Raw genomic sequence first — 70,886 nt, 5'->3', positions numbered from 1 at the left:
GCATTCGATTGATTATGGAGCTACTTCCTCAAATGGTCCCATATATTCTGATATGGAAAATTCCATAAACTTGCCAGTGGGGTTTTTGCAGCCTACATATTTCTGGTCTCCCTCCTATGCTCAGGCTTATAATTTTGCAACCTTGGGCTCAGCCATAGCACATGAAATTATTCATGCCTTCGATGATAAAGGTTGTCATTTTGATGCTTTGGGTAATGAGAGACCCTGGTGGGACATTGAATCGGAACAAGAATTTCAAGAACGAAAAAAATGTTTCATTGATCAATATCAAAAATACACCAATCGCAGTGATATTCTGGTGCCGGCGAAAGAAATGCAAGGAGAAAACATAGCCGATAATGGAGGCATCCATTTGTCATATACGGCCTATAGTAAATGGCTGGAAACGGCTGCAGGCGCACAGGCAGAAATGGAAAACTTTCCAGGTCTTAACTACACAGCCACACAATTATTTTTTATCAGCTATGGCCAGGTTTGGTGTTCCAACTTAGATTCCGAGTATGACGATATACAACAAGCGACCGGTAATTATGCTCCGGAAAGATTTCGAGCAATAGGTCCGGTATCCAACTATGAGGAGTTTGCAAAAGCATTTCGGTGTCCATTAGGTTCAGCAATGAATCCCATAAGAAAATGTGTAATTTATTAAAGCACGAAAAATAAATGAAGGAGAAGAAATAAATAAAAATAATTAAAAATTATATTTAATTTAAATTTGGATTTTTTTTTATTTACTTTATTTTTGTTATTAATATAATTTTTTTAACTTAATTTTTTCTATGTTATTTTATTTCATTTCATTCAATTCATTCATTTCATTCATTTCATTCATTTCATTCATTTCATTCATTTCATTCATTTCATTCATTTCATTCATTTCATTTATTTCATTCATTTCATTCATTTCATTCATTTCATTCATTTCATTCATTTCATTCATTTCATTCATTTCATTCACTGCATTCATTTCATTCATTTCATTCATTTCATTCATTTCATTCATTTAATTAATTTAATTAATTTCATTCATTTCATTCATTTCATTCATTTCATTCATTTCATTCATTTCATTCATTTCATTCATTTCATTCATTTCATTCATTTCATTCATTTCATTCATTTCATTCATTTCATTCATTTCATTCATTTCATTCATTTCATTCATTTCATTCATTTCATTCATTTCATTAATTTCATTAATTTCATTCATTTCATTCATTTCATTCATTTCATTAATTTCATTCATTTCATTCATTTCATTCATTTCAATTCATTTCATTCATTTCATTCATTTCATTCATTTCATTCATTTCATTCATTTCATTCATTTCATTCATTTCATTCATTTCATTCATGTCATTCATGTCATTCATGTCATTCATGTCATTCATTTCATTCATTTCATTCATTTCATTCATTTCATTCATTTTATTCATTTCATTCATTTCGTTCATTTCGTTCATTTCATTCATTTCATTCATTTCATTCATTTCATTCATTTCATTCATTTCATTCATTTCATTCATTTCATTCATTTCATTCATTTCATTCATTTCATTCATTTCATTCATTTCATTCATTTCATTCATTTCATTCATTTCATTCATTTCATTCATTTCATTCATTTCATTCATTTCATTCATTTCATTCATTTCATTCATTTCATTCATTTCATTCATTTCATTCATTTCATTCATTTCATTCATTTCATTCATTTCATTCATTTCATTCATTTCATTCATTTCATTCATTTCATTCATTTCATTCATTTCATTCATTTCATTTATTTCATTCATTTCATTCATTTCATTCATTTCATTCATTTCATTCATTTCATTCATTTCATTTCATTTCATTTCATTTCATTTCATTTCATTTCATTTCATTCATTTCATTCATTTCATTCATTTCATTCATTTCATTCATTTCATTCATTTCATTCATTTCATTCATTTCATTCATTTCATTCATTTCATTCATTTCATTCATTTCATTCATTTCATTCATTTCATTCATTTCATTCATTTCATTCATTTCATTCATTTCATTCATTTCATTCATTTCATTCATTTCATTCATTTCATTCATTTCATTCATTTCATTCATTTCATTCATTTCATTCATTTCATTCATTTCATTCATTTCATTCATTTCATTCATTTCATTCATTTCATTAATTTCATTCATTTCATTCATTTCATTCATTTCATTCATTTCATTCATTTCATTCATTTCATTCATTTCATTCATTTCATTCATTTCATTCATTTCATTCATTTCATTCATTTCATTCATTTCATTCATTTCATTCATTTCATTCATTTCATTCATTTCATTCATTTCATTCATTTCATTCATTTCATTCATTTCATTCATTTCATTCATTTCATTCATTTCATTCATTTCATTCATTTCATTCATTTCATTCATTTCATTCATTTCATTCATTTCATTCATTTCATTCATTTCATTTCATTTCATTTCATTTCATTTCATTTTATTTTATTTTATTTTATTTTATTTTATTTTATTTTATTTTTATACCAGTCTGAAAAAAATCTCTTTAAGACAATTTTCTTCAATTATTTTTTACGCCTACTTGTTAACGGTGACCTTATTCTTCCTTTTTTCACTTCATAATTAAATTTTAGAAAATTCGCAGTCTTTCAATCTGTTGCCCCTTTTTAAAAATAAAACCTTTGAAATCTAGAAGGTAATGTCCTATTAATCCCCAAGAGCAAAACGTAAAAAATACCGCTTTAATGAATGTAACAGCTTTCAGGATATGGGCACAGATTTTCGCTACCACAATGGACGAGCCAACAAAAGGGGATACCAACAAAGTTTTCTTGTTATTTTCGGCCAAAGCAAATATTTAGACATTTGCCATGGTAACCGTTTTCAATGAAAAACCTTTACAAAAGCGTTAACAGAATACTGCCTCGCTTACAGGCCTTGGTAACAAAAGCAAACAATCAAACGCAAATACCAACTTACTGACACAAAACATAGACAAATGAAGTCGAAATAATGCCTTTAGTGTGGCAATGGTTGGTATTAGGGGTATGCGGTGCGATATTCTAACAACAGCTTCCTCCACGCCGAAGGATGCTTATCGGCAAACAAGCAGTTGGTCTAGTTGTTGTTGCTGAATTTTTCATGAGTACATAGAAGCTTTTGCACCTTTATCACGCGAAATTTTTTGATTTTCAGATGAGTGAATAAAGCAAAGGAATCAGGTGCTAACATGACAAGGGTTTATGAAGGATTTTTTATACCCACCACCACAGGATGGGGATAGTCATTTCATTTTTAACCCCTCGAAATACTCGTCTGCGGCTCCATAAATTTGGCTCCTTAGAATATAAATTCTTGATCGTCTCGACATTCTGAAACGAATTGTCAGTGGGAATACCCATAGCGGCCAAACGCTTAAGGCCAGCCGCTTAAAATTTTGCACAGATACTTCTTAATGATGTACAGATTTGGATATACATAGCTCCCATATAAAATGGTCCTTCGACTTGACTATTTGAGCCCCTACAACCCGCAATTTTTATCCAGTTAGCTGAATTTTGAGCAGAGTGTTCTGTTACGACTTCCAGCGACTTTGCTAAGTACGGTTGAAACCAGTCTTTAACTTGATATAGCTCCATTATAGACCGATCTCCCGTATTGAATCTTGAGACCCTGGAAGACGTAACATTTTTCCGATTTTGCTAAAATTTTGCACGTGGTGTTCTGTTACGACTTTCAACTGTGCCAAGTAAGTTTCCAATTTCATATTAACCGATCCTGGATATTGACTTCTTGTGTCTCTAGAGAGCGCAATTCTTTTCCGTTTTGGCTGAAATTTTGACTTCGAACAGCTGTACGAAGTATGGTCCAAAACGATTCATAACCTCATTTATTATTCAATTTGGCTGAAATTTATCACAAAATGTTTTGGTTTGACAATCATCAAATGTGCCAAGCATGGTCCAAATCGGTTCATAATCTGATATAGCTCCCATATAAACCGATCTCGGATTTTGACTTCTTGAGCCGCTAGGGGGCGCAATTGTTTTCCGTTTTGGCTGAAATGTTGATATTTTTACCTTAATAATAATTTAATAACTGTGCCAGGTATGATCTAAATCGGTTCATAACCTGATATAGCTGCCATACAATCCGATCTCGGATTTTTACTTTGGGAACCTCTAGAGGGCGCAATTATTATCCGATATAGCTGAAAATGTCCAGGTAATGTTTTGGTTTAACCATCAACAACTACGCCAAGTATGGTCCAAATCGGTTTATTACCTGATGTAGCTCCTTTAAAATCCGATCTCGGATCTTCACTTCTTGAGCCTACAGAGGGCGCAATTCCCATTCGATTTGGGTGAAATTTTGTACAATGCTTATATGCGTGCCAAGAATGGTTTGAATCGGTTCATAACCTGGTATAGCCCCCATACAAACCGATCTCGTATTTTGACTTCTTGAGCCGCTAGAGGGCGCTGAAATTTTTATATTGTTACGGAGCTTGATATTGTGAGCCTCTAGAGGGCGCAATTATTATCAAAACACTTTCCAGAAAGTGTTTCAATTTGACCATGAACAGCTGTGCCAAGTATGGTCTAAATCGGTTTATTACCTGATGTAGCTCCCATATAAACCGATCTCGTATCTTCACTTCTTGAGCCTATAGAGGGCGCAATTCTCATCCGATTTGGCTGAAATTTTGCACAACGCCTATGACTATATCGATATGCGTGCCAAGTAAGGTTTGAATGGGTCAATGACATGATATAGCTCCCATATAAACCAATCTCGAATTTTGAATTTTTGAGGCGCTAGAGGGCGCAATTCCAATGTATCTGATATGACTGAAATTTTGGCTTCTACTATGCTTGCTGTAGAAAAAAAGTGTAAAAAAAGTATATTTGATTAAAGTTCATTTTAATTTTTAATAAAAATGCATATACTTTCTTTTAAAAAATCCGCAATTACTTTTTGGGCAACCCAATATATACCCGAGGTGGTGGGTATCCAAAGTTCGGCCCGGCCGAACTTAACGCCTTTTTACTTGTCTTTTTTTTAATAGAATTTTTTAGAAAATTATATAGACAACAATTTTGTAGTAACCAAATTTTTGCAAAAAATAAAATTTGGACAACATTTTTTTACACCAATAACATTTTGAAAAAAAATTTGGAGAGCTTTCAAATTTAAAAAAAAAAATTTATAAAAATAAAATTTTAACAAGAATTTTTTCTGAAATTATTTTTTTTTCTCCACATTTTATACGAATAAATAATTTTTTTTCCATAAAACTACATTTTTGTTAAACATCAAATTTACAATGAGCTACAATGGCCATGACAAATTTGGTTTACCCCTCACCGCTGGTGGAAGTTACTATAAACACCACCTATCCCATAATTAAAATCACCCTAAATGTATGCCACAAAATGACGACAACTTAAAAAATTGCTTTGTTTAGTATTCATCAATAGCTTGTTTATGGTCTTTCGAAAGTGTATGGCTATTCATCAATAAAATAGGGGCAAGTTTTATAGCTACCATAACATTTGGTTTTTGAATTACTTGCCATAAATTCTAATGTTTATGATGTCTCAATTTTAACTTCTTTCCACCCAATCTGGGCCATGGAGAAAAGGCATTTTAGCAATTCAAGAGTAACCCTATTTTTATAATAAAACGACCAAAAAATATGGAGGGCGCTAGATCAATTGCCCATCAAACCTTCATTTATACATCTTTTTGAAAGATTCTCATGAAAAAAAAAAACTCATCCAATGCTAGTCAAAAAGATTGCAGATAGCATTTAATGTTGCTCCTAAATGTATGCTATAAAATTATGCACAATAACTTGCCCCCAAAATAGCCTATAGAAATATGTTAAATATAAGCATTTAGACTATGAGATTTTTTACGACGTAAAAATATGGAAAATGGGGAAAAAGAGCATTTTATCGATAGACATTCTGAATGGTTGCATAACCATTAAATAAACACACAGTATGCTTAAATAATAATGTCGGAAGCTTAGGGTTTATATATGAATTTCGTATTTGTTACCTAAATTTCTAATGCTTACCTTATGTTTTTAATAGTCCATCAAACACACTGTTCAATTGCACATGGGCATCAACAGAGAACGCATTCCCCTTTTTTTTGAAAATGTTTTAAACTTATCTTAGGGTAGATTATCTAAGGATAGATCATTTAAATCTGAAAAAGAAGAGTAAATAGCAAATTAGTTTAACCAGAATGAGGTTTAGGTACAATGAAAAAAAAGTTTTCCATAAATTGTTTGCTCATAAAAAGCTGTTTGTAAAAATTGCAAAATTGGTTGCTGAAATAACAGAAAATCGAATGAAATTGCGTAAACATTTTTTGTTGTTCTCCGATGAAAACTTGTCCATAATGTTACTAAGCTCCCACATAAAATGATCTACCGATTTGAGATTTTAAGCTTCTGAAATGGTATCTGTTACTCTTATGGTGCAGGTGATTTTATGGTACCAGGTCCTTAATGCTAACATCTACTACTATGGTACCGGGTATTTTTATTGTAAAAGGTACTCTTTGGTACCAGATACTTTTATGGTGCCAGGTCCTTATTTGTACCAGGTATTTTTATGGTACCAGGTACTTTTTGGTACCAGGTACTTTTTGGTACCAGGTACTTTTTGGTACCAGGTACTTTTTGGTACCAGGTACTTTTTGGTACCAGGTAGTTTGTGGTACCGAGTACTTTTATGGTACCAGGTACTTTTATGGTACCAGGTACTTTGATGGTAACAGGTAATTTTATGTAACAGGTAATTTTATGGTACCGTATACTTAGTGGTACCGGGTACTTTTATGTTACACTTTATGTCATCAGGTACTTTTTATGGTACCAGATACTTTCATGGTAGCTGGTGCTTTATGGTACCGGGTATTTGTATGGTACCGGGTACTTTCATGGTGCCAGGTACTTTCATGGTACCAGGTACTTTCTTGGTAGCAGATGCTTTTATGGCACCAGGTACTTTACCAGATATCAGGCACTGTTATGGCACTAGGTATTGTACCTAATACCAGGTACTTTGTGGTACCGTGTACTTTGATGTTTCACTTTATGGCATTAGGTTCCTTTATAGTACAAGGTACCTTTTATGGTACCGGGTACTTTCACGGTACCGGATACTTTATGGTACCGGTACTTTTATGGTACCAGATGCATTTATGGCACCAGGTACTTTATCTGATACCAGGTGCTGTTATGGCACCTGGTCCTTTCCCTGATAGCAGGTACTTTTTATGGTTCGAAGTACTTTTATAGTTCTAGTTACTATCCGATTGCAATCCGATTTGGCTGAAATTTTGCGTTTAGTGTTCTGTTACGACTTCCAACAACCATGCCATCATGCCAACCATGATCTATAACCTGATATAATTCCCATATAAACTGATAACCCGATGTGAGATCTGGAGACTCTGGAAGTTGCAATTTTTATTACCGGGGTTTTTCTGCTGTGCCTTTCAACATCGATAGTAAGCATGATCCAAATCGCCTCCCATATAAACCGATCTGCCGATTTGTCGAATGCGTCATTTTATGGTACCAGGTAGTTTCATGGTACCAGGTACTTTCATGGTACCAGGTACTTTCATGGTACCAGGTACTTGTATGGAACCGGGTACTTGTATGGCACCGGGTACTTTCATGGTACCAGGTACTTTACCTTATACCAAGTACTCTTTTGGCACTAGGTACTTTACCTGATACCAGGTTTTTTTTATGGTTCCAGGTACTTTTATAGTACTAGTCACTATCCGATTGCAATCCGATTTGGCTGAAATTTAGCATTTAGTGTTCAGTTACGATTTCCAATAACCATGCCAAGTGCGATCCAAATCCATCCTGATATACCTCCCATATACTCCGACATCCCGATGTAAGATCTTGAGCCTCTGGAAGTGGCAATTTTTATTGCCGGGGTTGTTCTGTTATGACTTCCAACATCGGTGGTAAGCATGATCCAAATCGACTCCCATTTAAACCGGTATCCCGATTTGTCGATCACGGCATCAAGAAGCTTTAATTTTTGGCTTATTAGGCAGAAATTTGGTACGTATTGATTCTACACATAAAAAAATTATCTCCCGATTTGACATCTTAAACCTCTGGAATGGTACCTGGTACTCTTATAGTACAGGTATTTTTATGGAATCAGTTCCTTACTTTTACATAGTACTTTTATTGTAAAAGGTACTTTTTGGTACCAGGTACTTTTATGGTAGCAGGTCCTTATTTGTACCATGTCCTTATTTGTAACAGGTCCTTATGTGTACCAAGTCTTTATTTGTACCGGGTCCTTATTTGTACCAGATACTTTTATGGTACCAGATATTTTTTGGTACCATGCATTTTTATAATACCAGGTACTTTTTAGTACCAGGTACTTTTTATGGTGCCAGATACTTTTATGGTAGCAGGTACGTGTATGGTATCAGATACTTTGTGGTACCGGGTACTTGTATGGTACCGGATACTTGTACGGTACCGGATACATATACGGTACCGGTTATTTTTATGGTAGCAGGTACGTGTATGGTATCAGATACTTTGTGGTACCGGGTACTTGTACGGTACCGGCTACATATACGGTACCGGTTACTTTATGCTACCGGGTACTTTATGGTTCCAAGTCCTTTACCTGATACCATTTACTGTTATGGCACCATGTACTTTACTTGATACCAGACACTTTCTAGGGTTCCCGGTACATTTATGGTTTAGGTACTATCCGATTGCTATTCGTTTTGGCAAAATTTTTGCACGTAGTGTTCAGTTACGTCATCCAATAACCATGCCAAGTGTGATCCAAATCGATCTTTAACCTTTTATAGCTCCCATATAAACTGATATCCAGATGTGAGATATTGAGTCCCTAGAATTGGCTATTTTTATTGCCGGGGTTGTTCTGTTATGACTTCCAACATCGGTGGTAAGCATAATCCAAATCGGTTTCCATATAAACCGATCTCCCGATTTGTCGAACACGACATTTTGTGGTAAAGGGTACTTTCATGGTACCTGGTACTTTCATGGTATCAGGTATTTTATGGTACCGGGTACTTTCATGGTATCAGGTATTTTATGGTACCGGGTACTTGTATGGCACCGGGTACTTTCATAGTACTAGGTACTTTTATGGTATCAGGTACGTTATCTTATACCAAGTACCCTTATGGCACCAGACACTTCACCTGATATTAGGTACTTTACCCGATACCAGGTACTTTTATGGTACTAGGTACTATCAGATTGATTTGGCTGAAATTTTGCATTTAGTGTTCAGTAACGATTTCCAATAATCATGCCAAGTGCGATCCAAATCCATCCTGATATAGCTCCCATATACTCTGACATCCGGCAATTTCTGTTATGACTTCCAACATCGTTGGTAAGCATGATCCAAATCGGCTCCCATTTAAACCGGTCTCCCGATTTGTCGAGCACGGCATCAAAAAGCTTTAATTTTCGGCTTATTAGGCAGAAATTTGGTACGTAAAGTTCACATGTGCCCATGTGTAGAATCCATGGTGAAGGGTTTCCCATTGATTCTACACATAAAAAAAGATCTCCCCATTTGACATCTTAAGCCTCTGGAATGGTACCTGGTACTCTTATGGTACAGGTATTTTTATGGTACCTTTTCCTTATTACCAGGTACTTTTATTGTAAAAGGTACTTTATTGTACCAGGTCCTTATTTGTACCATGTCCTTATTGGTAACAGGTAATTATGTGTACCAAGTCCTTATTTGTAACGGGTCCTTATTTGCACCAGATACTTTTATGGTACCAGGTATTTTGTGGTACCGAGTACTTTTGTGGTACCATGCATTTTTATAATATCAGGTACTTTTTATAGTGCCAGATACTTTTATGGTAGGTACTTGTATGGTACGTGTATGGTATCAGATACTTTGTGGTACCGGGTACTTGTATGGTACCGGATATATGTACAGTACCGGTTACATGTACGGTACCGGATACATTATGATACCGGGTACTTTATGGCACCAGGTATTTTTATGGCACCAGGTACTTTATCTGATACCATGCACTGTTATGGCAACAGGTACTTTAACTGATACCAGGTAATTTTTATTACCGGTGTTCTTCTGTAATGACTTCCAATATCGGTGGTAAGCAAGATCCAAACCGGCTCCAATATAAACCGATGTCCCGATTTGTCGACCACTTCATCAAGAATCTTTAATTTTTGACTTATTAGGCAGAAATTTGGTACATAAAGTACACATGTGCCCGTGTGTAGAATCCACGATGAAGGGTTTCCAAGATTCGGCACGATCCACTGTAGACATTTAAAATGTTAGCCCCTGATTTGTTTTTTGCCAAATTTGGGTTCAAGATGTCACAAAATAATAAACATTTTAAAATCAAAAACCAAATTGATAAGAAGTGCCCCCCACCCTCCAAAATTTCAACAAAAATTATCAATTTCCAGTTTTTCTACTTTAGTTTTAGTCAGTCTAATCGCCGATGCAGTCGTTGTATTGAAAAACTTTCTTTGGAATAATGCCAAAATATTCCATTGCAATCCTTATACTCTCTGTTTTTGCCACCAAAGATCCACAACCCGTGCAGGCAGCAGATGAAAATCCAACCAATGCTGAAAGTTTGGAATCAGCTCGCCATGCAAAAACACAAGAAATACGCAAATATATGAATGAGACGGTAGATCCTTGTGATGATTTCTTTGAATTTGCTTGCGGCAATTGGAGAACCCATCACCCGGCCTCGAAGAGCACTAAACAAACCCGAGCATTTATGATGGCTGTCAATGTGATAGATAGCAAACTTCCCAGCTTATTGATGGCAGAGAATGAAACGGATACGGAAACTGAGATAAAAATAAAAACATTCTATAAATCCTGCATGGCTGCGTATCCGGTGAATCGTAGTGTATATAACCAGGAACTTACAGCGATTGCGAATGACTTTTTTGATAATCCGCAATTGTTGGGCAATGAAACATGGCCAGAGGAGGAAAATTTCAATTGGCTGAAAACGGTGGCAAACATCTACCACAAGTATGGGCTAAAAATTATTCTGGGCTATGATATCAAAGCGGATATCAATGATAAGGATGCTCATACCATGACCTTGACAGGGCATAAGTCTGAAATGCCAGACGGTACCCATATTGGTATAGCTTTGCAAAGACTTCTTCGCACAGATGGCCACAAGAGCTTTAAACTGGGCCAGGAAATATTTGGATTTCACCAAGCCCTGATGAAGATTGCCGCCCACAACGAAGACTACACCATCATAGAAATAGACGAGTTAATAGCCAAACATGCCGACGAAATAGACTTGGGTTTGTACTTCAATATTTCTTATGGTTCTGTACCCCATGGTGAAATTATCTACAATCCCAAACATTTGAGCTCCCTTGTGAAACTACTCAACGAAACTCCTCGCCAAGTGGTGGCCTTGTACTTGCATTTTCATGTCTTCATCGATTTCCTTGATATGTGGCCATCGCGAAAGAGCGATTTCAAAATGTATTGTGCGAATAAAATCAAAAAGCAGTTTCCCGATGTGGTGAGTTTCATGTTCTATGGAAACTACAATGTACAAAAAGCCGAGCAACAGGTGGCCAACATATGGCAGGATATAAAAATGTCCTTGGGATTATTACTTGAGTCCAGGAATCTCAGCTGGTTTGATGATGAGACACGTGAGAGTGCTTTGGAAAAATGGCATTGGGTTCAGATGATGGTGCCTTCATATCAGGATGGTTATCTGGAGCAGCTATACAAAGATCTGGTGTTCCAGCCCCAGGCGCATTATCTGGATAATCTAAAGGCATTAAAGACGTTTAAAGCAGCCCGCAAAAGAGCTTTATTGAATCAGGCACCTCCTATGGATCAACTTTTGAGTATGACCACTCCCATCTATTCGTTAGTGAAAAATAGCATTCTGGTACCCGTTTCAATGCTCAACACTTCCTACTTCTATTCCCCCTACGACCCTGTTGTGCTACAAATGGCCCGCCTAGGTTTTCTATTGGGCCATGAAATTCTTCATGGCTTCAGTGGTAGCGGTCGTCAATTTGATCGTCTGGGCCAGTATTTTGGCGAAGCCAATGATGATATGGAACAAATATACCATGATCGCAATGAATGTCTGCAGGAGCAATACCATAATCAAACTTATGGTGGCAGCGCGGTGCCCCTAGGTGACCAGGATGAAAATGAGGCTGATATTGGAGGAATTCTATTGGCCCTGCTTAGCTATCATCGTTGGCGTGAGCATGAGAAACGCACTCAAGCCGAATTGGATTTGGAAATTTTACCCGCTTTGAATTACACCACAGATCAGTTGTTCTTCATCTATTATGGCCAAACATGGTGTGCCGATACACATAAATCGGTGCGTTCTATGATCATTCAAAATGATGATCATGCTCCTGACGAATTGCGAGTGTATGTACCGTTGACCAACTTTAAGGAGTTCTCTGAGGCTTTTCAATGTCCTTTGGGTTCGAAAATGAATCCGGTGAAAAAATGTGGCACCTATTGAGATCAAGGAGAGGAAACAAATGCAACTCTTGAAAGGGGAATAAAATGGAATTTTTTTGGAATATATGAAAATTTCTATTAATTATCCCAATAAACTTTTTACACCATTCACTATTGGTTGGGGGTGTACCATTAACGACGAATGAGTAGAAAAATACCCTAGAAAAGAGCTTAGAACCATTCTAGCTCGAGTTTGGAAAGAGTTATTCTAATGATAATGAGGATTGGCGTAAAGTGGACGCATGAAACTAGTGTGAAACAAGTTTTGGTCCCATCCGGACCATAATGGAATGAATTTTGGAGACCACAGTAGAAGTCATTGTGTAAACTTTCAACTAAATCGAATAAGGATTTTGCCCTTTAGGGGCTCAAAAAGTTATATTAGGTTATAGACCTATTAAGATCATATATCTTGTTGAAGGCCATGGGAGCCATGGGAGTTGTACAAAATTTCTCCCAAATCTGATAATAACTGCGCCCTATAGAAGCTCAAGAAGAGGCTCGATCTAAGATTGGTTTATATGGCAGCAATATCAGGTTAAGGACCGATTTGAACCATACTTTGCACAGTAGTTGAAAGTCTTAACGAAACACGTCGTTCACAATTTTAGCGAAATCGGATAGGATTGGCGCCCTCTGGAGGCTGAAGAAGTCAAGACCCCAGACCAGTTTATATGACAGCTTTATCGGGTTATGCATCGTTTTCACCCTCACTTGGCACAGTTGTTGGAAGTTATAACATAACACCTTCAGCCAAATCGGATAAGAATTGCGTCCTCTAGTGGCTCAAGAAGTCAAGATTCAAGACCGGTTTATATGGAAGCTATATCAGGTTACGGACTGATTTGAACCTTACTTGACACAGCTGTTGAAAGTACAATACTAACAGAACACTACATGCAAAATTTCAGCCAAATCGGACCAAAATTGCGGCTTCTAAGGGCTCAAGAAGTCAAATCAGGAGATCGGTTAATATGGGAGCTATATACAAATATAAGCCGATATGGCCTATTTGCAATCCCCAACGACCTACAGTTTGCTTTACGCATTCGACGGCTATCGCGATTTCGACGAACGGACGGGCATGGCAAGATAGACTCAGAATGTCGATACGATTGCAGATCAATATTTCGAGGTGTTACAAACGGAATGACTAGATTAGTATAACTCCATTCTATGGTGGTGGGTAGAAAATTCCATTTGTGTTTGTTATATCCTCCACCATAGGATGGGGGTATACTAATTTCGTCATTCTGTTTGTAACACCTCGAAAAATGCGCCTGAGACCCCATAAGGTATATATATTCTTGACCATCATGATATTTTAAGTTGATCAAGCCATGTCCGTCCGTCTGTCTGTCTGTCGAAAGCACGCTAACTTTCGAAGGAGTTAAGTTAGCCGCTTGAAATTTTGCACAAATACTTCTTATTAGTGTTGGTCGGTTGGGATTGTGAATGGGCCAAATCGGTCCATGTTTTGATATAGCTGCCATATAAACCGATCTTGGGTCTTGACTTCTTGAGCCTCTAGAGGGCGTAATTCTTGTCCGATATGACTGAAATTTTTCACTTGGTGTTTTGGTATCACTTCCACCAATTGCGCTAAGTATGGTTCAAATCGGTCCATAACCTGATATAGCTGCCATATAAACCGATCTGGGATCTTGAATTCTTGAGCCTCAGGAGGGCGTAATTATTATTCGATTTGGCTGAAATTTTGTACAACGGCTTCAATATCCGTGTCAAATATGGTCTGAATCGGTCTTCAGTCTGATACAGCTCCTCTATAAACCGATCTCCCTATTTTACTTTTTGAGCCCCTAAAAGGCCCAATTCTTATTCGATTTCGATGAAATTTTACACATAAACTTCTACTATGGTCTCCAATACTCAATTCAATTAGCATAGAAATTATTTTCTTCTTTCCTTAGTTCGCCTAAAAAGAGATACCGCGCAAAGAACTCGTTAAATGCGATCCATTGGGGGAGGGTATGTAAGATTCGGCACGGCCGAACTTAGCACGCTCTTACGTGTTTTTTTGTATGTTTGTTCCGTATAGACAAAAAACGGCTGGACCGATTGCCTTGAAATTTTCACAGTTTGTGTAGGTTAGTCTGATCCTCCCCCTTATCCCAAAAACAACATCCAACATCAAAAGTGGACCGTTCGGACAGTATGGTATCAAATGAAAGGTATTGAAGAATAGAATACGAATATGGTATTAGAAATTGGGTCCACGTACCCAGTAAGTCAGACAAATTGAACATTAATATCAAAGGTATTCGGGTGTAGATTACGAATCTGGCATAAAAAAATCAGGGGCTCCAATGAAATAGATTTTTGGGAGTAAAGATCTAATTTGATACCTATTTTATGGGCAAAGTTTCGGAGTGCCAACCCCAGCCCAAAAACGGCCTCCAAACCGTAAATATTTGTCGATTACGACAATTTTATGCTTAAATGAAAGTTATTTGGGATTAGAGCAAGAATTAGATATACATATTTCGGCGAAATGTTTGAGTTATCATTCCACCACCAAAAACCACTCCCCGTTAAATGGATATAGAGACCAATGAAGGTAAAAAATTAATATTATTTTGTTTGGATCGTATAGACTTAGATTTACTTTCAATATTCAGATAGTTTAAAATGATCAAGTGATGAGAATAGAACACTTCATATTTCAATTTTAGTAGGGGATTATGTGAGGGATTGCACTGCCACTGATCAACCCAAAGTGGTATGTAGCGCGATCTGGTAATAAGGGATCTCGAATGGAAGGCAGAACGAATCTGACATAAAAGTATGATGTCATGCGTTTGGGGGTTATCGTTTTTCCTAAAACCACCTATCATGACAATGAGGGTTTTACAAATAGAGTACGATCCTTATTTTGAAATGTGGATTCAACTTTCAGAGAGTTTTACGCCAAAAAGCACCAACGGACATATGTAGCTTTACTATGACAATATGGCGCTCAAATTCATGGTATTTGAGAATAGAGTAGGAATTGGATATCACAATTTTGAGCCAACCATCTTAAGGGCCTCCAAACTTGAAAGGACATGTTGCCGATTAAAAAAAGTCTGGGTCTAAATAAATGAGTTTTAGGAGTAGAGTACGATCGTAACATTGAAACATATAACAAGTGGCTGAGGGTCCGCTTTATACCTAAGTTGACATGTAGACCAATGATGGCAAATTAAGGGTATATGGCAGTAGGGTAAAAATCTCTACACAGTAAGTATGGTAAGTACCTGAAATTGCTATAAAGAGTTAAGTTTCAAGCGCTCGCCCCTCCTTTAATTTCCACCAAACGCACATAGGTATAACCCGGTAGTAACAGTATGGTGCATAAATTAAAGAAGAGGGGTACGAAATGAAAATTAAGAAAAAAAATAGCTGGACAGGGACCGCTCCGCTGCGCCTTATTTCACTCTCTTATTATATCTGAGCTCAAAATAGGCACGGTCAGGAAAAAAGTACTGCTAGGTGGTGCTGGTACAGCATTTCAGATGTGTCCTCCCTGAAACACTTGGTCATAAAACAGATATTAGATTTGAGCCCCTCTTTGCCATAACCCACAAATATGTCCAGTTTGAGGGGTATATGGGGTGGGACGGCCACCCACGCACATAGCCCTATTTGAGCCCCAATTGTCATTGGAATAGAGGGAGTTAAGGGGGTGAGACGACCCCCCAAAAACTTCCATAGTAGGCAAACATGGCCGGTTTGAAGGGAGATTAAGGGGCGGTACCTGAAATAATATCGGCATCGTGCTTGAGCACGATTTTGTTTGAGCCCCATAATGTCAAGCATTAGGAAGGTGGCTATCTAGATATTTGACACGCCTTTCATTTGTGTTCTTAGTAGTCCTACATGACAGTTTGGTGATGTTTATACTGGGAAGAGAGTCCCCCCGACACTAAGACCCATACGACCAATTATTTGAGTCCTTTATTTTCGCGATGACGTATCCTATATAATTGAATCCTATATCAATATTAGATTTGATATAGGATTCATGGACCTATCGTTTAGTTCCCATATTATCCCGATCGAACTTCATGTCCTTTTGAAGCGCATTAGGTCGTTGGGCTCAGACTCTGTCCCAGACTCTGTCGCAAATGTGTATATCAGATTCGTAGTCAACTCTCAAAGATCTTTCATTTTATACTCATTTTGTTACGTTAGACATTCATGCCTGTGTTGGGGGTTTTTGGGGTTGCAGGGGCCCCGTAAACACCTTGGACCAAATTCTTATTCCAGATATGTACTTTGAAATACTTTTCATTTGATATTCATATTGTCCCAGTCGGTATATATGTCCTGTTGAGGGGTTTTTGGGATACAAAAGGGTGGTATACAAAATTTCGCATAAATCGGTGCACCAATCTCCGAGATCTGGCCATCCGAAGGGATGTCCAATACCTTATTTTCACATGGGGCTTAAACTCTACCATTTGTGAAATTTTATGAAAATTGGTTCAACCGTTTTTGAGTCTATATGGAGCAAACAAACTAATAAACAAGCATACAAAGCGCAACAATTTAATTTTTATAATACACCACCATTGGATGGGGATATAATAACCCAGTCATTCCGTTTGGAACACCTCGAAATATTCGTCTAAAATCCCATAAAGTATGTATATATTCTTGATCGTCTCGACGTTCTGATTCGAAACAGCCATGTCCGTCCGTCCGTCTGTCGAAATCACGATAGCGGTCGAATGCGTACAGCTAGCCACTTAAAATTCTGCAGAGTTACCTAATGTTGATGTAGGTCACTAAGGATTGCTAATGGATTTAGAAAAGCTTCCATATAAACCAATCTCCCAATTTGGCTTCTTGAGCTCCTGGAAGCCGCAATTTTTGTCCGATTTGGCTAAAATTCTGCATGTAGTGTTCTGTTATGACTTCGAACAACTGTGCCAAGTACGATCCGAATCAGTTTATAACCTGATGTAGTTCCCGTATAAACTATTCTCCCGATTTCACTTCTTGAGCCCTTACAAGCCGTATTTTTTGCCCGATTTGGCTGAAATTTTGCATGCGGTGTTCTGTTATGACTTCAAACAACTGTGTCGATCTCCCGATTTGACTTCTTGCGCCATTACATGTCGCAATTTTTGTCCGAATTGTCTGAAATTTTGCATGCGGTGTTCTATTACAACTGAAATTTAGCATGCGTTGTTCTGTTATGACTTCGAACAACTGTGCCAAGTACGATCCGAATCGGTCTATAGCCTGATATATCATCTCAAGTTCGCCCCAGCCGAACTTAATGCCTTTTTACTTGTTTTGATTAAAAAAGCTCAGATGATTTTCATATACCAAAACGATTAATTTTGATAAAAATTCTGGTACATTGTGTCGCATAATTAATATTAATTCGATATCATTTTAAAAATTGTGATTTAAAGATGGTAATGAATTGATATTGAAAAATTCTAAACAGCACACATATTGTAAGACCATTGTGCTTTGAACCTTGTAGGTGGCGTCCATGAGTGCAGGGTATTTCTCGAAATATCTCAAAACAAAAATAAGATAATCAGCCAATCAGACCAAGTAAAGGGTGATTATTTTGGGGTTAGGATTTTCATGCATTAGTATTTGACAGATCACGTGGGATTTCAGACATGGTGTCAAAGAGAAAGATGCTCAGTATGCTTTGACATTTCATCATGAATAGATTTACTAACGAGCAACGCTTGCAAATCATTGAATTTTATTACCAAAATCAGTGTTCGGTTCGAAATGTGTTCATTCACCGTAACGTTGCGTCCAACAGCATCTTTGAAAAAATACGGTCCAATGATTCCACCAGCGTACAAACCACACCAAACAGTGCATTTTTCGGGATGCATGGGCAGTTCTTGAACGGCTTCTGGTTGCTCTTCACTCCAAATGCGGCAATTTTGCTTATTTACGTAGCCATTCAACCAGAAATGAGCCTCATCGCTGAACAAAATTTGTCAAAATTTGAACACATTTCGAACCGAACACTGATTTTGGTAATAAAATTCAATGATTTGCAAGCGTTGCTCGTTAGTAAGTCTATTCATGATGAAATGTCAAAGCATACTGAGCATCTTTCTCTTTGACACCATGTCTGAAATCCCACGTGATCTGTCAAATACTAATGCATGAAAATCCTAACCTCAAAAAAATCACCCTTTAGAACAATATATAGATAAAAGCAAACATTGTTCCTACCAGGACAATGAATGAATTGTGAAATGAAGATAATATTGAAGATATTAGCCCACCATTGTTCTCAAAAATGTCTACGCTACATTTAAGTGTGCAATCAATTAAAAATAAAAAAAGTTTTAGTAGTAAGGAAAATTTAATTTAGACATTTTCTTCGTACTTTTCTTAATATTCTAAATCTATAACTTTTTTAAATTACTTATTTACATGATAACAATCTTAAAAGTTAGGCTTAAACTAAACTATTAATAAGTGAAAATTGTTGGAAATATCAACATTTTGATTCAACTCAAAATGTTTATTCATAGGCCCTCCTAATAAATCTCACATTTCTTGTGGGGATTCATGCCACTACCCCTAGGACATTGGAAAAGTTTTGAAAATTCATCAAAATTCGATAGAGGACCAATAACCCTAAATCTATCCGGCACATGATTATCAACGGAGGCTAGATAACGCCTGAAACTGGGCGTAATATCATTACACCACAGCTGGGCATAGCTTATGAAGAAAAGCTTGCGACCACCAAAATTCACAGGAGGCATAAATTCATTAACCCTCTGGGGATTGCTTGCCATGGCATTGTAGTACCATTTCAAATAGGCAGCATAGGCCAAGCGAACGCCACCATTGTCGGCTATATTCTCACCCTGGGCAGGCATATCGGGTAAATGTTGACCTTGGAAAATGAAATTCTGATACTGTTTGTTAAAGCAATGCGAGCGTCTATCGAAATCTGCCATGGAATTGGGATCCCACCAATCCAAACTGTTGCCATTTATATCATGATGGCGCCCATGTATATCCAGGCCATGTATGAGCTCATGCGATAAGAGGGCTCCCAAAATGCCAAAATTAAAGGCATTCGCAAATGAGGCATCCCAGGCATAGTGGGGCTGCAATATGGAAATGGGAACTTTAACAGCATTCTCTATTAACACATTGACCGGGGTGGTGGCTATCTTCTCACTCAAATCTATGGGCTGGGGGGGACTATAGATGGCAGCTCTTCTCTGCTGTGCCCCCATGATATGCAAGGAACGTATATTTTCCACATAATCAGCACCATCCACCCTCATTTGATGGAAATAGGCTTCAAAATTGGTATTCTTATAGGAGACAATTTCCATTTTCATGTGGCGCACCTTTTCGACAGCATAACGGCGAGTGTCCTCTCTAATCCAATTGTATTGATGGGGAGACTGCATGGCCTCGATGAAGGCTGCCTTAATGTCCTGCCACATCAGATTCACCCCCACCTCGGTCTGTTCGTTGTTGTAACGCCGATAGAGCATGTTATCGAAGTTCTTGGAAAAGTAGCCCTTCATTTGTTTCAGGCACATATCCTGCAGGCCCTGCTGATTCTCCGGTATGACAATCATGAATTTGTTCAGCAGTTGATAGAAAATATAATTGGCCACTACACGCTTGGTGGTGCGCTGCAGGGTTTTGATCAAATTACTCAGATAGTTGACATTGTAGTAGACATGGTAGTTGGGCAAAGTGCCCAGGGAGACTTGGGCTATTCTCTTGAGATCAATGTAGGGATAGCTCTGGCGTTGTACCTCATCGAAGGTGCTGAGCTTATACAGATCCGTTAGCTTGAGCAGACTTTGGGGATCATGAGTGCCAGCGGCCAATTGCGTTTCGAAGTGGACAATTTCGGCAGCCGTTTGGCGGGCCACATTGATGTCGATGCCCAAAAACAGATACAACTTGGTGGCCACCGAGTTTATGTAGCCCTGTACGAAATTCTTATTTTTGGGCTCTAGGTAAATGGAACGCGACTCCAGGGTCAATTGCTGCTCACTGACATACAAACGATTGACACTATTGTCGGAAAAATCCACACTCACCTCGGTGCCTGTGATGATTATGATGCCATACCTATTGGCAATGGCCGCTATGGTCTGCTGCCAATCGAATTGGTCCTCTCGCCAGGCAGCCCCAGCCAAGGCGGGCATTTGACCAAACTCCGACATTATGGCTATCAACTTGGCAGTGTAGAATTGTTTGAAGGCAGGCAAATTCATGCAGGATCTGTAGAAATGTTTCACCTTGCGATCCGCACTGGTATCCTGGGGCTCATCGAGGGGCAGCAAATGTAAGATCTTTTGATCTCGTTCCTCACGCAAGCTGTGGAACAAACCTGTGGCGGATTTATTAAGCTTGGCAGCCGAGTTGTAGGTATTCCAATTGCCACAGGCAAATTCATAGAAATCATCACAAGGATTGACATTGAGATTCATGTGCCTTAAGATTTGCTCGCCCTTGGCCTGACGAGGCGAAATGCGGCCATAGCCCAGATTCTGTTGGCCAGCACAGCAGGCTACCAGCCATATCATAAGTAATCCATAACTTTTTACTAAATTTAACATCTTCCTCGTGACTTTTACTCCGTCTGATGGCCTTGTTGTGGCTATACCTTCAAAATTTAAATTTCAACTGAGATTTTCCTTTGGCCTCATCACTTTATTTAAATGAAGTGGGAGCAAATACCCATTTTTTCTTAATTGTTGCGATTTAATGAAATTCTTATGTCTTTGGAACTGGAAGTTTAATGGCGCACACATTTTTGTTTTTGTTTTTTACAAAGGTATTTTGAACTTTTCCTTGAAAAACAACCAAAAGTGACAACAACATTAATGTCACAAAAAATTCTCATTGATTTTTTTGTTTTTGCATTCGAGACATTTTTGAAGATCACCCGCCTTTCTTAAGCCAAATTTCAATCTCTCAGTGTATAAGCAGCACTCACCTCTGGAAATTATTTTCATAAAATAATTTTGCAAATTTGTGTATGCCTCAACCGGTTTTGTTTTACGTTTCGTGAACTTGGCCGGCTTTTTCAGGGGAAGTTGAATAAACGCCCGAGTTCAGTGGCATTTGAGTTTTGTTTAGACAATTTCACTTAAATATGCTTCTGAGGAAGCATTTCTTTGTTATTATTATTATGTCAATGTCAGTAAGAGATTTTCTCTTTGCATCATTAAAATGCCATAAACATTACCCAACAAACAAAATAACGATCGGTGACGCCTCGTTGCAAACCAACGCCCCTCTGGGGAAGCACGGATACCAACAACAGAGGTGAGCCACTTTTTGATTAAATTTTATACACAAGCCTGGTTGTATGCCATAGGGGTAATGCCCCAACTTTCTACAACCGGATTAGGAAACAGGTCAGAGATATAATGCTTGTCACAAACAGTGAAAGTCTTGGGTTGGAATATCTCCACCCTGTGCTTTGGATCACTTTAGGATATGTTTTCAGGTCGAGCACGAGATAGGGAAGAGGAGATCATACACAAACCCAAGGAAGACCAACTGAGAGAAGTTCAGGGAACAGATGCAAAAGATGGGGCGCCGTAGGAGGCCTTTGGAGGAAGCAAGGGAACTGGAGGCCGCAGTATCTTATCACGGGATGCCTGAACAAGGGCTTTTTGAAGACATGTCCCGAACGAAACAGCCGCTTAAAACCAGCCAGTCATGGTGGTCATCGGAGCTGAAGATGCTCAGGGGGGATAATAAAAGTATTTTTTAATAAAGCGAAGAGAGAGAACACCGCAGACGGCTGGGACGAATATCACGAAGCCCTTAGCAAGTCAAAAGGAGACGAAGAAGCCGAAAAAATTGGAAAACACATTAAGGCATCTAGGTTACCCAAAGTTGTCTCGAAGGATCTTAGCATGTCTAATTCCCTGAGCCGGGAGGACGATACTAACACCGAGTGGTCTGGAGGAAGCAAGCGAACGGGAGCATGCAGTGTATCTTATCAAGGGATGCCTGAAAGAGGCCTTTTTGAAGGCATATCCCGAACGAGTACCGCCATATACAACCAGCCAGTCATAGTGACCACCGAAGTAAGACCAAGAGAGAGAACACGGCAAAAGGCTGGGACGGATATCAAGAAGCCCTTGGCAAGTCAAAAGGAGACAAATCGAAGAGGGAGTCCTGGGAAAATTCTGTGGGGAAATGGAAATCACATAGAGGCATCTAGGTTACTCAAAGTTCTCTCGAAGGATCCTAGCATGCCTAATTCCCTGAGGCGGGAGGGCGAAACTAACATCGAAAGTTGTCTGGAGGAAGCAAGGGAACTGAAGGCCACCCAGTATCTTATCACGGGATGCCTGAAAGAGGCCTTTTTGAAGGCATGTCCCGAACGAGTACCGCCACGTACAATGTGTTCAGGGTGGAGAATAGAAGTCTTTTTAGTAAGGCCAAGAGAGAGAGAACACTCCAGACGGCTGAGACGAATATCACGTAGCCCTTGGTAAGTCTAAAGGAGACAAGGAAGGCAAAGAGGAGGTCCTGAGAAAATTCTGTAGGGTAATGGAAAACACATTGAGGCATCTAGGTAACCCAAAGTTCTCTTGAAGGATCCTAGCACACCTGGCTCCCTGAGAAGGAAAGATGGGACTTACACCGAGAGTGGTCAATAGACGGTGGAACTTCAGATGGAGAAGTGTTCCCGGTTGGCCAACAAGTGGTCGGCGATCAAGATACCGCTATAACTACATATGAAGCCTTGGCGGATGACCCCATCAGGAAAATCACTGACGAGAAGAAGATAGACTGGGCAGTCCCCACTTTTCTGCTATTTATGTCGACCGGAGCTGACCTAGCATTGCTGTCGGAGTCCCTTGGAGTCACCCTGCTTTGGTTAGAACGGATTTTCCGGGCGAGCCAGGCATGGTCCTACATAACAATAGTATGAAGAGAGTCTAAGTGACTTTTATCCCCTAGGTAGGAAAAATAAACCATGACGCACAATGTAAAAAAACTAGTAAAAACCAGTAAGCAAGAGCAAAAGTCGGGCGGTGTCGACTGTAAAATACTCTACACCTACCCTGTAAGTACAATGTGAGAGCTATATCCAATACTGAACCTATATTCATGGACATCGGTGGATGTTTTCAGATGGAGTAAAGGTAAGTTCGGCCGGGCCGAATCTTATATACCCTACACAATAGATGCCACTAGTCAAGTTCTTTACCCGATATCTCTTTAGAGGGAAACAAATGACAATGGATAAAAATTGCTGGGCTATTGGAGCCACACCAAATTATAAACCGATTAGGGCCATAAGTGGTTTGGCACTTGGAGACCAAAGTGGAAGTCATTGTGCAAGATTACCGCAATATTGGATAAGAATTGCGACCTCTATAGGTTCAAGAAGTATAATCGGAAGATAGGTTTATATGGGAGCTATATCAGATTATGAACCCATTTGGCACAGTTGCTGGAATTCATAACAAAATACTCACGCAAAATTTCAGTCAAATCAGATAATAATTGCGTCCTCTAGCGGCTCAATAAGTCAAGATCCGAGATCGGTTTATATGGCGGCTTTATCAGGTTATGTATCGATTTCGACCATACTGAGCACAGCTGTTGGACAGTTGCTGGAATTCATAACAAAACACCTCACGCCAAATTTCAGCAAAATCGGATTAAAAGTGCGGCTCTAGTGGCGCAAGAAGTCAAGTGCTAAGATCAATTTATATGGCAGCTATATTAACCGGACCGATATGGCTCATTTATAATTCCAAGCGCCTATTTTTACTCCTTCGAAAGTTTGCATGCTTTTGACAGACGGACGGACGGACGGACAGACAAACGGACATTTCTACATTCTTTATGGGTTCTTACCCAAATATTTTGAGGTGTTACAAACGGAATGACGAAATTAGTGTACCTTCAGCCTACGGTGCAGGGTATAAAAATGCATATTCAATTTAAAAAAAGTGATTGAACATTTCGAAATTTTCAATAAATTTTTTAATTGATCCAATTAAAAAAATTAATGAAATTTTTTGAAAATTCCAATTCATTTCTATGTATGGTATACAGATCTTACCACCTGGAGCATTAACCTGAGGTTTGTTGTTTGGGCAAAGGTCCGTGGGCAACTGTATAAAAAAAATTCCCGCGGGTGTCCTTCAAAAATTCAGTGTGTATGGATTCAATTAAAAAATTAATTTTATCAATTAATTGGTTTAAATAAGAAAACTAATTTAATCAATTAATTTTTTTACTTGAAAATTGCGAAAATTCAAAAATTTCATTCACGACCGGGATGAATCTTGGGAACCCACCACCATGAATTCTGCTAAAATATGGGAGCTATATCTGGTTATAGACCGATTTGGGGCGCACTTGGGGCATAACATAAAATTTCAGCGAAATCGGATAAAAATTTCAGCTTTTAAGGGCTCAAGAAGTCAAATCGGGCGATCGGTTTATATCCGACCTATACCATGCTCTTGACCGATTTGGACCAAAGTACGCTCAGTTGTTGGAAGTCATAACACAACACTATGTGCAAAATTTCAGGCAAATCGGACGAAAATTGAGGCTTCCAAGGACTCAAGAAGTCATATCGGGAGATCGGTTTATATGGGAGCTATATCAGGTTATAGAATGATTTACACTGTATTTGGCACAGTTGTTGGAAGTCGTAATACAACACAGAATGGCAAATTTAAGCCTAGTCGGACAAATATTGGGGTTTGTAAGGACTCAAGAAGTCAAATCGGGAGATTGATTTATATGAGAACTATACCAGGTTATAGACCGATTTGGACCTTACTTGATACAATTGTTGAAAGTCACTACATGCAAAATTTCAGCCAAATCGAATAAAACTCTTGGCTTGTAAGGGCTCAAGAAGTCAAATCGGGAAATCGGTTTATATGGGAGCTATATCAGGTTATAGACCGATTTGAACCGTGGATGATATAGTTGTTGAAACTCATAACGGAACACTATATGCACAATTTGAGCCAAATCAGACAAAAATTGCAGCTTCAAGGTGCTCGAGAAGGCAAAGCTGGATATCGGTTTATATGGGAGCTATATCTATAACTGAACCGATATGGCTCATTTACAATCCCCAACTAGCTACTTTGCGGCAAAAACTGCCAACATCTGATTAAACACCTTAATTTTGTATTCCCCCCACCATAGGATGGGGGTATTTGTACAGATTTGAATATAGCTATCATATAGACCGATTTCTTGATTTATGGTTTTGGTTCCATAAAAGGGCGTATTTAATGTCGGATTTTGACGAAATTTGGGACAGTGAGTTAAGTGAAGCCCCTAGACATACTTCTGCAATATGGCACAGATCGTTTCAGATTTGGATATAGCTGTCATATAGACCGATCTCTCGGTTTTAGGTTTTGGGGCCGTAAAAGGCGGATTTTTTGTCCAATGTCGCTGAAATTTGGAGCAGTTGGTTGTGTTAGGCTCTTCGACATCCTGCTTCACTTTGGCCCAGATCAGTCCAGATTTGAATATAGCTGTTATATAGACCGATATCTCTATTTAAAGTCTTTGTCCCATAAAAGGCGCATTTATTGTCCGATTTCACTGAAATTTGGGACAGTGAGTTAAGTGAAGCCCCTTGACATACTTCTGCAATATGGCACAGATCGGTCCAGATTTGAATATAGCTGTCATATAGACTGATTTCCCGATTTAAGGTTTTGGGTCCATACAAGGGGGGATTTTTTGTCCGATTTCGCCGAAATTTGGAACAGTGCGTTGTGTTAGGCTCTTCGACATCCTGCTTCAATTTGGCCCAAATCGGTCCAGATTTGGATATAGCTGGCATATAGACCGATATCTCGATTTAAAGTCTTGGCCCCGTAAAAGGCGCATTTATTATCCGATTTCACTAAAATTTGACACAGTGGCTTATGTTAGACTTTTCGACATCCGTGTCCTATATGGTTCAGATCGGTTTATTTTTAGATATAGCTACTAAAAAGATCAATATTTTGTTCTACACCATTCAACAATGACTTGCACTTATTAGTGTTTGGTCCAAATCGGAACATATTTCGATAACTGCTATGGGACATAAGGTATGCAATTTTCACCGGATTTTGATGAAAGGTGGTTTACATATATACCCGAGGTGGTAGGTATCCAAAGTTCGGCTCGAGCGAACTTAAAGCCTTTTTACTTGTTTAACATGTTTCTAAAATTTAAATTCATTGTTTAAGAACATGCACGCAGACTAAACCCTAACCTTTTAACAAAAACATTTTAAGAATATTGTCTTATGATATAAAGCTTACCAAATTTCCAAGAAAAACTACGATAACAATAAACGAATTTAAAGTTGCTTGCTAGATAATCCCCTGTAATTTACTATCTAAACTCAATTGCTAATTCTCCTACTGACCATTAACAAGTGAGTCATTTCTGAAAATGAATTGATTCTCTAGAATTTATAAATATCTCAAATGACTCTTTCTCTGATGTTTTATTTAATTGGTCCACACAACAAACAAACAGAAAACAAAACTTAAATAAAAAAAAAATAAATTATTGATTCACAAAGAAAGTTTAATTCAATTGTTTTTGTATTGCGGGCCACATTCATGCCCTCAGCCCTTCAATCTGCTCATAATAATTTAATTCGATTCGAATGTTAATGATATGGCGTTACAATGCCATGCGAGTTGTTGGTATTTATTTTCAAACTTGACTGGAGGTTAATGCTATTATTGGACACAAATCACGCGAGCGATACACTTTTTACCAAATTCCAATATCCCACCCGCCTGCCTCCTGAACAAAAACACACAAAAAGATGAATGGACAATAAGTGACAATTAATCTTAAATCCCCATATAAATGACATAAGGGTTAACGGCTACTGTGTGTGTTGTGGAACATAAGAGTGGAACGGTGAGTGAAAATAAATATTTATGTGTGATATGGAAATGTTTATGCATGAAATGGAAATATTCAACAATACTTGGCCCAAACGTGAGTTTGTTCTGCACGAATTTGGCCAAAGTGTTTGTGGGCTTAGATATTTTGAATATTTATGAATGTTTAGTAGGTAGCAGACCAATTAGAAAGTGTCACACATTGAAACCGAATATATTATTAACAAGTAAAAGCGTGCTAAGCTCGGCCGGGCCGAATCTTATATACCCTTCACCATGAATCGCATTTGTCGAGTTCTATGCGCGGCATCTCTTTTTAGACAAACATAGAATATTGAATAAGAACTGTTATGCTATTGGAGCTATATCAAGTTATGGTTCATTTCGGACCATAATTGAACTGAATATTGGAGACCATAGTAGAAGTCATTGTGTAAAATTTAAGCCAAATCTAGTAAGAATTGCGCACTTTGGAGGCTGAAGAAGAAAAATAGGGAGATGGGTTTATAGGGGAGCTGCATTAGCCTAAAAACCGATTGATGTCATTTTCAATACGTATGTTAAAAGTCATAAGAGAAGCTGTTGTACAAAATTTCAGCCAAATCGGATAATAATTGCGACCTCTAGTGACTCAAAGAATCAAGACCCCAGATCGGTTTATATGGAAGCTATATCAGGTTATGAACCGATTTGAACTATTCTTAGCACAGTTGTTGAAAGTCTTAACAAAACACGTCATGCAAAATTTCAGCCAAATCGGATAATAATTGCGCCCTCTAGAGGCTCAAGAAGTCAAGACCACAGATCGGTTTATATGGCAGCTATATCAGGTTATGGACCGATTAAAACCACACTCAGCACACTTGTTGGAAGTCATAACAAAACACCTCATTCAAATTTTCAACCAAATCGGATAAGAATTGCGTCCTCTGGTGGCTGAAGAAGTCAAGACCCCAGATCGGTTTATATGGCTGCTTTATCAAGTTATGGACAGATTAAAAGTTTTAAGTCATAAATAAACACCTCATGCAAAATTTCAGCCAAATCGGATAGGAATTGCGTCCTCTAGTGGCTGAAGAAGTCAAGACCCCAGATCGGTTTATATGGCAGCTATATCAGGTTATGGACCGATTTGAACCATTCTTAATACAGTTGTTAGAAGTCATAATAAAGGGTGATTTTTTTGAGGTTAGGATTTTCATGCATTAGTATTTGACAGATCACGTGGGATTTCAGACATGGTGTCAAAGAGAAAGATGCTCAGTATGCTTTGACATTTCATCATGAATAGACTTACTAACGAGCAACGCTTGCAAATCATTGAATTTTATTACAAAAATCAGTGTTCGGTTCGAAATGTGTTCAAATTTTGACAAATTTTGTTCAGCGATGAGGCTCATTTCTGGTTGAATGGCTACGTAAATAAGCAAAATTGCCGCATTTGGAGTGAAGAGCAACCAGAAGCCGTTCAAGAACTGCCCATGCATCCCGAAAAATGCACTGTTTGGTGTGGTTTGTACGCTGGTGGAATCATTGGACCGTATTTTTTCAAAGATGCTGTTGGACGCAACGTTACGGTGAATGAACACATTTCGAACCGAACACTGATTTTGGTAATAAAATTCAATGATTTGCAAGCGTTGCTCGTTAGTAAGTCTATTCATGATGAAATGTCAAAGCATACTGAGCATCTTTCTCTTTGACACCATGTCTGAAATCCCACGTGATCTGTCAAATACTAATGCATGAAAATCCTAACCTCAAAAAAATCACCCTTTAAAACACCTCATGAAATATTTCAGCCAAATCGGATAATAATTGCGTCCTCTAGTGGCTGAAGAAGTCAAGACCCCAGATCGGTTTATATGGAAGCTATATCAGGTTATGAACCGATTTGAAATATTCTTAGCACAGTTGTTGAAAGTCATTAAATAACACGTCATGCAAAATTTTAGCCAAATCGTATAAGAATTGTGCCCTCTAGCGGCTCAAGAAGTCAAGACCCCAGATCGGTTTATATGGCAGCTATATCAGGTTAAGGACCGATTAAAACCATACTGAACACAGTTGTTGGAAGTCATTAAAAAACACCTCATTCAAAATTTCAGCCAAATCGGGTAATAATTGCGCCATCTAGCGGCTCAAGAAGTCAAGACCCCAGATCGGTTTATATGGCAGCTATATCAGGTTATGGACCGATTAAAACCATACTCAGCACAGTTGTTGATAGTCATAACAAAACACCTCATGCAAAATTTCAGTCAAATCGTATAAGAATTGTGCCCTCTAGAGGCTGAAGAAGTCAAGACCCCAGATCGGTTTATATGGCAGCTATATCAGGTTATGGACCGATTAAAACCATACTAAGCACAGTTGTTGGAAGTCATAAGAAAACACCTCATGCAAAATTTCAGCCAAATCGGATAGGAATTGCTCCCTGTAGAGGCTTAAGAAGTCAAGATCCCAGATCGGTTTATATGGCAGCTGTATCAAAAGGTGGACCGATATAGCCCATTTACAATCCCAACCGACCTACACAAATAAGAAGTATTTGTGCAAAATTTCAAGCGGCTAGCTTTACTCCTTCGAAAGTAAGCGTGCTTCCGACAGACAGACGGACGGGCGGACAGAGGGACGGACATGGCTAGTTCGACTTAAAATGTCACGACGATCAAGAATATATATACTTTATGGGGTCTTAGACGAATATTTCGAGGAGTTGCAAACAGAATGACGAAATTAGTATACTCCCATCCTACAGTGGAGGGTATAATAAAATTATCACATTTAAGCAAAAACTTGATACTAAGAACAAAGCAGCAAAGTTCATTGATTCTATTTTATTTTTATACCACCATGGGGTGGGGGGTATACTAATTTCGTCATTCTGTTTGTAACACCACGAAATATGCGTCTGAGACCCCCATTCTTGATCGTCATGTCATTTTAAGTCGATCTAGCCATTTCCGTCCGTCTGTCTGTCGAAAGCACGCTAACTTTCAAAGGAGTAAAGCTAGGCTCTTGAAATTTTGCACAAATACTTCTTATTAGTATAGGTCGAATGGGATTGCAAATGGGCCAAATCGGTCCATGTTTTGATATAGCTGCCATATAAACCGATCTTGGGTCTTGACTTCTTGAGCCTCTAGAGGACGCAATTCTCGTCCGATTTAACTGAAATTTTGCACGTGGTGTTTTGGTATCACTTCTGACAACTGTGCTAAGTATAGTTCAAATCGGTTCATAATCCTGTAAAGCTGTCATATAAACCGATCTTGGATCTTGACTTCTTGAGCCAATAGAGCGCGCAATTCTCATCCGATTTGGCTGAAATTTGGCATGAGGTGTTTTGTTATGCCTTCCAGTAAATGTGTTAAGTATGGCGTAAATCGGTACATAACCTGATATAGCTGTCATATAACCGATATGGGATCTTGACTTCTTGAGCCTCTAGAGGGCGCAATTCTCATTCGATTTGGCAGAAATTTCGTACAACGGCGTCTCTTATGACCTTCAACATACGTGTCTAATATGGTCTAAATCGATCAATAGCTTGATACAGCTCCCATATAAACCTACCTCCCGATGTTGCTTCTTGAGCCCCTACAAGGCGTAATTCTTATCCGAATGAACTGAAATATTACACAATTACTTCTTTAATGTTCAGCATTCATTTATGATCCGAATCGGATCATAACTTGATATAGCTCTAATAGCATAACAGTTCTTATTCAATAATCTTTGTTTGCCTAAAAAGAAATACCGCGCATAGAACTCGACAAATGCGATCCATGGTGGAGGGTATATAAGATTCGGCCCGGTCGAACTTAGCTCTCTTACTTGTGTATTTTGCTAAAGATATTACCATATTAAACAAAGGTGGCAAATTGGTTTTAAAAACTTTAAATTTTTAGAAATCCAGCTGAAATACACCCTTATTTCACCTTTGAAGGCAACAAAGATCTCCATGAGCATAAGAGAACAAATAACAAGTAAAAAGGTATTAGGTTCGGACGTGTCGAACATTGGATACCCAACACCAAGGATATGTTTATCATCATATTTTATTACAAGTCCACCGCCATGTCCATAGTTATATCAAATTTGAGCAGCAAAGAGTACTAAAACTACCCTGTCCTTTGTGAAAGGGTAGCTTTAGTACCCTTTCCTTTGTGAGAGTGTAGTTTTAGTACCCTATCCCTTGGTAAAGAATAGTTTTAGTAGTCTTTCCTATAGAAAAGGGTAGCATTAGTACCCTTGCCTTTGGGAAAGGGTAGTTTTAGTACCCCTCCCTTTGGGAAAGGGTAACTTTAGTACTCTTCCGTTTGCGAAAGGGTAATTTTAGTACCCTTCCCTTTGGGAAAGGGTAGTTTTAGTACCCTTACTTTTGGGAAAGGGTAGTTTTAGTACCCTTTCCTTTTGGAAAATTTAGTTTTAGTACTCAATCCTTTGGGAAGGGGTAGTTTTAAAAACCTTTCCCAAAGAAAAGTTTAGTTTTCGTACCCTGCTTATGAGGAAAATGTAGTTTCAGTACACTTCCCTAAAGGAAAGTGTAATTTTAGTACCCTTTCCCAAAGAAAGTGTAGTTTTAGTACCCTTTCCCAAAGAAAATGAAGTTTTAGAACCACTTCTGAAAGAAAGTGTAGTTTTAGTACCCTTTCTAAAGAAAGTGTAGTTTAAGTACCCTTTCCCAAGGGAAAGGGTATTTTAAATACCATTTCCCATAGGAAAGGGTAGTTTTAGTACCCTTTCCCAAAAAAGTGTAGTTTTAGTACCCTTTCCCAAAGAAAGAGTAGTTTCAGTTTAACCAAATAAAGGGTAGTTTTAGTACCTTTTCCCAGAAGAAAGGGTAGTTTAAGAAGCCTTGGTAGTTTTGGTACAAAATTGAAAAGGTAGTTTAAGTTCCCTTTCCCAAATTAAAGTGTATATTTGGTACCCTTTTTCCAAGGAAGAGGTAGATTTGGTACCCTTTTTCTAAGGAGAGGGTAGTTTTAGTACCCTTTCCCAAAGTAAAGGGTAGTTTTAGTACCCTTTCTCAAGGGAAAGTTTAGTTTTAGTACCCTTTCTCAAAGGAAGGGCTAGTTTTAGTGTATATTTGGTACCCTTTTTCCAAGGAAGAGGTAGATTTGGTACCCTTTTTCCATGGAGAGGGTAGTTTTAGTACGCTTTCCCAAAGTAAAGGGTAGTTTTAGTACCCTTCCTCAATGGAAAGGGTAGTTTTAGTACCCTTTCTCAAAGGAAAGTGTAGTTTTAGTACCCTTTCTCAAAGAAAGGGTTAGTTTTAGTACCCTTTAAAAAAAAAGAGGCTATACAAGTCACAGTTTCTGCGAAATCGGGCAATAAATCCGTTTAATATGGGAATAAGACCTAAACTGGAACAACGGTATATATGGCGGCTATATTTAAATAAGGTCCGTTATGGATAATATACTTGTCGGATGATTGGAGGCGGAAGCAGCGTAATAAATGCATTTTTTATAGGCTTATGACTCTTAATCGGCATATGGGTCTATATAACGGCTATATCCAAATATAGCCCGATGTGGACCATATATGGGTCAGATTTCCGATCGGAGTCGGATGTCCGTTCTGAGTCGGATGTCCGATCTGAGTCGGATGCCCGATCTGCGTCGGATGTCCGATCTGAGTTGAAAGTCCGATCTGAGTCGGATGTCCGATCTGAGTTGAAAGTCCGATCTGAGTCGGATGTTCGATCTAAGTCGGATGACCGATCTGAGTTGGATGTCCGATCTGAGTCGGATGTCCGATCTGAGTTGGAAGTCCGATCAAACTAGTAAAAGCGTGCTAAGTTCGGCAGGACCGAATCTGGGGAACCCACCGTCAATGATTCTGCTAAAATTTTATACAAAATAAATTTAGTTGGAGGACATAATTTTATTCTATATACCAAACTTCTGCCAAACCAGCAAAAATTGAAGCTTTTAGGAACCGACCGAGGAGAATCGAGAGACCGGTTTATATGGGAGCTATATCAGGTTATATACTGATTTGGACCGCACAGTTGTTGGAAGTTGTGACCAAACACCGCATGCCAGCCAAATCGGACAAAAACTGCTGTTTGTAAGAACTCAAGAAGTCAAATCGGCAGATAGGTTTATACAAGAGCTATATCAGGTTATAAACCGATTCGGACCGTACTTGCCACAGTTGTTGAAAGTCACAACGGAACAATATGTGAAAAAATTTCAGCCAAATCGGATGAAAATTACGGCTTTCAGGGGTTCAAGAAGTCAAATCTGGAGATCGGTTTATATGGGAGCTATATCTAAATATGAACCGATATGGCCCATTTGCAATCCCCAACGATCCACATCGATATTAAGTATCCATGCAAAAGTTCAATTGAATAGCTTTACCCGTTCGACCGCAATCGTGATTTCGACAAATAGAAGGACGGACTGAGGGACATGGCTAGATTGACTCAGAATAGCAAGACGATCAAGAATATATATACCTTATGGGGTTTTAGACGAATATATCGAGGTGTTACAAGCGGAATGACTTGATAAGTATACCCCCATCGTATAGAGGTGGGCATAAAAACTCATTGCTTAAAAAAAGTCGCATAGTGGGAGAAAATGGAAAAAAAACTATTAAAAACTATGCCGTGAAAGAACGGGTAGAGATATCTCTTCTATTGAACTGAGGTGTTATCGAGATAGTGTGCATAAGTTTAAGGCCCTAGGACGCCCGGACGCCTTTTGGCATGAGACTTAAGTTGGTCACATCGATATTACGAAAATTTGTTGGGCCTGCCAAATCTTCGGAGCGCTGAACGCCTTAATTCAAATCCAGGCAAGAACATCAGAAAAAAAATTATGAGCGATGGTTAAACTCTCCTAATGGTGGTGACATTTGTGAGGTATTTTGCCGTGTAAAAGCTTATTCCCACCTCCTTCAAAATTTCAGGCAAATCGAGTAAAAATAGTCCCCCTCCAGTGGCGAAGAGTGTCAAATTGGGTTTATACGGCAGCTATATCAGGTTATCAACCGATTTAGATCATACTCGGCAAAGTTGTTGAAAGCCATGCCAAAAGGACATATGTAAAATTTCAGCCAATTGGGATAAGAATTGAGCCCTCTAAGCTCAAGAAGTCTAATATGCAGATGGGTTCATACGACAGCTATATCAGGTAATGAGCCGATTTGAACCATACTTAGTACAGTTATTGAAAGTGATACCAAAACCCCACGAGCCAAATCGAATAGGAATTGCTTCCTCTAGAGGCTCAAGAAGCCGGGACCCAAGATCGGTTTATATGGCAGCTATATAAAAATATGGACCCATTTGGCCCATTTACAATCCCAACTGAAGTACACTAATAAGAAGTATTTGTCTAGCTTAACTCCTTCGAAAGTTAGCGTGCTTTCCACAGACAGATAGATGTACGGACGGACATGGCTAGATCGACTCAGGTTGGTCTATAAACTGATATAGTCCCCATAAAAACCAATCTCCCGATTTGACTTCATAAGCATCTAGAAGCCTTAAATTTTCTTCCAGTTCGGCTAAAATTTCGTATATAAACCGGTTCCCGGATTTGATTTCTTGGCCCCCTAGAAGCCTTAATTTTCATAAAATTTGGCAAAAGGACTTCTGTTTTCATTTCCAACATCGAAGATGGGCTATATCGTACTATTCCTTGGTATAGCTGCCATATAGACCGATCCGGCGATTTGGGGTCTTAGGCCCATAAAAGCCACATTTATTATCCGATTTTGCTGAAATTCGGGACAGTGAGTTGTGTTAGGCCCTTCGAAATCCTTCGTCAATTTGGCTCAGGTCGGTCCAGATTTAGATATAGCTGCCATATAGACCGATCCGCCGATTTAGGGTCTTAGGCCCATAAAAGCCAAATTTATTATCCGATTTTGCTGAAATTTCGGAACAGTAAGTTGTGTCAGGCCCTTCGAGATCTTTTTTCAATTTTGCTCAGATAGGTTCATATTTAGATATAGTTGCCATATAGACCGATCCGCCGATTTAGGGTCTTAGGCCCATAAAAGCCAAATTTATTATCCGACTTTGCTGAAATTTCGGACAGTAAGTTGTGTCACGCCCTTCGAGATGTTTCTTCAATTTGGCTCAGATAGGTCCAGATTTAGATATAGCTGCCATATAGACCGATCCGCCGATTAAGGGTCTTAGGCCCATAAAAGCCACATTTATTGTGCGATTTTGCCAAAATTTGGGTTGTGTTAGGCCAGTCGACATCCTTCTTCAAGTTGGCCCAGATCGGTCCATATTTGGATATAGCTGCCATATAGACCGATCTCTCCATTTAAGGTTTTGGGCCCATAAAAGGCGCATTTATTGTGCGATTTCGCTGAAATTTGGAACAGTGAGTTGTGTAAGGCTCTTCGAGATTTTTCTGCAACTTGGCCCAAATCGGTCCAGATTTCAATATAGCTGCCATATAGACCGATCCCTCGATTTAAGGTTTTGGGTCCATAAAAGGCGCATATATTGTGAGATTTCGCCGAAATTTGGGACAGTGACTTATGTTAGGCTTTTCGACATCCCTGTCGTATATGGCTCAGATCGGTTTATTTTAAGATACAGCTACTAAAAAGACCAAGTTTTTGTTATATTAGTATTTGGTCCAAATCGGACCATATTCCGATATAGCTGCTATGAGGCATAAGGTATGCATTTTTCACTGGATTTTGTCGAAAAGTGGTTTACCGTGGTTTACCTGAGATGGTGGTATCCAAAGTTCGCCATTTTACTTGTTTTTGCTTTATACTCACCACAATAGAGTGGTTCATTCCGTTTGTACCACCTCGAAATATTCGTCTATGATCATTGATGTCGATCTAGCCATGTCCGCCCATCCGTCCGTCTGTCTGTCGAAAGCTCGCTTACTTTCTAAGAAGTAAAGCTAGCCGCTTGAAATTTTGCACAAATAATTCTTATTAGTATAGGTCGGTTGGGATTGTAAATGGGCCATATCGTTCCATTTTTTTGATATAGCTGCCATATAAAGCGATCTGGGATCTTGACTTCATGAGCCTCTAGAGAGCACAATTCTTATCCAATTTAGCTGATTTTGCATGACGTGTTTTGTTATGACTGCCAATAACTGTACCAAATATGGTTCAAATCGATCCATGACCTGATATAGCTGCCACATAAACCGATCCGGTTTGTTGACTTCATAAGCCTCTAGAGGGCGCAATTATCATCCGATTTGAATGAAATTTTGTACAACGGCTTCTCCCATGCTATTATTTTCTTCTATTCTTTGCTGACCCAAAAAGAGTTCCCGGGTAAAGAACTCAACAAATGCGATCCATGGTGAAGGGTATATATATAGGGTATATTTTTCTAGTTCTTTAAACCCATCGCCATAAGATGAGGGTATACTAATCAATTGTTTCCGTTTGTAACACTTCGAAATATTCGTCTATAACTCCATAAGGTATATATTGTGTTGACCAAAAAGTAATTGCGGATTTTTCATATAGTCGGCGTTGACAAATTTTTTCACAGCTTGTGACTCTGTAATTGCATTCTTTCTTCTGTCAGTTATCAGCTGTTACTTTTAGCTTGCTTTAGAAAAAAAGTGTAAAAAAGTATATTTGATTAAAATTCATTCTAAGTTTTATTAAAAATGCATTTACTTTCTTTTAAAAAATCCGCAATTACTTTTTGGGCAACCCAATATATATTCTTGATCGTCTCGACAATCTGAGTCGATCTAGCCTGCCCGCCCGTCCGTCCGTCTGTCGAAATCACGATATCGGTCGAACGCGTAAAGCTAGCCGATTGAAAATTTCCACAGTTGATTAATACTAATGTAGGTCATTTGGGGAATACCAATGGACCATATCGGTTCAGATTTGAATATAGCTCCCATATAAACCGATCTCCTGATTTGACTTCTTGAGCCCCTTGAAACCGGAATTTTTATCCGATTGGGCTACAATTTTGTATATAGTGTTCTGTTATGACTTTCAACAACTGTACCAAGAGCGGTCTTAATCGGTCTATAACCTGACATCGCTCCCATATAAACCGATCGGGCGATTTGAAATCTTTAGCCCCTGGAAGCCGCAATTTTTGTCCGATTTGGCTGAAATTTCCCACATAGCATTTTGTTATGACTTCCCACAACTGTGGCAAGTACGATCCCAATCGGTCAATAATCTGGTATGGCTCCCACATAAACCGATCTCCCAAATTGAAATCTTAACCCCTGGAAGCCGCAATTTTTGTCCGATTTGGCAGAAATTTAGCCCGCGGTGGTCTGTTATGACTTCCAACAACTGTGGCAAGTATGGTCCAAATCGGTTCATAACCTGGTATGGCTCCCATATGGACCGATCTGCCGATTTGACTTCTTAAATCCTAAAACCGCGCTATTTTTGTCCGATTTGGCTGAAATTTTGCTTGCTTAAATAGCTCCCATACAAACCGGTCTCACTAATTTCCTTGTTCGGTTCCTAGAATCTTTATTTTATTCTGGTTTAACAGAAGTTTGATATGTATTGGGTTGCCCAAAAACTAATTGCGGATTTTTCATGTAGTCGGCGTTGACAAATTTTTTCACAGCTTGTAACTCTGTAATTGCATTCTTTCTTCTGTCAGTTATCTGCTGTTTCTTTTAGCTTACTTTAGAAAAAAGTGTAAAAAAAGTATATTTGATTAAAGTTCATTCTAAGTTTTATTAAAAATGCATTTACTTTCTTTTAAAAAATCCGCAATTACTTTTTGGGCAACCCAAAAAGAATAGAATAAAACTATGCCTGTCAACAATTTTTTTTTTTTAATTTGTAGCAGAATCCATGGTTGTGGTTTGGCAAGATTCGGCCCGGCCGAACTTAGCACACATTTACTTTTTTTTTCTCACTAAAAGTCTCTCAGCCTCTTTGATTTGATAACATTATGAACTTCCAGCCAATCGTAGAAGACAATTTGTTATTTCTAATGCCTTCAGTTGGATGGTGACACTCTTCAAGTGAAATATTGAAACAACTAAAACGGCAGAAAACAAAATTTTCCAAAGTAAAACGAAGAATGCTGTTAAAAATCCCCCAAATTATATTCGCTTTAATACTCGCTTGTATCCCAAGCCATGCTGCTGCAACCATGCAAGAAATATTTGCTGCTCGCCAAGCAAAATCCCTGGAAATTCTCAAATATATGAATCAAAGCATTAATCCTTGTGAGAATTTTTTCGAATTCACCTGTGGCAATTGGAAGACTCACCATCCCACCTCACTGCTGCAAACCAAAACCTCAGCATTTACTATGGCCATAGCGGATTTTAAGAAATATCTACCCCAAATGCTAAACAATTTCGAATACTCCGATACTGTAGCAGAGCGCAAGGCGAAATATTTCTATGGCTCTTGTCTGCATTCGGGGCCGTTGAAAAAGCATGGCGAAAGATTAAAGCAAATTATCGATACGGTGTTGAAGATGCCCGCTCTGGAAGGTGATGAATGGCAAGAGAAAAATTTCGATTGGTTAGCCACAGTGGCTGAAATCTCCCATAGGTATGGCATAAACATCATACTGGGCTTTGAGTTGAAACTCAATATCAAAGATCACACAGCCTACGACATATGGTTGACCAAGCAACGTTTCCCCAGTGGATTGTCCCAGTCCCTGTCAATGCAATTGCAAACCTATTTGGCTATGACTGAACCACAAGCTGAGGCAGTGGCCTTGGCCTTTGCGAATTTGGAGAAAATGTTAAAGAATTTCCCCACAGGACATTCTGCTGCAGTCGATATAGAGGAGCTACATGGCCGGTATTATCCAGCCTTGGACATTAAGAAGTTATTGAGGATTTCTTTGGGTTTCGAGCCCCAGGGAAATATTACCTACGAAGAAAATTTTATGAAATTTATTGTCACCTTGCTGCAGGGTGTCTCCAAAAAGGCTATGGCCAACTACATATACCTCAGCTTGTTTAGAGAGCTAATGCGTCAATTGCCCCCCAATCCCTCAATGGCTCCTGCCCAGTGTCTTCAGAAAGTGGAGGAAAATTTCAAGGATATCATAAGTTTTACCACCTATCGCAAATTTAATTTAAGTGAAACTGAGGAGAAAGTAACTCAGGTGTGGTTAAAAATCCAAGAGAATTTGCAATTGCTATTGGAATCAAGTCATCTCAAATGGTTCGATGATGAGGCCCGAGAATATGCCTTGGAAAAATTGCATTGGCTTAAGATGGTGGTGCCCTCGTACAGGGAGATAGATCTAAACTCCAAGTATGCCAGCTTAAATGTTAGTCTGCAGCAGAGCTTCTTAGAGAACTTGCTAGCCCTGCACTCCTTCAAGGCTGGGCAAAATAGAAAATCTCTACTACAACTCAGCCATCACATAGACGATGTCCTCAATATGAACACCTTGCTCTATATGCCCCTCTCGAATGCCATAGTGACGCCAGTGTCGGTATTGCTCAATGAGTACTTCTACTCTCAGCAGAATCCCCATGTGTTGAATTTGGCTCGTTTGGGCTTTATAATGGGTCATGAGGTGTTGCATGGTTTCACCGGCATAGGACGTAAATTCAATAAATTGGGTAACTACATAGGCGATTGGGATGAGGATATTGAAATGGAATTCAAGCAGCGACGTCTTTGTCTCTATCACCAATATCACAATTATACCTTTGGAGGTGTTAACCTGCCCCAGGATATCACACAATCGGAAAATGCCGCCGATATAGGTGGCATAATTCTGGCCTATCATACCTATCTGCAGTGGCATGAGGATAAGCAACGCACTACTGAGGAATTGTATATGGAGACTTTGCCAAATCTGCCCTATACCCTGGATCAGATATTTTTCATCTATTACGCCCAGACATGGTGTGCCGATACTTTTGAGCCTTTGCGTGCCAAAGCTGCTGCCTCGGATAAACATTCACCGGATGAGTTTAGAACATGGGCACCCTTGACGAATATTCAGGCATTTTCCCAAGCCTTCCAGTGTCCCCTGGGATCGTTCATGAATCCAAGGCAAAAGTGTGATTTCTTTTGAATTTTGAAATAAAAAACCCATAGAAACTGAAAACCAATAAAAAAAAAGTTGCCATTTTTGGCCAGGGGCCGAATTTTGGTATTCTGCTAAAAATTTGCACACATATGTGAACTTTACAGAACAAAATTTCTCTAAAATCAGTCAAAATTTAAAACTTCTATTGGGGGGAATGGTTATAGGCCGATGTGGACGATACTAACCATGGATGTTGAAAGCACCTTCCTGGGGATCAAGATGTCTGATCGAAAGATTGATTTATATGAGAGCTATATGAGGTTATAGACCGATTTGCACCGTACTCGGCACTTTTGTTGGAAGTCATAAAAAAACACTCCGTGCAAAATTTCAGCCAACTCAGTCATAACAACTGCACTTGCTAGGGGCTCAATATGTCAAATCAGAAGGTCAGTTTCCAAGGGAGCTACATCAGGTTATAGACAGATTTGGACCGTACTTGGCACGGTTATTGGAAGTCACAATAAAAAACTCCATGAAAAATGTCTGCTAAATCGGACAACAATTGCAACTTCCAATAGCTCAAGATCTCAAATCGGAAGGTTGGTTTAAATGGGAGCTATATCAGGTTATGGACCGATTTGGACCGTACTTGGCACAGTTGTTGAATATCATTACAGAAGACTATGTGCAAAATTTTAGATAAATGAGACAACAATTGCGGCTTACAGTGACTCAAGATGTCAAATCGGTAGATGGGTTTATATGGGAGCTATATCAGGGTTTAGACCGATTTGGACTGTACTTGGCACAGTTGTTGGAAGTCATAACAGAATATCGCGTGCGAAATTTCAGCCGAATCGGACAAAAATTGCTGCATGTAAGGGCTCAAGAAGTTTAATCGGGATATCGGTTTATATGGGAGCTATATCAGGTTATGGACTGATTTGGACTGTACTTGGAACAGTTGTTGAATATCATAACAGAAGACCATGTGCAAAATTTTAGCCAAATCAGAGAAAAATTGCGGCTTGTAAGGGCTCAAGAAGTCAAATCGGTAGATCGGTTTATATGGGAGCTATATCAGGTTATAGACCGATGTGGACCGAGCTTGAAACAGTTGTTGGATATCATAACAGAAGACTATGAGCAAAATTTAAGCCAAATCAGAGAAAAATTACGGCTTGTAAGGGCTCAATAAGTCAAATCGGTTGATCGGTTTATATGGGAGCTACATCAGGTTATGGTCCGATGGAGACGGTACTTAGCACGCATGTTGACAGTCATCATAGAATACTACGTGCAAAATCTCAACCCAATCGGATAATAATTGCGTCTTATAGGGCTTAAAGAAATCAGGTCGAAGGACCACTTGATATGGGAGATACGAGCAAACTGAACGGACATAGCCTATTTGCAATCCCTAATGACCTACATCAATAAAATGTATCTATGCAAAATTTTGAGCGGCTAGCATACGTTTTTGACCACTATCGGTATTACGTGAAAATTTTCAGCAATTTCACGGAGTATTTCGTACAAAATTTCAGCCCAATCGGTAAACAATTGTGTCTGGCAAGGGCTCAAGATGTTTAATCAAGAGATAGGTGTATATGGGGGCTATATCAGATTATAGACCGATTTTGACCATACATTGCACACTTATTGGAATTCGTCACAGAACACTACCTGCTAAATTTCAGGCCAATCGGGTACAAATAGCGTCTTTGAGGGGTTCAAGAAGTCAAGTCAAAGGACCACTTTATATGAGAGCTAATCTGAACCGACATGACCTATTTGTAATTTTAACTACCTTCATTAATTAGAAGGATCTGTGCAACATTTTTAGCGCCTAGATTTACGTGTTCGACCACCATAGTGATTTTGACCGACGGACAGATGGAGGAACGGATGGACCGAAAAGGCCAGATCGACAAAGATTGTCGAGGCGATGAAGAATATCGTATAACAAGTATTAAGGCATTACTTTTTTATATCCACCACCAAAGGATATGGGTATACTAATCTAGTAATTCCGTTTGAAGCTCCTCGAAACATGCATCTGCCACCCCATAGAGTATAATATTCTTGGTCGTCTCTAAGGTCTGAGTTTACCTAGCCATGTCCGTGGAAATGTTATCCATGTGGAAATCCCGATAACTGTCGGACAAAGAAAGTTACCCATCTGAAATTTGGAACACATTCTTCTTACTTATGTAGGTTGTTTGGGATTGCAAATGGGCTATAAACCGATCTATAATAGGCGTATAGACCGTTCTCTCGATTTGAAATCTTGATTCCCTGGAAACCGCATTGAACCTCTATCCGATTTGGTTGAAATTTTGCACGACCTTGTATGATCATCAACATCTGTACCAAGTATGATCCGAAAAGGTCCATAAACTGATATGGCTCTCATATAAACCGATCTCCCGACGTTCAGTTTAATGTCTCTAGAGGGCGTAGCTCTTATCGGATTTGGATGAAATTTTGCCCGACAGCTTCTTTAATGGCCTCCAACATCTGTGGCTAATCCTTCCTTAACCTGATATAGCTCTCATATGCATACATTTGTGACAACTACGATACGCATCGATCCATAATTTGATATAGCGCCCATACAAACCGATCTGCCGCTTTGACTTCTCCAGCCTCTAGAGGGCGAAGTTCTTATTCGATTTGCCTGAAAATTCGCACGGAATGTTCTGCTGCGGCGTCCATCAATCATGCTAATCACGATTCAAATCGGTCTATAGCCTGACATAGCTCCCATGTAAACCGATCTGACGAGTTGAATTTTTGTGCCACTAGAGGGCGTAATTCTTAACCGATTTGTATGAAAATTGGCACAACGACTTGTCATATATTCTCCGACATTTGTTATATATACTCACTCTAGAGGGCGCAATTATTGTCCTATTTGTATAAAACCAATCTGCCGATTTGACTTCTTGAGTCAATAGAGGGCACAATTCTTAACCGATTTTTATGAAAATTTCCAGTACGGCTTCTTAATGACGTGCGACATCTGTGCGATGTGTGATTCGAATCGGTCTTTAAAATAATATAGCTTCCATATAAACCGATCTGACGATTTGACTTCTTGAGCCGCTAGAGGGCGCAGTTCAAATCCGATTTGTTTGAAATTTTGCAGGACATATTCTCCTATTACCACCAACATTTGTGTCAACAATGATTCACATCGATCTTTAACCTGATATAGCTCCCATACAATCCGATCTCTCGATTTGATTTCTTCAGCCTCTAGAGGGCGCAATTATTATCCTATTTGTATATGTAACCGATGTGACTTCTTTAGCCACTAGAGGGCGCAATTCCTAACCGATTTTTATGAAAATTTGCAGGACGTCTTTTTTTATGACCTCCAACATATGTGCTATGTGTGATCTGAATCGGTCCTTAACCTGATATAGCTCCCACATAATCTGATCTCCCAATTTAAATTCTTGAGTCACTAGAGAGCGCAATTCTTAACCGATTTTTATGAAAACTTGCAGTACGACTTCTTTTATGACGTCCAACATTTGCGTCAAATGTGATCCCAATCGGTCCATAACCTAATATAACTCCCATATAAGCCGATCTGCTGATTTGACTTCTTAAGCCACTAGAGGGCGCAATTCTTATCCGATTTAGATGAAAATTTTCTCAACGACTTCCTTTATATGACTTCCAACATCTGTGTTAAGTGTGATCCGAATCGATCAATAACCTGATATAGTTGCCTTATAAATCGATCTGCCGATTTGACTTCTTGAACCACTAGAGGGCGCAATTCTTAACCGATGAAAATTTGCACAACGGCTTCTTTTATGACCTCCAACATCTGTGCCAAGTGTGATTCACATCGGTCCTTAACCTGATATAGCTTCCATATAATCCGATCTGCCAATTTTAATTCTTAAGCCTCTAGAGGACACAATTCCTATTCATTTCGTATGAAAATTTGCAACACGAAGTATGACCTTCAACATCTGCGTCAAGTATGATTCTTATCTGCCTTTAACCTGATAAACCCATCTCTTGATATGAGATCTTTAATTCTTGCCCAAATATATTCGAATTCATGAGTATTCATTGTTATGACCTGTCGTTATCTTTCATTCATAGGCTATCTAATTTTTTGATATCGGGAGGGGGCGGACCCTTCCCCTTACCCCAAAAATAAAAGTGGACCGATCGGGACAATATGGGATTCAAATGAAAGGTATTCAAGAGTAGAGTACGAATTTCATAATAAAAGTGGGGTCCATGTCCATGCCCCAAAACCCCTTAAAATAGGTTTATTTGACGATCATGACAATATGGGACTCAAATGAAAGGTATTTGGGAATAGATTACGGATATGGTCGGGAAGTAGGAATAGGCTTTATAATTTATTGATAAGGAAGGGGGGCGGACCCTCCACCGTTACCCAAAATACACCACCCAAAATCAAAAGGACAATATGGGTATCAAATGAAAAGTATGCGGAAGTAGATAACAAATCTGGCATACAAATTCATGTGAAGTATAGAGGGTTACTCGACCCCCACAAAAACGCCCAAAAAGGGCACATTAGCCAATCATGAATATATGGGACTCTGTTTGTTTGTTCCGAAATGTTTGCATATTGTGTAGGGTGGTCTGGAAGGAAACATAGGCTATGAAATTTTTCGATATTGGAAGGGGGATTGGACCCTCCCCCTTATGCTAAAAACTATATCCAAAATCAAAAGTGGACCGATCGAGACAATATAGGTATCAATTGAAAGGTATTGGAAAGTAGAATACGAATATGATATTAAAATTTGAGTTTAAGTACCCATTGGGCCGTCCAAACCCCGAAACTCACCCAAACAGACATATTAGACGTTCATTTCAATATGGAGCTCAAACGAAAGGTATTTGGGAGTAGATTTCGAATCTGACATACGAATCTGGCATAGGTTGGTCTGGAAGGCAATCTAAGCTACATAATTTTTCGGTATCGGAAGGGGGACGGACCCTCCCCCTTATGCCAAAAACTACATCCAAAATCAAAAGTGGACCGATCGAGACAATATAGGTATCAAATGCAAGGTATTGGAAAGTAGAATACGAATATGGTATTAAAATTTGAGTTTAAGTATCCATCGGGCCGCCCCACCCAAAATTCCCCAAAAAGACATATTAGACGTTCATTTCAATATGGAGCTCAAACGAAAGGTATTTGGGAGTAGATTCCGAATCTAGCATAAAAAATCAAATCGAAGTATAGGAGGTCACGCCACCCCTCAAAAACGCCATTAGACCCATTATGACTATATGATACGAATAGGGTATTAAAATTTTGAGTCTAGGAACCCATCGGGCCGCCCCAACCCCTAAACTCCCCCAAACAGACATATTAGACGTTCATTGCAATATGGAGCTCAAACGAAAGGTAATTGGGAGTAGATTTCGAATCTAGCATAACAAATCAAATCGAAGTATATGGGGGTCACGCCACCCCTCAAAAACGACACTAGACTCATTATGACTATATGATACTTGACTGAACCACCGTCATAGGCTGCAATGGCACGAATTCGATATCCGCATTCAGGGCAAAGTGTCCCCACCCTAAAAAAGATATTAGAAAGTTAAAGAAGGCGCAGCGGAGCGGGCCCGGTTCGGCTAGTAATAACATAAAACTAACGATAAAAAATAAATTTATTAAAGAAATTTAAAAAAATTGATAATTATTTAAAAATTAATTAAAACTTAAAAAAAAATATTTATTCTCTTGTCAATGTAATGCTTTTCACGATTTTAATGGTTTTATAGTGCAAGTCGAATTGAGGGCGCTTTCTCTCCTTCTCTCAATAAGTGCCACACTTTTTTAACGGATTCATTTTCGAACCCAAAGGACACTGAAAAGCCTCCGAAAATTCCCTAAAGTTGGTCAATGGTACATAGACACGCAATTCATCAGGAGCATGATTATCATTCTGAACGATCATAGAACGCAACGGCTCATATGTATCGGCACACCATGTTTGGCCATAATAGATGAAGAACAACTGATCTGTGGTATAATTCAAAGCGGGCAAAGTTTCCAAATCCAATTCAGCCTGAGTGCGTCTCTTATCCTCACGCCAACGACGATAGGTATGCAGGGCCAATAGAATGCCTCCTATATCAGCCTCATTCTCATCCTGATCACCCAAGAACAGAGCATTGCCACCGAAAGTGTGATTACGATATTGCTCCTGCAGACATTCGTTACGTTCTTGGTAGACTTTTTCTAAGTCATCATTGCCTTGGCCGTTATACTGACCCAGGCGATCGAAATGACGGCCGCCACCACTAAAGCCATGAAGAATTTCGTGGCCCAACACAACGCCTAGACGGGACATTTTCAGCACAAGCGGATAGTGTTTGGCATAGAAGTAGGGAGTGTGTAGCACGGTAACGGGTAACAAAATGGCATTTCCCACTAGTGAATAAACCGGAGTGCTCATGGTCAAATGCTGATCCATAGAGGGTGCCTGATTCAATAAAGCCCTATTGCGGGCTGCTCTAAAAGTCTTCAAAGACTTGAGATTTTCCACATAGTTGGCATGGCTGGTAATGACCAAGCCATCATACAACTCGGCCAATGTACCATCCTGGAATGAGGGCACCAACATTTGCACCCAATGCCATTTTTCCAAAGCACTTTCACGTGTCTCATCATCAAACCAGCTGAGATTCCTAGACTCAAGTAATAAACCCAAAGACATTTTTATGTCCTGCCATATGTCGGCCACCCCTTGCTCGGCATTTCTCAAATTGTATTTGCGATAGTACATGAAACTCATCACATCCGGAAAATTCTCCTTAATCTTATTCAGGCAATATGCTCTGAGTGTACTCTGGGTCAGTGGCCAAATTTCATGGAATTCCATGAAAACATGAAGGTAAATGAACAGGGCCACCACTTGGCGTGGAGTTTTGTTGAGTAGATGCACAAGGGATTGCAAATGTTTTGGACGATAGATAATGTCACCATTGGGCACCGAACCATAGGACATCTTAAAGAACTGCCTCAAGTCGATTTCGTTGGCATAGTCCTCAATTAACTTTTCAATTTTTATCACGCTGTAGTGGTCGATCTCTGCGGCAATGTTCCACAGGGCTTGGTGGAATTCAAATATCTCTTGGTGGAACTTGGCCGCCTTATAGAAATCCATCTGAAGAAAGTATTGCAAAATAATATTTGTCATGTAGGGATCCGGCATGGTGGGCTTATCAACAACAAGGATGATGGCATGAGCATCCTTGTCACTGATATCAGATTGGATTTTATAACCCAGAATAGTGGTAAGTCCATACTTGTAGGAGATGTGTGCCACAGTTTCCAGCCAATTGAATTCCTCCCCCACCTCCTCCTCGTCCTCGTCCTCCTCTGGCCAAGAATCATAGCTCAGCATAGCTGGATTATCAAAGAACTCATTCGCTATGGACATAATCTGCTGCCCATAGACAGTTGCATTCAGCGGATAGTTAGCCATGCAAGATTTATAGAAATTTTTCATATTCAACTCGGCTGCAGTATCCGTTTCATCCTCTGTGGTCAAGAGACGAGGCAGATTGCGATCTATCATATTGGTAGCAATATTATAGGCTCGGGTTTTTGTAATAGCTGCAGTGGCCGGATGATGGGTTCTCCAATTGCCGCAGACAAATTCAAAGAAATCATCACAAGGCTCCACCGACTCGTTCATATATTTGCGTATTTGTTGAGATTTGGCATTGCGTGCAGATTCCAACCATTCTCGATTGCTAAGCTTTTCATCTGCAGTCAGGACCAATGTGGGGGTTAACGCCACAAAAACACTAACAATTGTAACAGCAATCGAATATTTTGACAACATGCCAGAGAAGGTGTTGCGTCTCAAAAACTTTAGCAAACGCGACAAGAAGGCGAAAAGAACTAAAGCAGACAAAATGCTAATGAAATATTTTTAAAGATTTATTTTTGGCTATTTCTTATCAAAATTGTTTTATTTATAACAACACTTGTATGTTCTTGTGACATCTGTAACCCCGCTTGTGTGTTTGAATAGCTTAGCCGGACTAAATTTTGGCTTGCCTGCCATTATTGATGGCATAGGTTACTGTGTACGCACATGTCACTGAATGTCTGGTTTCATATCTCTGGTTTCTCTCTACCTAGAATCCTCTCTTTTGTCCCTATGGGATTGGTACTTGGTACGAGATGTACGCTTATGCCCTTTGGCATCTACACCAAGTCTGGCTTACTTAGATGCATAAAATCTTCAAATCACAAAGCACCGATGGCCAAACCATTTTTACCCTTCAACAGTCTATTATACCCACCTACTTAGGAAAGAGGGTTTATTCATATAGTCATTCCGTTTGCTAACATATCGATATATTCATTTTCGACCCTACAAAGTATATGTATATTTTGATCATAGATTAGTCAAATACTTGACCCAACTTGTAAAGGGTGATTTTTTAAGAAAGTTATTGGAAAAAACCAAACAAAAAGGAGTTAAGATCGGCCGGGCCGTACTTTGGATCGACTGAACTGATTACTTTGAAATCTCCACAGATTATGTAGGTTGGCCTAGAAGGAAACATAGGCTTTATAATTTTTTGATATCAGGAGGGGGCGGACCCTCCCCCTTAAACCAAAGGTACTACCCAAAAATAAAAGTGGACCGATCGGAACAATATGGGATTCAAATGAAAGGTATTCAAGAGTAGAGTACGAATTTCATAATAAAAGTTGGATCTAAGTACCTGGGGGGCCGCCCCAGCCCCAAAACCCCCTTAAAATAGGTTCATTTGACGATCATGACAATATGGGATTCAAATGAGAGATATTCGGGAGTAGATTACAAATATGGTCACGAACTAGAAAAAGGCTTTAAAATTTGTTGATAACGGAAGGGGGCGGACCCTCCACCGTTACCCCAAAAACACCATCCAAAATCAAAAGTTGACCGATAAGGACAATATGGGTATCAAATGAAAAGTATGCGGGAGTAGATAACGAATCTGGCATACAAATCCATGTCGAAGTATAGGGGCTTACCCACCCCCACAAAAACGCCCAAAATGGGCACATTGGCCAATCACGGATATATGGGACTCAGTTTGTTTGTTCCGTATAGACTGAAAAACGGCAGAATCGATTTTCTCGAAATTTTCGCTTATAGGTTGGGTGGTCTGGCAAGAAACATAGGATTATATAATTTTTCGATATCGGACGGAGAACGGACCCTCCCCCTTATGCCAAAAACACAACCCAAAATCAAAATGTATCAAATAAAAAGTTTTGGAGAGTAGAATACGAAAAAGGTATTCAAATTTGTGTCTAGGTACCCATCGGGCCGCCCCAACGCCAAAACTCCCCCAAACAGACATATTTGAGTTCATTTCAATATGGGGCTTAAATGAAAGATATTCGAGAGTAGATTTCGAATCTGGCATACAAAATCAGAGCGAAGTATAGGGAGTTACGCAATCCCTCAAAAACGCCATTAAACCCATAATGACTATATGATACTTGGCTGAGCCGATTTTCTTAAAATGTTCATAGTTTGTGTTCGTTTGTCTGGAAGGAAACATTGCCTATATAATTTTTAGATATCGGGTGGAGGCGGGCCCTCAAACTTACCCCAAAAACGCCACCCATATCCGAAAGTGATACGATAGGCACATCAAGAGTATCAAATGTATTAAAATTTGGGTCCAAGTACCCAGCGGGCCACCCCCAAAACTCCTCTAAACAGATATTTTCGAAGTTCATGTCAATATGGGACTCAAATGAAAAGTACTAATCAGTAGATTACAAATATAGCATAAAACATTAGGTCCAAGTAATGGGAGGTCGCCCACCCCCAAATACCCTCAAATGGGCATATTAGTCGACCATGGCTTTATGGGACTCAAATGAAAGGTATTTGGAAGTAGATTACGAATATGACATTACAATTTGCGTTCAAGTGGCTTTTCCTCCTAAAGATACGTCAAATTAGTTATTTGACCAATTATAACCATATGGGACTCAAATGAAAGGTATTTTAAAGTAGAAAACGAATTTGATATTAAATTTTGGAGCCAAGTGTTTTGGGGTACGCCCTAAGCACCCTCTAAAATGAACTTCATTTCGTTGGTAATAAAGAACGAATTTGATATCTATTTGCAGTGCAAAGTGCCGGTGGCCTCCCCCAGCCCCAAAACACCCTCTAAACAGTTCATATTTACCGGCCATGGCAATATGGGGCTCAAATTAAAGGGATTTGGAAGTGCAGCACGAATTTGATATCCATATTTGAGTCAAAATGTATGATATGCCATCCCTCCCCTATAAAGCACTTCTCATTACGTCAGGAACCGAGCCGGCCGAACTTCTCACACATCAATGATGATAAGGGAACTTTTTCTATAGCCAAGTTTGAACGGTGTCCCATAGTGCGACACCTCTTTGGGGAAAATTTTTTAAATGACCATGCATGGCATTGTACCTCGCAAGTGTCGCCAACCACCGCTCTATCTGGCGAGAGCCAGAATTCAAACGCAATCAGCGCATAGGCTACAATGGCACGAATTCGATATCCGCATTAAGGGCGAAGTGTCCCCACCCTAAAAAGATATCAGAGAGTTAAAGAAGGAGCAGTGGAGTGGTCCCGGTTCGGCTAGTATATAAAAATAAACCGATCTGAACCATACACGACACGGATGTCGAGAAGCCTAACAAAAGTCACTGTGTCAAATTTCAGTGAAATCGGATAATAAATGTGCCTTTTATGGGGCCAAGACTTTAAATCGAGATACCGGTCTATATGGCAGCTATATCGAAATCTAAACCGATCAGGGCCAAATTGAAAAAAAATGTCGAAGAGCCTAACACAACACACGGTCCTAAATTTCGGCGAAATCGGACAATAAATGCGCCATTTATGGTCCCAAAACCTTAAATCTAGAGATCGGTCTATATGACAGCTATATCCAAATCTGGGCCAAATTGATGAAGGATGTCGAAGGGCCTAACACAACTCACTGTCCCAAATTTCAGCAAAATCGGATAATAAATGTGGCTTTAATGGGCCTAAGACCCTAAATCGGCGGATCGGTCTATATGGGGGCTATATCAAGATATAGTCCGATATAGCCCAACTTCGAACTTAATCTTGCAAGTCCAGCTCTTGCATTTTGAGCGAAAAAAAAAGTTGGAAATCATCTCATGGGAGCGCTCACCATTCACAGTTACGTTACGATTCGAATCATCTTTGAAGAAGTACGGTCCAATGATGCCACCAGCCCATAAACCGCATCAAACTGTGACTTTTTCTGGATGCATTGTTAGCTCTTGCAATGCTTCTGGCTGATCTTCACTACAAAATCGACAATTCTGCTTATGTACCTACCCATTAAGCCAAAAATGAGCTTCGTCGTGGAAGCTCGCATTTCGCAGAGCACGCATTTTGATGATAAAATTCAGTAATTTGCAAGCGTTGTTCGTTTTTAAGACGATTCATGGCTAAAGTATAGACCAAACTGAAGATATGTGACAGCAAAACAAAACGAAACGAAATGTGCGTCAGCTGTTTAAGCCAAAATTGCAAATTTTGCCCATGAACTTCCACTAAGGAACGGGGGCAAACTTCTCACATATCAAGGAGTGCAGTCCGATTCAAGTTTAAACTCAATTATAAGGGGCCTCCTTTTTATAGCCGAGTCCGAACGGCGTGCCGCAGTGCGACACCTCTTTGGAAAGAAGTTTTACATGGCAAACTACCTCACAAATGTTGCCAGCATTAGGAGGGGAAAACCACCGCTGAAAATTTTTTCTGATGGTCTTGCCAGGATTCGAACCCAGGCGTTCAGCGTCATAGGCGGACATGCTAACCTCTGCGCTACGGTGGCCTCTGCGCTGGCTGTTTAAGCCAGTGTTGCCAAAAAGATAATAGCCAAAATTTATAAAAATTGATTTGCCCTACATTCGATTGCATGTAAAATTAGTGTTTCCTTATTTGTTCTTACAAAAAAAATTTACAATCAAACAAACTGCCGAACTGCAATAGGTCTGCAACATTAGATTTCAACATAGGTTCTATGTTTTGAAAGTAGTGCGTGGATTAGGTGGTGTAGGGTATTATAAAGACGGCTCCGATCGACTTTTGCATTTCCTTACTTGTTCTAATCTAGGTCTTTGCATGACTAACTGACTGATTGAGTGACAGATAAACTCCATGCCCAAACAGCTAAAGCTAGAGTCATAATTATTTGGTACGTATGTTGATCTTTGGTCACATGCATGGGATAAGACGGGGTTTGACGTTATTCGTACGCATGCAAAATGTATGAAATTGTGGATAGTTGAACAGCGTGTACGGAATGGGTACAAATTAAAAAGAATCTCGAAAAAAATGAGGTCTGGAGAAAGAAATCGCACCTCAAGTAGAGGAAATACACTGAATAAAAAAAAATTGCTTCAATCCCCAAATGAAATGGTATTTGGAAGAAAAATGCGAATATGACATAAAAAACGTCCTAAATTCGGCCAGGCTGAATCTTATATACCCTTCACCATGGTTCGCATTTGTCAAGTTCTTATGCCAATATCTCTTTTTATACAAACAAAGGATAATGGAAAAAATTTGATATGCTGTTGGAGCTATATAAAGTTATGGACCAACTTAGGTCATATTTAACACGATTGTAAAGGTCACACACGAAGCCGTTGTGCAAAATTTCAGCCAAATCGGATGAAAATTGCTCTCTCTAGAGGCTCAAACAGTATAATTGGGAGATCGGTTTATATTGGAGCTATATCAGGTAATGAACCGATTTAGACCATACTTGGCGCAGTTGTTAGAAGTTAGAGCAAAACACTCCATGTTAAACTGCAGCCAAATCGGATGTTAATTGCGCCCTCTAGCGGATTAAAGTTTATATGGGAGCTATATCTGGTTACGAACAGATTTAGATCATACTTAGCAGAGTTATTGATGGTGAAACCAAAACACTTCATACCAAATTTCAGCCAAATTGGATAATACTTGCGCCCTCTAGCGGCTCAAGAAGTCAACATCCGAGATCGGATTATATGGGAGCTACATCAGATTATGAACCGATTTGAGCCATACTTAGCAGAGTTTTTGATGGTCAAACCAAAACACTTCATGCAAAATTTCAGCCAAATTGGATAATATTGGCGCCCTCTAGCGGCTTAAGAAGCCAAAATCCGAGATCGGATTATATGGGAGCTACATCAGATTATGAACCGATTTCAGCCATAGTTAACCAGTTGTTAATGATCAAACTAAAACTTTTCCTTCAAAATTTCAGCAAAATCCAGTAACAATTGCGCCCTCTAGCGTCTAAAGAAGTCAAGATCCGAGATCGTTTTATATGGGAGTTATATTAGGTTGTGAACCGGTTTGAACCATACTTGGCAGAGTTGTTGATGGTCGAACTAAAATACTTCATGCAAAATTTCAGCCAAATCGAATAATAATTGCGCCCTCTAGCGGCTCAAGAAATCAAGATCCGAGATCGGATTATATGGGAGCTATATCAAGTTAGAAACCGATTTAGACCATGCTTGGCGCAGTTGTTAAAGATCAAACTAAAACACTTCATTCAAAAATTTCAGCAAAATATAATAATAATTGCGCCCTCTAGCGGTTAAAGAAGATCCGAGATCGGTTTATATGGGAGCTATATCTGGTTATGAACCGATAGAGACCATACTTGAAAAATGTGTTGGTTGTCAAATCGAAACACTTCAGACAAAATTTCAGCCAAATCGAATAAAAATTGCGCCCTCTAGAGGCTCACGATGTCAAGAACTGAAATCGGTTTATATGGGAGCTACGTCAGGTTATGAACCGATTTAAACCGCAGTTGTTAGAAATCAAAATAAACCACTTCATTCAAAAATTTTAGCCAAATCGGATAATAATTGCGCCCTCTAGCGGCTCAAGAAATCAAGATACGAAATCGATTTACTGGTGGGTGGGATAAGCACGCCCCAGAAAATGTTTGGGAACACAGATCAATATTTCGATGTGTTACAAACGGAATGATGAAATTAGTACTCCCCCATCCTATGGAAGAGGGTTTAAAAAAAGGTCCAAATTGTTGGGGGATCGTCCCACCGCCAAAGAGCCCCTCTCATACGGGCATCTTTGCCCATCATGGCTATATGGGACTCATATAAGAGAGTATATTACGAATGTGACTTCAAAATTTGTGTCAAAATATCTAGGTGGCGCTACCAGCAACGCTTCAAGTAGGTTTATAGACCCATTAAAGTAAGTGGGGGTCAAGCGATAGGTATTTTTGATTGGAGTGGGACATTCAAATTAGTGTTTAAGTGGCAAAAGAGTTGTGGCGCACAACCCTTTTATAGACGCCGTCACCAAATGGCTTCAAAGACCTATCATGTTAATATGGGATTGAAATGTGATATCTTTATTCTGGTGATATATCTAGAAAACCACTTGACTCCATGGCGTTCGATCAATCATAATGACCTAATAGGACACTGTGTGATGTAATAAATGTAGGCCATCATACCCACCTTCACATATGGTAGAGTTTGGCTTCATTTTGTGATATCCGAGAGGGGGCATACCCTCCCCCTGACCGCAAATTTCAAAAATGCCAGATCTCAGAGATTTGTGCGGGTCGTCCCATGCTAAAATTATACACCAAATGCACATGTACACCGGGACTCAAACAAAAATTTTAGTCGATTCCTGGAGAATGGACCCACGCCAAAATTATGCTCCAATGTGCCCCTTTTTCAAAATTGGACCATGTCAAAAATGGGCCGAAAACACTTGAAGCATTGAGTGCCACGTCGTACGTTTAGATACAACACCTAACCCGTCGAGGGGTTTTACTTATAGCCTGTAGTTCTTTTGTATATGAGACTGGGTGAAATTTTTTGCGATTTTTTACCCTCCACCATAGGATGGGGGTATAGTAATTTCGTCATTCTGTTTGTAACTACTCGAAATATTCGCCTCAGACCCCATCGTAACATTTTATGTCGATCTAGCCATGTCCATCCGTCTGTCCGTCCGTCCGTCTGTCTGTCGAAAGCACGCTAATTTCCGAAGGAGTAAAGCTAGCCGCTAGAAATTTTGCACAAATATTAGTATAGGTCAGTTGGGATTGTAAATGGGCCATATCGGCCCATGTTTTGACATAGCTGCTATATAAACCGATCTTGGGTCTTGACTTCTTGAGTCTCTAGAGGGCGCAATTCTTCTCCGATTTCACTGAAATTTTGCACGTGGTGTGTTGGCATCACTTCCAACAACTGCGCTAAGTGTGGTTTGAATCGATCCATGTTTTGATATAGCTGCCATATAAACCGATCTTGGGTCTTGGGTTATTGAGCCTCTAGAGGGCGCAATTCTTATCCGATTGGAATGAAATTTTCCACGACGTGTTTTGTTATGATATCCAACAATTGTGCCAAGTATGGTTCAAATCGGTTTATAACCTGATATAGCTGTCCTATAAACCGGTCTTGGGTCTTGACTTCTTGAGCCTCTAGAGGGCGCAATTTCTATCCTATTTGAATGAATTTTTGCAGTAAATGGGCCATAGCGGTCCATGTTTTGACATAGCTGCCATATATACCGATCTTGGGTCTTGACTTCTTAAGTCTCTAGAGGGCGCAATTTCTATCCTATTTGAATGAATTTTTGCACGACGTATTTTGTTATGATATCTAATAACTGTGCCAAGTATGGTTCAAATCGGTTCATAACCTGATGTAGCTGTCATATAAACAGATCTGGGGACTTGAACTTCTAGAGGGCGCAATTCCTATCCGATTTGGCTGAAATTTTGCATGACGTGTTTTGATTGGAATGAACTTTTGCACGACGTGTTTTGTTAACAAAACACGTCGTGCAAAAGTTCATTCCAATCAAAACACGTCATGCAAAATTTCAGCCAAATCGGATAGGAATTGCGCCCTCTAGAAGTTCAAGTCCCCAGATCTGTTTATATGACAGCTACATCAGGTTCAAATCGGTTTATAACCTAATATAGCTGTCATATAAACCGATCTTGGGTCTTGACTTCTTGAGCCTCTAGAGGGCGCAATTCTTATCCGATTGGAATGAAATTTTGCACGACGTGTTTTGTTATGATATCCAACAATTGTGCCAAGTATGGTTCAAATCGGTTTATAACCTAATATAGCTGTCATATAAACCGATCTTGGGTCTTGACTTCTTGAACTTCTAGAGGGCGCAATTCCTATCCGATTTGGCTGAAATTTTGCATGACGTATTTTATTATGACTTTCAACAACCAAATAAGGTTCCAATCGGTTCAAGAATCCTTTACTAAATGTTCTCGCAAAAGCATGCATGGGTCTAGGATAATTTTTTTAAGTTTTATTAAGTGAAAAATGGCCTTCGGGGAAGGTTTTTGACGAAACCGCTTGGCACTCAATGTGTTAATTTTTGAAATTTTGTATGCATCAAGTATTCCTTGTAAAAAAAAAATAAACTCTTCTTCAGCTTAAATAACATTTTTGAGATATAATTTTTTTTATTAATTTATGGAATTTCTGCAAAAAAAAATTTCAATAAATTTTACATTTTTTTGCAGGGTTCATGCCACTACCCTTGGGGCAATTGAAAACCTTTGAGAACTCTTCAAAATTCGACAAGGGCCCAATGACACGAAACCTATCGGGCACATGGGAATCGGTGGATTCCTGAAATTTACGATATAAGGGATTAACATCACCACACCACAACTGGCCATAGCTAATGAAAAATAATTTTTTATCCTCAAATTGCAAACCAGGCATTGTCTCCCTAACATCGTTGTTATCCTCCTTCACAGCATTCTCATACCATTTCAAATAGGCTGCATAGGCCATGCGTACACCACCATTATCGGCTATATTTTCACCCTGGGCAGGCATATCAGGTAAATGTTTGCCCTGAAACACAAATTCCTGATATTGGCTGTTGAAACATTGGGAACGCAATTGAAAATTTTCCGCAGACTCTGTATCCCACCAGGTTAGACTATTGCCTTGTAGATCATGATTGCGCCCAGTATCATCAAAGCCATGTATCAGCTCATGGGCCAAAAGTGCTCCCAGAACACCAAAATTAAAGGCCTTGGCATAGTAGGTGGACCAAACATAATTCGGTTGCAGCATGGCCACCGGCAGCTTGACTACATTTTCTATTAAAATATTAGCGGGCGAGGTGGAAAGTTGTTCACCCAAATCTAGGGGCTCAGGCGGATCATTGATGGCCTCACGATTTTGTTGGGCCCCCAGGGAGCGCAAAGATTTTAAATTTTCCAAATAGTCCTGCTCGTGCACTTGGAGATCTCTAAAGGCTGCTGAGAAATTGTAATTTTCATTTGAAACTATCTCCATATTCATGGCCTCCAGCTTTCTGATGGCATATTCTCGGGTAGAGGTTTTAATCCAAGGGTATTGCTCTGCAGATTCCAGAGATTTTTTAAAAGCTGATTTTATTGCCAGCCACATGTTGCCTATGCCCTGCTCCAGCTGCTTGCTGCTATAGTGGCGATATACCATGTTATCGAATATCTTGGAGAAATATCCCTTCATATTTGCCAGGCAGTTGGTGTGAAGTTCCTCTTTGGTCTGGGGCAGGCTGATGAAAAACTTCTCCACCAATTGATAGAAAATATAATTGGCCACTTTGCTTTTGGGAGTGGCTTTTAGGACTTTTATGAGATTTTCAATGTAATTGGGGCTATAGTAAACCTTCAAATCGGGCACAGATCCCATAGAAAGGTTTAACAATTTCTTGAAATCTATGTCAAGGCCATATTGCTGCTGCAATTCCTTCATTGTGGTTAAAGGAAGATTTTCTTGAAATTCTGCCACTGATTCAAAATCATCTATGCCTTGGGCCAGGGAAGTTTCAAAGTCTACTATCTCCTGGGCTGTTTGTAAGGCCCATTCCAAATCCATTTGCAGAAATTCATTAAGTTTTGAGGCCACCGATAGTAGCAGAACTCTTAATAGAACTGCCTTGTCCTTATCTGCATCCAAATAGACGGATTTACTTTCCAAGCCCAATTCCTGTTGATTGATATACAAACGATTGACAGAATTATCGGCCAGGTCGACAGCAACTTCAGCTCCTGTTATGATGTCTATGCCATATTTATGTGATATTTCGCCCACGGTTTGTAGCCAATCAAAATTTTCTTCCTGTGACCATTTGGAGGTGCCCACCAAAGCAGGCATTTGTCCAAATTCTGCTATTATGGCCTTGAGCCTATTGGCATACTCCCCCTTTAGGCTGGGTAAATTCAAACAGGATTTATAGAAATCCTTAACCTTCCTATCAATTGCCGTATCTGGGGCAAGGGGTTGCTGCAAAAGCCTCATAATATTGGCATCCAAAACTTTTTGCAACATTTCCAACAGACCCGTGCTGACTTCATCTTCCAAGGCAGCCGAATGGTAGATATTCCAATTTCCACAAGTGAACTCATAAAAATCCTCACAAGGATCTGCGGATAAATTCATAAATTTTAACATTTCCATGGCCTTGGCTTGACGAATGGCCATTTCATTGGTCAGAGGCTTAGACAGTACCAATACCTGCATCAGTTGCATTAACAAAAATAAAATTCCACTTCGTTTGTTTAAAATTTTCATTTCTTTGGTTTAACTTGCAAGTGTTTGTTTCAAAATAACTCTATGAACTGAATATAATTTCGGCGTAATAACTGCCCATGAGACTTAATAATGGCCTGAAAAACACCCCAAACCACAAAATTAGCTGCAATTATCTAAAATTTGCCAACAAACAAAAAACAATTACATTTCGCAAACTGGTTCTTCCAATGAGACAAAAAAAAAATTCAAACTAAATTAGTCATGACATTGTAACAACAAATTCAAATGCCTAAATCTCAACAACAAATCAATAAAACCTAAAAAAATAAATTGAGTTTCATTAAAATACTAACCGAACCGGGCTCGCCCAGCTGCGCCTTCTTTAACTCTCCAAATATCTTTTTAGGGTGGGGGCACTTTGCCCTGAATGTGGATATCGAATTCGTGCCATTGTGGCCTATGACGCTGAACGCCTTCGAATACTGGCGAGAACATCGAACAAAGCGGTGTTTATCCTCTCTTAATGTTGGCGACATTTGCGAGGTACAATGCCATGCATGGTCATTTAAAATATTTTCTCCAAAGACGTGTCGCCCTGCGGGACGCCGTTCGGACTCGGCTATAAAAAAAGTTTCCTTATCATTGAATTCAAATCGAATCGGAGAGCACCTATTGAAGTATGAGAATGTGCCCCTTCTCGGTTCCTGGCGGTATTGTTCTTCCTAGGGTAATGTTCTCATTAGGGGAAGGATGGCACCTCAGTCATTTCGACTCTAATATGGATATCAAATTCGTGCTGCACTTCCAAATTCCTTTAACTTGAGTCCCATATTGCCATAACCGATAAATATGAACCGTTTGGAGGGTGTTTTGGGGCTGGGGAGGCCACCGGCACTTTGTTCCCTATGGAAACGAAATTCAGTTTAGGGGGTACTTTAGGGCGTTCCCTCAAAACACTTGGCTCCAAAATTGGATATCAAATTCGCTTTCTAATCTCAAATACCTTTCATTTGAGTCCCTTATTCTCATAATGGGTCAAATATCCCATTTGATGTATCTTTGGGAGGAAAGCGCCACCTAGACTCGAACCCAAATTTTAATGTCATATTCGTAATCTACACCCAAAAAACCTTTCATTTGAGTCCCATATAGCCATGGTCGACTAATATGCCCATTTGGGGGTTAGTTGGGGGTGGGCGACCTCCCATTACTTGGACCTAATGTTTTATGCCATATTTGTAATCTACTGCCTAATACTTTTCATTTGAGTCCCATATTGACATGAACTTCGATTATATCTTGAGGTTGGGGTGGGGGGGGGCCCCTGGACCCCCATTTTACTACCTTATTTGTTTTCTGGTCTCCAATACCTTTCATTTGATACCCTTATTGTGCCAATCGGACCATTTTTGGATATGGGTGGCTTTTTTGGGGTAAGGGATAGGGTCCGCCCCCACCCGATATCTTAAAATTATATAGCCTATGCTTCGTTCCAGGCAAATGTACACAATCTATGGAAATTTTAAGAAAATAGGTTCAGTCAAGTATTATATAGTCAAAATGGGTCTAATGGCGTTTTTAAAGGGTGGCGTGGGGCCCTCCGACACCACCCGATATCTAAAAATTATATGATCTATGCTTCCTTCCAGGCAAATGTACACAATCTATGAAAACTTAAAGAAAATCGGTTCAGCCAAGTATCATATAGTCATAATGGGTCTAATGGCGTTTTTAAAGGGTAGCATGGCCCTCTATACTTTTATCGGAATTTGTATTCTAGATTCGTAATGTACTCCCGAATACCTTTCATTTGAGCCCCATATTGAAATGAACGCCCAATATGTCTGTTTGGGGGAGTTTTGGCGTTGGGGCGGCCGGATTGGTACTTAGACTCAAATTTTAATACCCTATTGGTATTCTACTCTCCAATACCTTTCATTTGATACCTACATTGACCCGATCGGTCCACTTTTGATTTTGGGTTGTGTATTTGGCATAAGGGGGAGGGTCCGTTCCCCTTCCGAAGCCGAAAAATTATATAGCCTATGTTTCCTTCCAGACCAACTTACACAATATGCGAAAATTTCGAGAAAATCAGTTCTGCCGTTTTTCAGTCAATACGGAACAAACAAACCGAGTCCCATATATCAAAGATTGGCTTATGTGCCCATTTTGGGCGTTTTTGTGGGGGTGGGGTGACCCCCTATACTTCGGCATGAATTTGTATGGCAGATTCGTTATGTACTCCCTCATACTTTTCATTTTATACCCATATTGGCCTTATCGGTTCACTTTTGATTTTGGGTGATGTTTTAGAGGGGAAAGGGTCCGCCCCCTTCTGTTATCAACAAATTATAAAGCCTATACCCACTTCGTGACCATATTCGCAATCTACTCCCGCATACCTTTCATTTGAGTCCCATATTGTCATGATCATCAAATGAACCTATTTTAAGGGGTTTTAAGACTGGGGCGGCCCCCCCAGGTACTTGGACCCAACTTTTATTATGAAATTCGTACTCTACTCTTGAATACCTATCATTTGAATCCCATATTGTCCCTATCGGTCCACTTTTATTTTTGGGTAGTACTTTTGTGGTAAGGGGAAGGGTCCGACCCCCTCCCGATATCAAAAAATTATTTAGCCTATAATTCCTTCCAGACCAACCCACACAAACTGTGAAAATTTCAAGGTAATCGGTTCTGCTGTTTTTGAGTCTATATGGAACAAACAAACCAACAAACAAACAAACACAAATGGAATTTTATTTATAAGAGATGAGTTTGGCTCTCTCTCTACTGCGCCCGATAATGCAATGTTGGAGCGGAGTTCTCTCAATTTGGAAATTTCTGCCTAATTACAGGTGAAAATTTGTTCCAATTCTCCTGTGGACTTTTCGGCCTCCTAGGCCCTCCACATCAGATTTTGATACCAAATTTTTATACCCACCACCATAGGATGGGGGTATACTAATCTAGTCATTCCGTTTGTAACACCTCGAAATAATGATCTAGGACCCCATAAAGTATATATGTTCTTGATCGTCTCGACATTCTGAGTCGAACTAGCCATGTCCGACGTCCGTTTGTCGAATTCACGATAGAGGTCGAACGCGTAAAGCTAGCCGCTTGAAATTTTGCACTGATACTTTATATTGATGTGGATCGTTGGGGATTGCAAATGGGCCATATCGGTTCAGATATGAATATAGCCCCATATAAATCGATCTACCGATTTGAATTCTTGACCCACTGGAAGCCGTCATTTTTGTCCGATTTGGCTGAAATTTTGCACATCATGTTCTTTTATGACTTTCAAAAATTGTGCCAAGTACGGTCTGATTCGGTCATGAAGCTGATATAGCTCCCATATAAACCGATCTCCCGATTTGATTTCTTGAGCCCCTCGAAGCTGCAGTTTTCATCCGATTTGGCTGAAATTTTGCACATAGTGTTCTGTTATGACATCCAACAACTACAACAAGTACGGTTCAAATCGGTTTATAACCTGATATAGCTGTGCTAAGTACGGTTCAAATCGGTTAAGAACATGATGTAGTTCCCATTTAAACCGATACCCCGATTTGACTTCTTGAGCCCCTCGAAGCCTCAATGTTCATCCGATTTGGCTGAAATTTCGCAGATAGTGTTTTGTTATGAATTTTAACAATTGTGCCAAGTACGGTCCGAATCGGTATATAACCTGATATAGCTACCATATAAATCCGAATCTGTCTATAACCTGATATAGCTCCCATATAAACCGATCTCCCGATTTGACTTCGTGAGCCCCTGGAAGCCTCAATTATTATCCGATTTGGCTGAAATTTTGCACATAGTGTTCTGTTATGACTTTTAACAATTGTGCTAAGTGCGGTCCGAATCGGTCTATAACCTGATAAAGCTCCCTTATAAACCGATCTACCGATTTGACATCTTGAGCCCCTGGAAGGCTCAATTTTCATCCGATTTGGCTGAAATTTTGCAGATAGTGTTCTGTTATGATTTCCAACAACTTTGCTAAGTACGGTTTAAATCGGCCAGAAATCTCATATAGCTCCCATATAAACTGATCTCCCGATTTGACTTGTTGAGCACCTGGGACCCGCCATTTTTGTCCGATTTGGCTAAAATTTTGCACATAGTGTTCTGTTATGACCACATCAATCCATGTTTCGATATAGCTGCCATAAAAACCGATCTTCGATGTTGATTCTAGAGCCACTAGAGGGCGCAAATCTTATCCGATTTGGCTGAAATTTTGCATGAGGTGTTTTGTTTTGACTTTTAACAACTTTGCCGAATATGGTTTAAGTTGATATAGCTGTCATATAAACCGTTCTGGGGTCTTGACTTTTTCAGCCTGTAGAGGGCGCAGTCCTATCCGATTAGGCTGAAATTTTGCATGACGAGTTTTGTTCTAACTTCCAACAACTGTGCCATATGTAGTTAAAATCGCTTCATAGCCTGATATAGCTGTCATATAAACCTATCAGAGATCTCGACTTCCTGAGCCACTAGAGAGCACAATTCTTATCCAATTTGGCTGAAATTTTTCACAATGTGTTTTGTTGTGATTTTCAAGAACTGTGTCACATATGGTTTAAATCGGTTCATAACCTGATATAGCTGCAATATAAACCAATTTGGGATCATGACTTCTTGAGCCTCTAGAGGGCGTAGGTATTATCCGATTTGACTGAAATTTTGTACAAAGGCTTCTCCTATGACTTTCAACATACGTGTCATATAGGGTCTAAATCGGTATATAACCTGATGCAGCTCCCATATAAACCTATCTCTCTATTTTACTTCTTGAGCCCCGTAAAGGACGCAATTCATATTCGAAATGGCTGAAATTTTACACAATGACTTCTGCTATTGTGGAAAACACTAAATTAAATTATGGTCCGAATCAGATCATAACTTAATATAGCTCTAATACCATAGCAGTTATTTTCGTTTAACCTTTGTTGGCCTAAAAAGAGATGCCGGGAATAGAACTCGACAAATGCAATCCATGGTGGAGGGTATATAAGATTCTGCCCGGCAGAACTTATGGCAAAGATTGGCACTTAAACTACCTTAAACACCGTCTTGGGTGGGAAAGTTAAAAAAGAATACCGCAAACAACCGCAACGAAATTCCTACACTTTTTCCATTATTCAAAGGTTGTCATAACATAGATACATGCTGTATGATTAATTTTGACCCCCCTGCCCTCTCTCTGTTCATGTTGGCTTCTCCAAATTAACGCCATCTACTGGCTGTTTTCAATTTAAACAACTACATCCAATTGAAGACAGCCAGTAGATGGCGCTAATTTAAATGTTAATGCTACTCGCTTGGATAGGATCATAATGTGATGATTGTCTGTGACTATATGAGTCATCATTTAAACTATGTTTATACTATAGGCCAAATCCACTGGATTTGAGATAAACTCCAAAACCCGTTTCCACTACGATTCAGGTCATTTGCATTTATCAACAGGGTTGTTTTTGACAATTTTAGGGGTATGGCAGCTTACTATTTATTTGTGTCCCCATAATTAAATTACACCATAAGCGAGCATCAATTACTTGGACTAATTTTTAAGTCATACTAGCTGGACAGGGCCCGCTCCGCTGCGTCTTCTTTCACTCTCTTATTTTATCTGAGCCCTATACGGTCAAGTCAGGAAATAAGTCCTGTTTGGGGGTGCTGGTACGACCTTTCAGATATTTCGCGCCAATATTATATTGGTGCCCTTTTCCCAAATACCTTTCATTGAACCCCAATTGCCATTGGTTTAGGAGGAGTTTATGGAGTGACACGACCTCCACACATTTAGCCTCAAAATTTGATATCAAATTCGTTTTCTTCTATCAATTACCTATTATTTATCACAATAGTAGGCAATCATAACCTGTTTGAAGGGATTTTAAAGGCGGACCCTGAAGTAATTTGAGCCCCACAATGTCAAGCATTTTAAGACACCAATGAATAAATTTTTATATCAGTAATGAAAACATTTTTATATCAGCTCTACCTTTAAATAGCCTTCATTTGATATCTATATTGTTCCAATCGGTAAATTTATCCTGCTGGGGGGTTTTGGGGTGGGGAAGCCCTCAGACACCAAAAAATAAATTGTTGCGTCAGATTTGTATTCTACTTTTAAATACCTTTCATTTGATATCCATATTGCTCAAAGCGGTTAAAGTGTCCTGTTGGGTGGTGTTTTGGGGCGTGGGGGGCAGCCGACACTTAGGGTAACATTTTAATGCCAAGTTCGTACTATACTCTTAAATACCTTTCATTTGATACCCATATTGTCCCAATCGGTACACATGTCCGTTCTGGTGGGTTTTTGGATGGGGCGTCCCCCCAGGTTATTTGACCCCAAAATTGTTTACCAATTTCGTGTTTTTGCGGTACCATAAGGTGGCATACAAAATTTCGCTTAAATCGGTGCACGCATCTTCGAGATCTGGGGTTTTTGAAAAATATGGCGGACGCCGCCCGCCCCCTCTCCCTCCCCCCTCGAATATCAACAAATTTGGGTATACCCGGGTAATTTGGTATCACCTGGTGCCCAAACTCTACCATCTGTGAACATTTCAAGAAAATCGGTTCAGGCGTTTTTTTCATTTGAGTCTTACATTGGTACGTCCAATATGTCTGTCTGCAGCAGTTTTTGGGGTTGAGCGACCCCTTGGCACATTAAAAATCATATTTCTTATAAATAAAATACTAAAAATTTATTTCTCATTATTAAAAAGTGTGGTAACAATAAAAATTAATAAATCTGACATTTATCAACGGGATTCATGGCACTGCCTACTGGACACTGGAATGCCTTGGCAAATTCCTCAAAATTCGATAATGAGCCAAGAACTCTAAACTTGGCAGGGGCGTGCAAGGATTGCGTGAGAAATTCATAAGGTGGCACATAATCCGTACACCATATCTGGCCATAGCTTACAAAGAATAATTGAGCATGGGTGAAATTGAGACCAGGCAATTGCTCGCTTTCCACCAGCTGGGCATTTGAACTCAACTCCTGCTCATACCATTTCATATAGGCCGTGAAGGCGGCCCTCACCCCACCATTATCGGCAATATTTTCCGCTTGCAGTTTAATGGCGGGCAAATGATGTACACCATCGTCCAAAGTGAAATTGTGATACTGCTGCATGAAGCATTTGGTTCTGTTTTCAAACTCTTCCAGACACTTGGGCCTCCACCAGTTGCGTATGTTACCCAGGGCATCAAATTTGCGACCGGCATCATCGAAGCCATGCACCATTTCATGACCTATAAAGGAGCCTAGAGTGCCAAAATTCACAGCCTTCGGGTAGGCAGGGGCATATTTGTGATGCTGATAAAGCACGGACACCGGAACCTTTACCACATTCTCTTTGGGTGAGTATGAGGGCACATAGGAGACAGCATTGCCATCATCATCATCTGGCAGATGGGTGCGATGTATGTAGGCCCTTGTAAGATTAGCTGTCCAGGCTTGCAAAGCCAAAATATTCTCCATGAAATTGTTGGGGCTTAGCTTCAGGTATTGATAGTCTTGAGTCAATGTATCAGACTCGTGGCTGAGAATTTCGAATTTCATGGCCTGCAATTTTTCCAGGGCTGCCAAGCGTGTGTCATCCTCCAGCCAGCTAAGGCGATCCGAGAGAAAATCCTCTTTAAAGGCAGCTCTTAGTTGATGCCAAAGAAACTCCATGTCCTTAATCATGTCCTGGGTTATGAACTTGCGATAGAACAGATTGTCCAATTGTTTATACAACTTATCATGGGTCTTGGGCAGGCATATGGACTCAAAATCCTCCTGCTTAGAGACCAAATGCATTTCCAGTGTGGAGAAATACGAGAATAGCACATAGTTGGCCACCACCCTTTTGGGAGTATTTCGTAGGGTTTCTAAGGCATGCTCCAGGTATTTGTGATTAACATACACCTGCTGGGGCACATAATCCAAGGCGACTTTCAAAAACTTTCTCACATCGAATTGGGGAGAATATTTCCGTTGTAGCTCCTTGACGGAGGTCAAATTAAATATATCACTATTTTGCATACCCAAAGTTTTGTTTACCTTGCCCTTGCCCAGGGCTATTTCGAAACTCATCATATCCTTGACTTCGGCCAAGACCTTTGAGCCATCCTTAAGATGCAAAAGACTTTGTAAATACAGGCTAATACCATGCTCCCATTCATCGCGATATGCCGCATATGCCTCTTGGTCATACACACCAATATAGGAGTCTGCGAATTCAGGCTCATAGATTCCCACAATGGTGCGGGAATTATTGGTGAAGTCATGCATGGGACCCACACCCAAAATCAGTCTCACACCAGTGTTGTAGAATATTTCGGCCACATGTTGCGACCATTCATACTGGTCTTCCGGCCATTCTCCCTCCTCCAGTTGCATGGGAAACTTTCCATATTTTTCCAAAATTTCACTTCGTGTTCTATTACACTGACTGTAGGTGGCATTCAAGTTGACACAAGACTTGTAAAATGTCTTAACCATGCGATCCACATCGTTATCATGTTTGGCATCCTCTGTTTTCAGCTCCTCTATAAGCAGGGTATTGTAGATGGTACTCAACTCCCTTAAATTGGGCATTGCCAAGGATGAATAATTGCCACTGAAGCTGTTGTAGTTGCCACAGACATATTCGTAGAAATTATCGCAAGGCTCTACCGATTCATTGAGATAGCTTTTCATCTGCTGGGCTTTGACTTCAAGCAAATTATCTTTTTGTTCTATGCCAGCGGCAAAATCGGCGTTGTGCACGTGAATCAGGGACCCCAGGGTCACTGTCAATATAAGAGAACACTGAACGAACCAGGTCCATCTCCAAATAATTGCCAAATTTTTCATTGAAATTCTTAAGGGACACACCATGCGTGAAGAAAAGATTTTTGAAACTGATTCAAACTAAACAAAAGCGCTAGCTTATCTCCCTTGAGCTAAGAAATATTAAAAATATTTTCTGTATTGAGTGAAAAATTTGAAAATATATGACACTCACCCATTGCCTTATCAATCTTAGTTATACGATGCCTCTCTCTCTCTCTGGGTCTCAAACAACATTATCGATTATGATTAAAGGGGGTTTCATTTATAATTTCATAGAATTTTTCTAACGATCAACAAAAACATTTTGCGATTTTTAATAAACACAAAATTCAAAACAGATTTACGCATCATGTTTTTTTCTTTAGAATAAACCTACTCAGATGTTTCATTTTCTTACTATCTGTTTGAGTTTCTTCATTTGGGAATTTCCAAAAAATGCCAATTCGAGAAATATGTCCTAACTTCATGGCTCATTAGAACCAAAATATAGTTCGTTTACTAAGAACCACTTTTCCTAATCTTGAAGTTCTTTTCTTGTGCCCAGTGCTGCTATTGATTGCTTATAAATGCTTATGGTTCTTGTGAATTGTTTTCAATGCCTTTTTAACATTTCCAAATTTTTTAGGGTATACTCGTCATCTCGTCATTCCTTTTGTAAGATCTCGAAATATTTATATGCGACTCCATAAAGCAATGGTGGGCACATTAACCCATATCCATACAATATCAAAGCCCATGTGGTACTTTTATGGTACCAGGTACTTTTATGGTACCAGGTACTTTTATGGCACCAGGTACTTTTATGGTACCAGGTACTTTTATGGTACCAGGTACTTTTATGGTACCAGGTACTTTTATGGTACCAGGTACTTTTACGGTACCAGGTACTTTTATGGTACCAGGTACTTTTACGGTACCAGGTACTTTTATGGTACCAGGTACTTTTATGGTACCAGGTACTTTTATGGTACCAGGTACTTTGATGGAACAGGTACTTTGATGGAACAGGTACTTTTATTGTACCAGGTACTTTTATGGTACCAGGTACTTTTATAGAACCAGGTACTTTTATGGTACCAGGTTCTATTATGGTACCAGGTTCTATTATGGTACCAGGTTCTATTATGGTACCAGGTACTTTCATGGAACTTGGCACCAGATTTATCATGGTACCAGGTACTTTTATGGTACCAGGTACCTTGCCAGTTTTAGGGTACATTAGTTATCCCATTCCTTTTGTAACAACTCAAAATATGTATATACGATCCCAAAGAGCAATAGTGGGCACCCTAACACATGTCCACACAATTTCAAAGCCCATGTGATACTTTTGTGGTACCAAGAACTTTTATAGTTCCAGGTACTGTTATGGAACTTGGTACCAGATTTTATCATGGTAACAGGTACTTTTATGGTACGTGGTACTTTTCCAGTTTTACTAATCTCGCCATTACTTTTGTAACAACTCAAAATATGTATCTATGATCCCATAAAGCAATGGTGGGCATATGCCCACACAATTTCAAAGCCCATGGGCTTATGTTCTTGTGCGCGTACACAATGGTGTGGAATAGTATGGGCGGTAGTCTTGATATCGCCTTACAAAGAGTAGTCTTTACTTGTAAGAATATGAGCTCCATGTCTACCTGCATTCCCCGCAACTTTGCGTAGTCTTATTCTAGGAATTCCAAGTCCATCTATTGTATATAGTGGTCAATTTGGACAAACTTGCCTACATTCATTGTTATTGATATAGGTCGTTGGTACTATATAAGAACCGGATACTATATAAATACCTGGTACTATATAAGAAACTGGTGCTAAATATGTACCCGGTACTATAAAAGTATTCGGTACTATAAAAGTATTTGGTACTATAAAAGTATTCGGTACTATAAAAGTATACGATACTATAAAAGTATACGATACTATAAAAGTATACGATACTATAAAAGTATTCGGTACTATAAAAGTATTCGGTACTATAAAAGTATTCGGTACTATAAAAGTATTCGTTGCTACATAAGTAATCGGTACTAATCAGTACTCAGTTTCATATAAGTACTCAGTTTTATATAAGTATTCAGTTTTATATAAGTACTTGGTACTTCATAAGTACCCAGTACTATATAAGCAACAGGTATTTATACATTACCGCTATATAAGTATCTGGAAGTATATAAGTACCAGGTACTATATAAGAACCTGGTGCTATACAAGTACCAAGTACTATATAAGTGCCTTGTACGATATAAGTACTATAAAAGTACCTCGTACTATATAAGTGCTATAAAGGTACCGGATACTGTAAAAGTACTATTAATGTACTTGCAACTATATAAGTACTTGGGGCCCAGTTACTATATAAGTACCTGGTACCATATATGTGTCTAGTATCCTATAAGTACCTGGTACTATTGGGTTGCCCAAAAAGTAATTGCGGATTTTTTAAAAGAAAGTAAATGCATTTTTAATAAAACTTAGAATGAACTTTAATCAAATATACTTTTTTACACTTTTTTTCTAAAGCAAGCTAAAAGTAACAGCTGATAACTGACAGAAGAAAGAATGCAATTACAGAGTCACAAGCTGTGAAAAAATTTGTCAACGCCGACTATATGAAAAATCCGCAATTACTTTTTGGGCAACCCAATATATAGGTATCTTATGCTATATGCGTACCTGGTTCTATATAAGTACTTGGTATTATATAAGTACCTGGTACTATATAAATACCTGGTACTGGTCATAGGTTAGATTGAAAGTGTGTGCAGATATTAATCCGCCCCATGCCACTATGGACATACACCTAAGCCAGTAATCGGCTTGTTGTGCGCTCTGAATACAAAAATAAGTAACCTCG

At 39.3% G+C, this 70,886-nt stretch overlaps 7 protein-coding genes across 7 annotated transcripts in view; 3 read left to right on the top strand and 4 right to left on the bottom strand.

Annotated features, from left to right (window-relative positions):
- The window catches only part of LOC106096233 (neprilysin-4-like), a 2,255-nt gene extending 1,520 nt beyond the window's left edge, over positions 1 to 735 (top strand). The window contains exon 1 of the mRNA XM_013263879.2: positions 1 to 735. This exon is cut by the window's left edge and continues 1,520 nt beyond it. Within this exon, the coding sequence (XP_013119333.2) occupies positions 1 to 670 (670 nt within the window). The 3' untranslated portion in view covers positions 671 to 735.
- Positions 736 to 10,588: 9,853 nt separating this feature from the next.
- On the top strand, positions 10,589 to 12,679 carry LOC106096228 (neprilysin-4). Its single transcript, XM_013263873.2, has one exon. It carries the CDS (start codon positions 10,627 to 10,629, stop codon positions 12,634 to 12,636), a length of 2,010 nt encoding a protein of 669 aa, XP_013119327.2. The 5' UTR covers positions 10,589 to 10,626; the 3' UTR covers positions 12,637 to 12,679.
- A 6,489-nt stretch (positions 12,680 to 19,168) lies between these two features.
- Positions 19,169 to 21,199, bottom strand: LOC106096210 (neprilysin-4-like). Its single transcript, XM_013263852.2, has one exon. It carries the CDS (start codon positions 21,197 to 21,199, stop codon positions 19,169 to 19,171), a length of 2,031 nt encoding a protein of 676 aa, XP_013119306.1.
- A 17,323-nt stretch (positions 21,200 to 38,522) lies between these two features.
- On the top strand, positions 38,523 to 40,571 carry LOC106096230 (membrane metallo-endopeptidase-like 1). Its single transcript, XM_013263875.2, has one exon. It carries the CDS (start codon positions 38,586 to 38,588, stop codon positions 40,560 to 40,562), a length of 1,977 nt encoding a protein of 658 aa, XP_013119329.2. The 5' UTR covers positions 38,523 to 38,585; the 3' UTR covers positions 40,563 to 40,571.
- A 5,789-nt stretch (positions 40,572 to 46,360) lies between these two features.
- Positions 46,361 to 55,114, bottom strand: LOC131994667 (neprilysin-4-like). Its single transcript, XM_059361456.1, has 2 exons — positions 55,087 to 55,114; positions 46,361 to 48,456 (listed from the first exon to the last, which is right to left on the bottom strand). The coding sequence occupies exons 1-2, from the start codon at positions 55,112 to 55,114 to the stop codon at positions 46,361 to 46,363; spliced, it is 2,124 nt and encodes a 707-aa protein (XP_059217439.1).
- Positions 55,115 to 57,117: 2,003 nt separating this feature from the next.
- LOC106096222 (neprilysin-4) lies at positions 57,118 to 59,196 on the bottom strand. The gene has a single exon (XM_013263866.2). It carries the CDS (start codon positions 59,194 to 59,196, stop codon positions 57,118 to 57,120), a length of 2,079 nt encoding a protein of 692 aa, XP_013119320.2.
- A 6,678-nt stretch (positions 59,197 to 65,874) lies between these two features.
- LOC106096219 (neprilysin-1) lies at positions 65,875 to 68,118 on the bottom strand. Its single transcript, XM_013263863.2, has one exon. It carries the CDS (start codon positions 68,066 to 68,068, stop codon positions 65,939 to 65,941), a length of 2,130 nt encoding a protein of 709 aa, XP_013119317.2. The 5' UTR covers positions 68,069 to 68,118; the 3' UTR covers positions 65,875 to 65,938.
- Positions 68,119 to 70,886: the final 2,768 nt, after the last annotated feature.

This window comes from Stomoxys calcitrans, chromosome 2 (genome assembly GCF_963082655.1).
Source record: "Stomoxys calcitrans chromosome 2, idStoCalc2.1, whole genome shotgun sequence".
In the NCBI taxonomy this organism is placed as follows: Eukaryota; Metazoa; Arthropoda; class Insecta; order Diptera; family Muscidae; genus Stomoxys; species Stomoxys calcitrans.
Note: the sequence above shows the minus strand (reverse complement) of the source record. Positions and strands in the feature narration are given on the sequence as shown.

Bases quoted from the DNA above. Each gene is read 5' to 3' on its own strand.
- LOC106096222 (XM_013263866.2), bottom strand. From the start codon at position 59,196: ATGAAAATTTTAAACAAACGAAGTGGAATTTTATTTTTGTTAATGCAA.
- LOC106096230 (XM_013263875.2), top strand. From the start codon at position 38,586: ATGCTGTTAAAAATCCCCCAAATTATATTCGCTTTAATACTCGCTTGT.
- LOC106096210 (XM_013263852.2), bottom strand. From the start codon at position 21,199: ATGATATGGCTGGTAGCCTGCTGTGCTGGCCAACAGAATCTGGGCTAT.
- LOC131994667 (XM_059361456.1), bottom strand. From the start codon at position 55,114: ATGAAGCCAAACTCTACCATATGTGAAG. The intron at 48,457-55,086 runs GTGGGTATGATG...TGTCTGCTTTAG, and splicing joins AAACTCTACCATATGTGAAG to TTCTTTTCGCCTTCTTGTCG.
- LOC106096228 (XM_013263873.2), top strand. From the start codon at position 10,627: ATGCCAAAATATTCCATTGCAATCCTTATACTCTCTGTTTTTGCCACC.
- LOC106096219 (XM_013263863.2), bottom strand. From the start codon at position 68,068: ATGGTGTGTCCCTTAAGAATTTCAATGAAAAATTTGGCAATTATTTGG.